We start from the raw sequence: 66,627 nt of genomic DNA on the forward strand, positions 1-66,627 counted from the left end.
CTTGTGGAATAAGATTAATCTTATAGTGATTCTTTCTAACACTCCTACTGTATTCCTTGGCTCCATAATCCTTTTCAATGCCTTAATGGCTCAGATATCCTGATAGGTCAAGGCTCCATCCATTTTAATTGAAAACATAATGGCTAAAACATTAGCTATAAACATAAACATAATGACCATAACATAAATACTTACATTGGCAGTTAGATTTGGAGCTTGTGCATGTGTATCAAGGAGAACTTCATGTATATGAACTGTGGGCTCTAATACCAACTGTAATGCCCCAACTATTTCTAAGACCTCGGACCATTAAAACTACTAAACATAGCTACTATTTTGAATACATATTTAAGAAATAACATAACTTTATTTAAAACCCAAAATATTGTGCCAAATACAAAATACGGTATGGGTACCCATTGTTTAGTACATAAAACATAAAAACATAACTCTAATATATTGTTCAAAAAAATGAAGTGCGAAAATACATAAAAACATAAATCAAAAGACTTAAAAACAATGTCATCATCGTTCTTTCAGCAGTCCATTCAATCCATTCATGCTCAACACACATGCCAAGCTGCCACGAATCCTTCCCGCCTTCCATGCTCATTTTCCTGCACCATCTAAAAAGAAAGAAATGAGCCTAATGCCCAGCAAGGAAAATCTACTAAAACATATATGTCATAAATCATAAACATAAGACTGTATCATAAAGCATATACTATAAAACATATGACGTAAAAACATATATCATAAAGGACTACAATATTAATGGCCATTAACTCATTAACGTGGTATGTGATAAAACCATCTAGGTCCTCAGTCTACTAATCAAGGTAGGTTAAATCACAACTATAGTATATGATAACCCATCTAGGTCCTCTGTCTACTAATCGAGGTAGGGTAAATCATAACTCTAAACCACGAAAATGATAAAAATTCTTGGGGCTTCCTATCTAAGAAAGTCATATGCCCAAGCGACTACGAAATATATAACACATATCATATCATGGAAAAAAACATATCATAAAATAAACATATATAATCTAACCTATTTTCCTTACCAAAAACTAGAATATGCAGACAAGAACAGGATTGGAAAACTCCAAAAATCGGCAGTACAAACCATGAGTTTCTAAAGAAAAGGGATGAAAAAGAGAACTAAACCATCAAAGAAGAAACTTCCCGAAAAGAACCTTAAGTTTCAAGAAACTTAAACACCTAATCAAGAATCATAAAAATAAGTTAGGATCTGAAAGAAAACAAAAGAAAACTAAAGAACTATGAAGAACTAAACTTAAGGATAAGAATACCTTGGATGAACTATGACTTTGATCTACACCTCGATACTGAAATAACACTCTATCTTACTTCACAAGTGTTTAGAAAAACTTATATTGGAAAAGCTTTTAACCAAAAACCCAAGTGTTTCTCTCTATAGTAATCTTAGCAGCTTTGAGGCTCTAAACAATGCTTGAATTATGAGTGAAATGGCTAAGTACTAAGTCCTATTTATAGATTTCAGGGAGTGAAAATAACCCCTTTTTAAAATGAATAAATAAATTAATATAAAATGAAAAATATTTGAATTTTCGTTCAATAAATGCCAAGAAATCGATCAAAATCATTCAAGCGCAAGTCCAAGTGGTTAAGGCTGTTTTAAAATTTTAAATCCTCAAGTAATTCAAAAAATGTCTCCCAGGGACGATATATCGCCTACCATGGGCGATATATCGCCTGAACCCTTACCCTGAGCCTTTGTGCTTTCATTCGTGTGAAGTCGACGTATTTTTTCGTATCACCCGTCGGCGATATATCGGCCCCTATAGCTGTGATATATCAGCATACGTTGATATATCAAACACGTATTTGCACTTTTCAGCATATTTTGAATTGATTAATGATCTATCAAATCATACGCAAGTATACGTAGTTGTATCAAGTAATAAAGTCTGTAAGAACAGAGATCGTCCCATAGAGACTATTAACCAATTACCGATAATTGATTTTCAAATTCTATTTGGTGAATTAAAATTTAGATGAATAATTAAAAATTTAAATGAATACTCTAAACTATGAACAAAACTTAAAGAACTGTAAGCAAAAATAATGAATCAACTAATTAAAATCAATAATAAAAAGCCTAGGAATTAATTTCATCAACTTTTCATTCTATTAATTTTACTAATCAATTATAAATCTCTTCTTCTTATCCTAATAGCAGGTTAACATAATCGATTCCTATTCCTTTTCAAGATATAAGATCTCAGTCTATATGCAGGTTTTCTACATTTCTGTGATAAACTTAAACATATAGGAGGCATTAAGCATGTAAACCTAATTACTACACAAGCCATACAGGTACTTTCATCCAATATGCAACCTATGTCTATACAATGATAGCATATTCAATTCTCATCTTTCGAATTTTGAATCAAAACCATTAAATCAAGTAAATAGTGATCAAGTATTTACTAGCATTAAATAAACATCAAATAGATTAGAATAAAGAAGAAGTATCAATAGAACATCATAATAAAAGTAAATTGAAATTCAAGTGACTAAATTAATCCCTAGATAAAAGATTTAGTTCATAGCTAACATAATGAAAATAAACTTCAAATAATTATTCATAGAAAATAACCTAAAGAATTCAGATGAAGAGAAAAATCTAATTACAGCAGCCTTTTCTAAATCTAGGTTTTTTTAAAACTAAAATTGCCTCTCAAATTCATAGAATAATGTCCTTTAAATAGTTTTCCAAGGCTCCCAAGTGAAAGACCACTTTTTCCTTCAAAAAGTGGCTAAAAATCTGAAAATCGCGTGATAGCGGTGTAGCGCTAGGTTTTGGGCGCTGTAGCGCTATTGACAGAGTCGAATTGCCTCAAAATTTGGTGCACTAGCGCTAGTATTGTAGCATTATAGCGCTACTCCTCTATTCCTGATAGCGTTGTAGCGCTCGTTTTGTAGCGCTACTTACAGATTCAGCACTTCAAATTTTCCCTTTTCTAGCGCTGTAGCGCTACTTTGTTAGCGATGTAGCACTACTTACAGATTCATTACTCGGACATCTTTGTCCTGAAAGACGCGATTTTCTCCAAAATAACTTCATTTTCTTCCACTTTCACTTCATTCCACTCTTTTCACCATCTTAGCATGAAAAACCTGAAACATGAACAAACGAGCATAATTTTGCAATAAAAAGCCCTAAACTCTAATGAAAACCTTTATAAAAACTAAACCCTAAACGAGCCTAAAACTCGTTTATCAATAAAAAATCTTTGACTGAGTAAAAATGTGATCCTAATCGCTGCTGGAAGGTTCTAGAGCTTCTAGATCTTTCTTTTAATTAAACTATTCATCAAAAAGACTTAATTCCTTAATAAACATGCTTGTGATAAGTGTCACGCTCTTAATAATTCTATCTAAACCTTAGGTTATAATAAATAATATTTCTAGGACTAGTAATATCAATCAAACCTTATGTTATAATTAATATTTCTAAACTATATGTTAAACTTATAAAATCCATAACTGTTGCTATGAGTTTCCAACTAAGTCCCGACTTGAAATAAAATCCACAGAAACTAACATACTACAGGTTACTACTAGCTACTACTACTATCTAGCTAAGAAAAATTCCGAGACACTATAGACACCCATCGGTCACTGTGACAATCAAAATATTATTTCCAGATCTGTAAGGCACGAGTGGTACAGATGCACCAATTACTGGGGGACACATCTGTAAAACATGGTGAATTTGAAAGGACGGGGATCACCCAAGTGGCCCCTAAGTAAATGAACCTATCTCCTAGGAAATAAACCAGGCTGTTTTGATTTGATTAGGGATAATGAGGCGAATCTCCTCCACGCAAGATTACCCAAGTGGCCCCTACAAAAATGAACCCGTCTCCTAGGAAACAAACCAGGATATTTGGATTTGAACTGGAAGAATGAGGCAATTCTCCACCATGCAAACACAGATGAAGACTTGGGGGGTAAATGTTATCCCTGTTTTCCCCTCGGACACATGGAATGACACAATGGGCCTGTGGGCTCTCCCAACGAGATCAAAGGCCCATCGTAAGCCCAATGAACGGGGAATAGGATAGCCCTAGCGGCCCAATCATCAATAAGCCCATCATTGTTCAATGGGCGCCACCATAATGAGGGAACTGGGACCAAGATGCAGGCCCAACTCATCTTCCCGGTCCCAACCCATTTGTATCCTCCAGGATGCGGGTAGAGGTGGCAGGCTCGACAGTCTGGGAGTACAACCTTATCAAGAATGAATCTGAGCCCTAGTAAATGAACCAAGGTCCCGGTGAATGGACCGAGACGTTAGTAAAGGAAACTAGACCAGACGTCCGGAGAGGGCAAGATTGACCTTCCCTGATGCTGACACGTTCCAAGAAACATGGAAGTTGGTCTCCTCAACTAACTTGCAAAAGAGGTTACATACGGAATGTATGTTGCTATTAGGAAACAGTACTGCCACTACTCTGATAGATCCTATCCCCAGGATCCCCTTAGAAGCCCACGTGGACTAGTCTGAGGTTATGCACTATTGATAGATGTACGGCTTGGCCACGCCCAAGCTGGCCCAATGGACCCTGATTAATATGTATTATTTAGCAATATCCTTTGTATTAAGCCTCCATTAGCAAGCAAACCATGATTACATCCCTATTGTGCCCAGATTAGTTCGGCCCATGCCCATCGCACCTAAACTGCCTATAAATAGGACCAGTTATGCACTGTAGCAGGGATCCCAGATTTTCTTTTGTAAGCAATTACTCTGCTCTAACTTGCAGAAAACTCCATTGTGAAAAGCTCTCTAAGCTCCAATAAAACTGACTCGTTGATGAAGGCTCGTTGACGCCCCAACCACATAAAAATCGTACTTTCATATTTTAAATCCTTTCTTTTTAGATCTCTTACCTTTCATAATTCTTGTCTTCGGAAAACTTGGTAAACATCTGTGTATATAAATAACATGTGGAGTAATGGCATATATAGGGAAAAAACATAGTGAATTTCAAGTTTTGTTGGTTTAAGCGTGTGTCTTGAGAGCCAGAGAAAACTCTACTTCCTCTCTACTCATATATTATCTTTTATCCCAAAGTTTTGATCTCATTCTTCACAACATGTAGTGTAAAATAAACTTCTCATTTGAAAAAAAAAAAAAAAAAACCCCTCTTGTTGACCATATATTTTTGTTAAGTAGACCATATATTATTGATTAAATCTGTAATATTGAAGTGTTCATTTAGGTTTTCATGATCTGTTTAGACTATACCAATAAGGTTTCAAATCATGTCTTCCAACATGTATAGTGTAGTTTCCTATGTTTTCGTTGAGTTGGTATCAGAAATATTACAAAATGATGGGCAGGCATGCCTTGTTGATGACCATTGACCTCTATCAATTAATGATCTTATCAATAACCGATAGTGAACATTCTTTTCAATATTTTTCTAGAACAAGTTGAGGGTTTGGTTAAGTTATATATATGTTATTAGAATGTGTTTTTCAAATGAATCATACTTGTTTGTCGAACTTGTATAAATTGAACATGTAGGAAGCCAATACTTTTCTTGGCCCCGTGTATTATGGTCTATGTACTACTTTATGGTACAAGTATTATATATTCACTTCATTGTTTCATAGTTTAAATATGGATAAATTTGATTATTTGTTTTATCTTGCTAGATATTGTCCCTTCAATCTAGTGGATACATTTTTTTTCTTTTCCATCAATTATGTTATGATTGGATTTATCTATATATATTAGTGGAAAACTGTAATGCCCCAAATTTCCTAATAAGGTTTAGGACCTTGATTAGGAGGCCGGGAGGGCCATAATTGCTTTATTATGCTATTTAATGATATTATGCATGTTTAGGTGTATTAAATATGCATGTGAACCCATTTGTGATTAATTGGGTGATTTTCATATTTTGGCCATTCCGGGCATTTTTGGCATATATGTGAAATGGGCGTGGTGCTTTGTTATTATCTGGTTATGCCAGGGTTACCCAGCACAAGACGATCCTAGGAGGTAAGCTAGTGGGAAAGTCACAACGGGATTTAAGCTTGACTTGGAGTAAGTCAAGGGGTATTTATAGCATTACCGGGTTATTGGGTAATGGGAATTAACATTTGGTGATAAATTGGGAGTTAGTAAGACCAGGGCGAAATTCTGGAAGTTTTGACTATAATGTCCCCGGGGGTGTTTTCGGGACCCTGAGCATTAGGTTTTATTGGAAGCTACTTAAGCTTGAAGTAACCTTTTAAGAAAATAAAAAGAACGATCTGTACGTTCTCTCTCCCTAAAGTTCCCTTTTCGTTCCCGATCGCATTTTCGAAGGTATCTTGAGTTCTAGGACTCGGAATCAAGCGAGGATCGAGGCATAGCAATCCTAAGGAGAATTAGAAGCTTATTAGCCGGAGGATTTAGTTGGAAACAACTCAATCGGAGGTAATTCAAGTTTAAGTTTTAAGTTTTTAAAAGTCTTTAAGCTTGAATTGGACTTTGTGAATCGTTGAGTTTTTAGGTTGTTTGAACCTCGGGTTTTGGTGGTTTTGGACCATTGGGGAGTTTGGGAACTTTGATTTAATGATTTGGGAATGTTTAGACATGTTTTTGGGAGATTTTAAAAGGTTAAAACGAAGGAAAAATGGCTGCCCCGAAGTTGGGCCGCGGCCCTGTTCTTGGGCGCCGCGGCCCTTGCTCGAAGAAGCAGGTGTCAGAATTTGGCCTTGCTGGGCGCCGCGGCCCTTGCCTCAGAGAACCCTGGGGGCCGCGGCCCAAGGTGCTAGGGCCGCAGCCCTTGCCCTGTTTTCACCCCGTTTGCTCGTTTTGACCCCGAAAACATGGTTTTGGGCCTCGGGATCATTCCTACTACCCGGATTAGTGAGGATTGATGTCTTGGAGGCTAAGTGTTAGTTCAAGGGTTGGTTTTAGAACTTGAACTCATTGGATCACCATTTGTGGTTGTGACTAGGTTTACACTAGAGGCTTGGATCAGGATCGTGCTTATGGCTCATTTGTTGGTAACCTGTGCTTGGACCAAAGGTAAGAAAACTGCACCCCATATGTGACATGCATGGTTATGATTGATGCATGTTTAATGTTTAAATGTAAACATTGATAGCATAATGAATGCTTGGCAATCTTGCCCATTTGCATATGATTATTGTCAAGGCATGCTGGATGATTAAATGTGATGCATGTGATGCACAAGAAACATGTGATTAGGGCATGCCGTGAATGATGAATATGAGATTGGTCAGAGCTTGAGTCTCTGAGTTTGTGCATGATCATAATTATGCTAGCAACTGTTTAGTAAGCATGCTGAATGCCCTGTCCTTGGATAATTGGCATATGTTACACATTGATAGCATTGCTTACCTGTGCATGGTACTGACTAATTAGTCAGAATTGGCAAAGGTGTTAGTATCAACTGTGAAGTTGTGACTCATTAGTCAGGTTCGGCAGTGGTACTGGGCACTAGTCATGTTGTACTGACTCATTAGTCATAATGGTCTTAGCGTGTATCACGCAAGCCATCAAAGATGAGGTCTATTTGACTATCAGCATTGAATGACTCAAAGAGCATTAATGCCAGACCGACCCCGAGGGTCGATGAATGAAATAAGCGCTTGGAGGCTAGTGGCTTACTCAGCAGCCACTCTCCCATTTGAATTAGTGACATGCTTGTCAGTCACTCAGTATGGTTTACCAGAACCTGTTGAAGGCTAGAGGCTTACCCAACAGCTACCCTTCCATTTGAATTAGTGACTTGCATGGCAGTCACTCAGTATGGTTACCAGAACCTATTGAAGGCTAGAGGCTTACCCAACAGTCACCCTTCCATTTGAATTAGTGACTCGCTTGTCGGTCACTCAGCGTAGTTTATCAGAACCTCAAGTGTTGCGACACTCATTTGATGAATATCATAAGCGCTTGAAGGCTAGTGGCTAACCTAGCAGCCACTCTTCCATTTGGTTAGTGACTTGTTTGGTAGTCACTCATCTGATTAGGATTGACTTGATAGTCCTCCAAGCAGAAGGCCAGGATTTCTTATCCTGGATACCCCAGCATCTGTTTGAACTCATTTGCATGCTGAATAGAGCTATGATAGCTAGGCATGCCAGATATGATTCGATATCATGATATGACTGTTTATGAGCATATGAGTTTTCTTGTTGGGGTTCGGCTCACGGGTGCTTTGTGGTGCAGGTAAAGGAAAAAGGAAAGCTGGACCATCCTTGAGTTGGAGAGCTTAGGTGATGACGTGTACATATGCAGCTGCTCGACCAATACTTGGGCGAGGTTTGAAAGTGGAACTAGGTCTGAACCCTGTTTTGCCACTTAGAACGCCCTGTTGTAAACACTTTCTTGTGATAAACTCTGAAATTATATTTTTGGGATCCCAATGTATACAGTAAACGTTCTAGTGAAACGTTTTATCTTAACCAAAGTTTTTAACCCCTAAACTGCTAATCATACTTAGTCACACGTTTATGGCCAAACGACTCGATTAGCGAGTTTAGCACTGTTTGCAATGTGCACTGTAGCGGTCCCTGGAGTTGGGGCGTTACAAAAACTACCATGTCTTGAAAGTAAAACATTATTTGTGTACTGAAAACTATTAGCTAGATCTTTTATCTGTGATATTAGAATTTTATGGGATTTAATTAACCAATTTATGTATCGATTTTGTGATTTCTAATCTATTTATAGTATTGATTTGGTTTCAAATTTGATTGTTTCAGATTGATTAGCTTGGTGGATTGGTGGCTTTGAGTGTTTCAGATAGTTTGGCTTGGTGAATTTGAGGTATATTATTATAAATCATGTTGATTAAATCCCCACTAATCTAAAGATTAATGATGATCCATTATTTTGAGGCCTTTTGTTTGGTTAATTTTGTTGTATATTTAGTATATGATTCATACTTTTGACTTTGATGAATATCCGGTTTGGCAATTTATGTGTTCATTCCTTAGGCTTTGAGTTGTATGTATCGATGTTATGGAGTTGTGTTTTTGATCAGACGCTTTGAGTTGTTTTTCCTTGTTCTAATACGTTTGATGTATTGCATTGTCCTTAGTTGTTGAGTTGTGATTCATTACTTTGATTCATTGTCTTTTTTTTGTCACTTTTGAGTCTATGATAGTCTCTTAGTTTCTTATTGTTGTTCTTGAAATGGTTGTTTCTTTAGGAATAGTCTTGTATTTGCATTTAGAATTCTTATTGAATCCTTAGATCTTACCTAGATGACAGTTGTTGATAATAAAGTTCTTATTATTGAGAATAATGATGAGGCTTCTGTTTGGACTAAGACATGAAGAAATTTTGGTTGAACTTATGGAAGAAGAAGTTTTAAAGGGAAATAAGAATACCACAACCTTTACAAAGCAATCATGGAAATATATAAAAGAAGAGCTTTGTGCACGAGCAAAAAAAAATTCTAGTGATATGCAACTAAGGAACAAATACAATCAGTTAAAGCAAAAGCATAAGGATTTTACGTCTTTACTGAAAGAGACTAGTATGGGATACAATGGAGTGACTGGAGAAGTTAGTGCGACCGGTGAAGTTTTGGATAAACTTATTAGGGTAAATATTATTTAAAATTTGTTTTATGCTTGTTTTATTTTAATAGGCATTGGTGTATTTTATCAATATAATTTCATTTCATGTAGGTTAACAAGTCTGCTAAAAGATTTAGAAAGAAATGTTGTAAGTTTTATGAGAAATTATGCACTATCTTTAGTGATACCACTACAACTGGTTCCAATGCTCATCCTTCAACTAAAGTCCTTCTAATGATGGAGAGAATAAAGATGATGATGCAACGTTGATAAGTCCTTCTAATAGGAATGAAGAAAGTAGTTTTGATGAGGATGGTAGCAAAAGAAGAGGTAAATCAACAGCCACTTCGAACTCTCGATCAGTAAAAAGAGTAAAGTTCTCATCAGCTTTGGAAGATGCACTGGCAACATATAATGAAACTTCAAAGCAAAAGACTGAATTGATAGAGAGATCAATGGAAACATGTGCATCACATTACTTATTGGATGAGAGTGTTGAAGCTCTTAAACAAATTTACGCAATTAATGGAGAAGTATACGTAAAAGCTATTGAGAAGTTTGAGAACGAGGTGTCCAGAACACTGTTTGTAAATATGCCAGAGCATAGAAGAATAGATTGGTTGTTGAGTTTGAAGAAAAAAATTTAGACTTTGTTTAGCTATGAACAAGATGACTTTGTTTAGCTATTAACTTTAGTTTTGTTTAGCTATTGACTGAATGAGTTGTTAAGTTATTGACTGGATGACTTGTTTTGCTTATTTTTTTTATGGTTTGACTTTGACTTTGAGTATTTATATATTTTTATGTATTGAATGTAAAATTAAAAGTTTTTTCTACTATCAGGATAAAATATCTTTAAACGTTGCTCGGTTCAACAAGGATAATTTACTGGACGATTCAGATGATGAGTTTGGAGAGATTTTGCTCTATTTTGCTTGCGAGTAATATAATCAATTATATATATCTAATCAACCTTGTAGAAATTCAGTTCTTTCAGGCCATGAATACGTTATGGAAGTGTTGCACGACCATTGGAGTAGGTGTTATGATTTGTTCAGAATGAACAAAGATGTCTTAAAACTATTTTGTGGTGTTCTAAAGAAAAAAAAATTATTGAAAAACTCATGATATATGTCTGTTGAAGAAGAAGTGGCTATGTTCTTATTTGTGATTGACCATAATGAACGACATCGTGTGGTTGCTGAATGATTTCAACACTCCACCTTAACCACATCACATTATTTTAGGAAGGTTTTGAAGGCAATATGTCATCTATCCTTACTCCACCTTCAGTTGATGTAACTTCTCCACAAATTCGATTCGATCCAAGATACTATCCATTTTTTAAGGTACAAAAATTTGAATTTTTTTTCCTTTCTTTCAATATTCAATAAAAAATATCCAATCATTTATTTTGTATTGTAGAATTGTGTTGGGGTTATAGATGGGACTCATATTTATGCGCATGGTCAGAAAGTGGATACAACTCATAAGGTTATGTGTGTATGTTCATTTGACATGAAGTTCACATACGTTGTCCCTGGATGGAAAGGATCAGCAAATGATGCACGTATTCTTTTAGAATGTGCCACAAACCCAGATTATGAATTTCCAATGTCGCCCCAAGGTAAGTCTTTATCAAACTTATTATGTGGATTGACATTATTTTATATTAAATATCTATATGTAAAAGCTAACATGAATTATCGTTGGATCAGGAAAATATTATCTTGTTGATTATGGCTATACAAACATGCTTGGTTTTCTTTCGCCATATCGAGGGGAAAATTATCATTTGGGCCAGTACACAAATCTTAAACTCATAAGAAAAAAGGAGCTTTTCTATTATCGACAGTCTTTCTTGAGAAATGTCATTGAGCGATGTTTCAGCGTATTGTAGGCTCGCTTTCCAATCCTAAAGAAAATGCCTTCATATGATCTAAGAATACAAAAGTACATTGTCATTGCTTATTATGGGATTCGCAATTTTATAAGGATAAATGCAGATGCATGTGTTTATCTTGATGGAGGTGAAGGAAATTATAAAGTACAGGCCACTACTGTAATGCCCTAAACTCCAGGGACCGTTACGATGTGCATTTTAAACAGTGCTAAACTCGCTAATCGAGTCCTTTGGCCGTAATCGTGTAACTAAGTATGTTAGCGGTTTAGGATTAAAAATTTTGGTTAAGATATAACGTTTCACTAAAACGTTTACTGTAAACATTGGGATGACAAAAATATAATTTAAAGGTTTATTACAAGAAAATATTTACAACCAGCCAATCTAAGCGGCAAAACAGGGTTTAACCCTAGTTCCTCTTTCAACCCTCAGTCGTGGCGGTCGAGCAGCCGCATATGTACACATCATCACCTAAGCTCTCCAACTCAAGGATGACCCAACTTTATTTTGTCTTTACCTGCACCACATAGCACACGTGAGCCGAAGCCCAGCAAGAAAACTCAATATGCTCATGCACAGTAATAACATGTCATCAAATCATATCTGGCATGCCTAGCAAATATAGCTCTATCAAGCATGCAATTAAGTTCAGATAATGTTGGCGAATCTAGGATAAGAAATCCTGCCCTCCTGATTGGATGACTATCAAGTCAATTCTAATCAGATGAGTGATTTAACACTGGTGGTTCCATTAACCATATTGAGTGACTGACAAGCAAGTTACCACGGGGCTCAGCACCCACAGCCATGCAAATGATGATCATTATAATCATACAGAGCTTATATCCCTGAACAGATGAGTGAATATCACTTTGAGGTTACGTTAACCATGAAGGAGCTGATAGCCCTAATCAGATGAGTGATTTAACACTTGACGTTCTGGTAAACCATAATGAGTGACTGGCGAGGAAGTCACTGGCTTAAACAAATGAATGACTGATGGGTAAGTCACTAGCTTAAACATATGAGTGACTAATGGGTAAGCCACTAGCTTAAACAGATGAGTGACTAATGGGTAACTCACTAGCTTAAACAGATGAGTGACTGGTGGGTAATCACTACGGGGCTCGACACCCATAGCCATGTGACTAAATAGTCACGGGGGCTCGCTGGCCCTGGCTCTAAATGACTAGCCTTTGGCTAGACAAGCGTTTTTGGTTTTCATCGAACTTGAGGTCGATCCGGCATTAATGCTCATTTGAGTCATTCAATGCAGATGTCGATTAGATCTAATCTTTATCGGCTTGCGTTAAACACGCTAAGACCATTCTTGACTTATGAGTCAATACCATGTGACCAGTGCTCAGTACTACTGCCGAACCTAACTAATGAGTCACATCTTCATAGTTAATATTGCACCATTGCCAATTCTGACTAGTTAGTCAGTGCCACGCACAAGTAAGCAATGCTACCAGGCATATATCATTTGTTAAATATCCAAATGTAGGGCATTCAACATGCTTACTTAACAATTGCTAGCATAATTATGATCATGCACAAACACAGAGACTCAAGCTCTGATTAATCTCATATTCAACATTCATGGCATGCCCTAATCACATGTTTCTCGTGCATCACATGCATCATATTTAAACACTCGACATGCCTCAATAATAACCATGCATCTCACATATGGGGTGCAGTTTTCTTACCTTTGGTCCAAGCACAGGTTACAAAAAATGAGCCACAAGCACGATCCTGATTTCAAGCCTCTAGTGAAAACCTAGTCACAACCATAATATAAAACCTCATCAAAAATTCATTTTTTCCATAAATGGCATCGATCGTCGAGGCCCCCCTTAACAAGCGCCGCGGCCCTCAGGCCTATCAGAAACCTCCACTTGCTTCATCGAGCCTGGGCCGCGGTGCCCAAGAACAGGGTCGCAGCCCAACCACGAACCAGCAATTTTTCCCCGATTTTACCATTTTAAAACCTTCCAAAAACCTATCCAAACATCTCCAAACTCAAAAATCAAAGTTCCCAAACATCCACATGATCCAAAACCCATAAAAACCAAGCCTCAATTCAATCAAAAACTCATCAAAACACAAAATCCAATTCAAGCTTGAAAACTTAAAACTTGGATTACCTCCGATTAAGTTGTTTCCCAACTAAATCCTCTGGCTAATAAGCTTCTAATCTTCCCTAGGATTGCTATGCCTCGATCCTCACTTGAATTCGGGGCCTAGTACTCAAGTTCCCTTCGAAAATGTGATCGGGAGACAAAAGTGGAACTTAGAGGGAGAGAGAACTTATTGAACGTTCTTTTTATTTCTTAAAAGGTTACTTCAAGCTTAAGTAGCCTAAAACAAATCCTAATGCCCGGGGTCGCGAAAACGTCCCCGGGGACAAAATAGTCAAAACCTCCAAAATTTCCCCCTAATCTTACTAACTCCCAATTTATCATCAAATATTGATTTCCATTACCCAATAACCTAGTAATGTGCTAAATACCCCTTGACTCACTCCGAGTCAAGAATAAATCCCATTGTGACTATTCCACTAGCTTGTCTCCTAGGATCGTCTCGTGTTGAGTAACCTAGCATAACCAAATCATAATAAAGTACCACACACATATCACATATATGGCAAATATGCCCGAAATTGCCAAAATATGAAAATCACCCAATTAATCAGAAATGGGTTCATATGCATATTTAATACACCTAAACATGCATATTATCATTTAATAACATAATAAATCAATTATGGCCCTCCCGGGCTCCTATTCAATGTCCTAAACCTTATTAGGAAATTTGGAGCATTACAACCATCCCCTCCTTACAAAAATTTTGTCCTCGAAATTTATCTGAACTGCTCGGAATAAAAATTCCGCACAACTGATTCCAGTTTCCCAGGTCATTCCCTCGACCTCACTGTTTCTGCAACATACCTTAACCCAAGATAATATTTTGTTCCTCATAACCTTATTCTTTCTGTTTCATTTCTGAACTGGCTATTCCTTACAGGATAACTTAGCCTCAATCCCAGATTCTCATAACTCAACTCATGAGTTTCTTTTAACCCATGTCCTCAGCATGGAAATACATAATACACTGTATACAACTAACAATGCCAAAGATAAAGTCGATCCAAAGTCAACCTGACTGATCCTATTCAGGATTCAAACAGTCGAAATAATATAGGGCTCAACTTGCCCTTAACTCCTCACCCCTTTCCACGGTGATACTTTTAATGAAGATGCAATCTTTTACTTGGAACTCCATGTTCCTACTTTTCAATTCAATAAAACTCTTCCATTTACTCTAAGAAGTGAGCATCCAAGCTCTAACCTCTAATAATCTGAATGATCCCCTGAACCACCTCAGGATCCATATATAACACCTCACCCATCTCATTCCAATGAAGGGGTGATAAACATTCTCTATCATACCTCATCCCATAAGGTACCTTTCCAATACTGGATAACTCTCTCTCTCTCTGATTCACCATCAGTCTGAGGATAATGATCTATACTGAATTCCATCTATATATTCATCGCATTCCTTAACCCTTCCAAGCCTTGGAAGTAACAATAGAGTCTTCATCTGATAAGATAGACCTTGAATTTTCCCATGAAGGCGTACTACCTCTTCCACATAGAGATCTGAATACTGATCAGTTGTATTATTCGTCCTTGCTGATAAAAATGAACCCCCTTGGAATACTGCTCCATAATGACCCAATGCCAACTCATACTGACCCACTAACCTGGGAAATCCCACCGCGAAACCCATCGCGATGCTTTCTTATCTCCATTATAGAATACTCAAAGGCTACAATGGCCCCACTGATTTTTGATGCTCTGATTTGACCTGCTAGCAGGTTGAAAACTTTGCCATATGTTCCATTAATTCCCTCTCCATTCCAGGACATCAATATTAACCTTTGAAACTCTAGTACACTATCATGATGTATGAATGAAGAGAATAAAAGAATAGCATGAGATTCATCCAGAATCTCCCAATTAATCCCAGTGTCCATCGGATTCCAAATCTGATCCTTAAACCTCAATAAATTCATTCCTGACACTGCATAACTCCTAGCTAATCCAACTAAGACTTTCCACTCAATCTTTCCTATCCATGGTTCACTTATTCATTTTCCTTTTGATCCTCCCTGAAATGATAATCTCAAGCATAACACGAGCCACCCGCCCAACCAGAAGCTCTACTCTAGTTCTGGTCAGATCCTTTAACGAACATATTGCATAAGCAATCCTTTTCCCTGCCACTGAGGTGTCATAATGACCTACTAACTGATTCTGATCTACAAGAAGACTCAGAACTCTTTCCCAAGGCACATATAATATCCTGCCCATCCAAGGAAACTCCTGCCTACCGAGGCGTTCTTTGACCTTGGCAAATCTCCACAAAAAATACATCGCAATACCATCGTCCAAGACGATCACAAATCCCATTCAAATAATCATTTGAATACTCTGTCCATCTAATTCATCAAGACAACTCAATGTTAATTACCCTCTCAAATCATAACTCAGCACTCCCAGTGCCCTTACTTGATACAAACAATCTTCTGTTTAACCTTCTCCCTGATCTCTAACTGGTACTAACCAGATCTAAAATCCACCGTAGAGAATACCATCTTACTCAATAACTGAACCCCTTGGGTTTTACAACTTTGCTGAATCCGTTCAAAAAGAATGCCCTAATTTGATTCCATTCCTGGCACTAATCCAATCACCGTTCTATCCTTTCACATAAAGGAAACCTTGGCAAGTCCCCTGGAAGTACATCCAGAAACTCACAGACTAATCCAGTATGTCCTAATCCCACTAGCACAATCTAAGTGGTATCCACCACACTAGCTAAGAGTTTTATGCACCCCCCTGCAATAAAACTCTAGCTCTCAATACAAATGTCATAAGCATACAAAATCCATGCACACTGCCAACTGTCACAAGGCTTTCCACTCTCAAGCCTAAGAGTTACTATCCTTTCCCTGCAATTTAGTATTGCCCCACAATTTCTTAACCAATCCATATCCCAGATCATACCAAAGCCAGTCATAACAAGCTTTATCAAAACCACTAATGAGACATTTTCATCATAATCCAACTCATCTCTTAAGTCACCAATACAATATTACTTTCCCATCACAACATAACCATGTGATCTGCATAACAACTCTATGCTTCTCTAGATGCAACAAGAAAAGAACAACATGGCACTAAGCTAGTCAGCACAATACCAAATCAGAACTAAAAAGCTGACCTGCCACCCCTGAGAAACTAGTCTCAGTCTCTAACTGCCTCGGAATAAACAGTCGAGCTGGAGTCGAGCTATCCATCCCCTTTTACTCATCCTTTCTTAGCCTTGGGAAATCTTTCTTGAAATGCCCAACCATGTCACATAATAAACATGCCTTTGCTCGGCATTCTCCCAAATGACGCCTCTTGCACCGAGTGCATACTGGATAAATTTTTCAACTTTCATTCTTGCTTGCTCCAATAAGTGGAGGTACCACTGCCTGAGCTCCATGCTCCCTAGCACTCTTCTTCTCATTTCTTTTGCTCTCAACAGCAAGAGCCTTCTCTACCACCTGAGCGTAGGTAAGGGTTTCATACACTGAGGCAACTCTAATGCCCTGAGCTAATTTTGGAATTCAACCCTTGAATAAACCTTTCCTTCCGAGGTACATCTGTGGATACCATGTCAAAAGCAAAATTGGCCAACCCATCAAATTTGTTAACATACTCAGTTACTAATGCCTTTCCCTGAACAAGATTCAGAAACTCATTCATCTTAGCAGTCTTGGCTGCATCACAGTAATACCTTCCATTGAACAGCTGCCTAAACTCCTTCCAGTCCATCACAGTTGTGTCCCGTGTCTGGGATACTACTTCCCACCATGTCTGGGCATCATCCCGCAATACATATGTAGCACAGATCACCCTATCGTGACCTACCAGCCCCATACTATCGAGAATGGAACTGATCATGCTCATCCATTGCTCAGCTCTGAATGGATCTAGGCCTCCCTCAAATACTGGAGGTCAATACTCCTGGAATCTTCCACAAAGAAATTCCCATTTGCTCTCAACCCTAGGCTGAGCCAAAGCTGGTGCCACTCCTGGCAAAACAAAGGAAGAGGTGTTTCCCAACAAGTTCCGCTGTTGCTTCAAACACCTAATATGTTCTTCTTGCATCTGCAATCTTAATTGCACATCTGAAAACATTTGCTGAAAATTCATAGGAGCAGATGAAGAACTAAAACCCTGGCTATAATTCCCAGCCTCTGTATAACCACCACCAGGCCTCATTATCTGCCTTGGATACAAACTTGCTGATTGAATCTACAGTCAATAACTTGACCCATTAAACATGATGAGCATATCAAGAGTTTTCCCCACGGGAAACAATCTTACCACACTACAATCACAAACCACTGCAGTGCTAAAAACATGCCCATGGCATTCATACCTAAATCATAATCCCTGCTCTTCCAACATTCACACCATGCCTCCAACTTCAACATGCAAATATCACAATTATATATGTTCATGGAGTAGGTAATCATATGATCACATTCATATATATATTCACGGAGCATGTAATCATATATTCAAGAGCCAGGCTCTATCATAATCTCATACTCCCTAATACAATGTCCAGGTAAAGCATTTATATTCTATTTAAGCAGTTAAGCACATAACTACAGAAATAGTTACCATTCCCTGAGTGAAGCTACCTTCAATGACGAGTGTATATGCCCAGCTTGTCTTCAGGAACCCATAAACCTTGGCTCGCTCTGATACCAAATTGTAACGCCCTAAACTCCAGGGACCGTTACAGTGCGCATTTTAAACAGTGCTAAACTCGCTAATCGATTCCTTTGGCCATAACCGTGTAACTAAGTATGATTATCGGTTTAGGATTAAAAATTTTGGTTAAGATATAAAATTTCACTAAAATGTTTACTCTATACATTGGGATCCCAAAAATATAATTTAAAGGTTTATTACAAGAAAATATTTACAACCAGCCGATCTAAGAGACAAGACAGGGTTTAACCCTAGTTCCTCTTTCATCCCTCAGTCGTGGCAGTCGAGCAGCCGCATATTTACACATCGTCATCTAAGCTCTCCAACTCAAGGATGGTCCAACTTTCTTTTTCCTTTACCTCCACCACATAGACTCGTGAGCCGAACCCATCAAGAAAACTCAATAAGCTCATGAACTGTAATAACATGTCATCAAATCATATGTGGCATGCCTAGCAAATATAGCTCTATCAAGCATGCAATTAAGTTCAGATAATGCTGGGGAATCTAGGATAAGAAATCCTGCCCTTCTGATTGGATGACTATCAAGTTAATCCTAATCAGATGAGTGATTTAACACTAGTGGTTCCATTAACCATAATGAGTGACTGACAAGCAAGTCACCACGGGGCTCAGCACCCACAACCATGCAAATGATGATCATTATAATCATACAGAGCTTATAGACCTAAATAGATGACTGAATATCACTTTGAGGTTACGTTAACCATGAAGGAGCTTATAACTGTAATCAGATGAGTGATTTAACACTTGAGGTTCTGGTAAACCATAATGAGTGACTGACGAGCAAGTCACTAGCTTAAACAAATGAGTAACTGATGGGTAAGTCACTGGCTTAAATAGATGAGTGACTGATGGGTAAGTCACTAGCTTAAATAGATGAGTGACTGATGGGTAATCACTACGGGGCTCGGCACCCATAGCCATGTGACTAAAGAGTCACCGGGGCTCGCTGGCCCTGACTCTAAATGACTAGCCTTTGACTAGACAAGCGCTTTTATTTTTCATCGAACTTGAGGTCGGTCCGTCATTAATGCTCATTTGAGTCATTCAATGCAGATGTCGATTAGATCTAATCTTTATCGGCTTGCGTTAAACACGCTAAGACCGTTCTTGACTTATGAGTCAATACCATGTGACCAGTGCTCCCTACTACTACCGAATCTGACTAATGAGTCATAGCTTCACAGTTAATACTAACACCATGGCCAATTCTGACTAGTTAGTTAGTGCCACGCACAAGTAAGGAATGCTACCAGGCATATATCATATGTCAAATATCCAAATGTAGGGCATTCAGCATGCTTACTTAACAATTGCTAGCATAATTATGATCATGCACAAACATAGAGACTCAAGCTCTGATTAATCTCATATTCAACATTCATGACATGCCCTAATCACATGTTTCTCGTGCATCACATGCATCATATTTAAACACTCGACATGCCTCAATAATAACCATGCATGTCACATATGGGGTGCAGTTTTCTTACCTTTGGTCCAAGCACAAGTTACCAAAAAACGAGCCACAAGCATGGTCCTGATTTCAAGCCTCTAGTGAAAACCTAGTCACAACCATAATATAAAACATCATCAAAATGAGTAATAAAAGCTTCCCGGTCCAAGACCTAGCCTCTAGGACATCGATTCCCACTAAACTGGATAGTAGGAACGATCCCGAGGCCTAAGGTTTGAGTTCCCATAATCAAAAATTCATTTTGGCCATAAATGACATCAAGCGTCGTGGCCCCCCTTGACAAGCACCGCGGCCCTCAGGCCTATCAAAAACCTCCACCTGCTTCATCGAGCCTAGGCCGCGGCGCCCAAGAACAGGGTCGCGGCCCAACCACGAACCAACAATTTTTCCTCGATTTTACCATTTTAAAACCTTCCAAAAACCTATCCAAACATCTCCAAACTCAAAAATCACAGTTCCCAAACATCCCCATGATCCAAAACCCATAAAACCCAAGCCTCAATTCAATCAAAACACAAAATCCAATTCAATCTTAAAAACTTAAAACTTAAAACTTGGATTACCTCTGATTAAGTTGTTTCCCAACTAAATCCTCCAGCTAATAAGCTTCTAATCTTCCCTAGGATTGATATGCCTTGATCCTCGCTTGAATCCGGGGCCTAGAACTCAAGTTCCCTTCGAAAATGTGATCGGGAGACGAAAGTGGAACTTAGAGGGAGAGAGAACTTACTGAACGTTCTTTTTATTTCTTAAAATGTTACTTCAAGCTTAAGTAGCCTCAAAAAAATCCTAATGCTCGTGGTCCCGAAAACGTCCCCGGGGACAAAATAATCAAAACCTCCAAAATTTCCTCCTAATCTTACTAACTCCCAATTTATCATCAAATATTAATTTCTATTACCCAATAACCCGGTAATGTGCTAAATACCCCTTGACTCACTCTGAGTCAAGAATAAATCTCGTTGTAACTATTCCACTAGCTTATCTCGTAGGATCGTCTCGTGCTGAGTAACCCTAGCATAACCAAATCATAATAAAGCACCACACACATATCACATATATGTCAAATATGCCCGAAATGGCCAAAATATGAAAATCACTAAATTAATTAGAAATGAGTTCACATGCATATTTAATACACCTAAATATGCATATTATCATTTAATAACATAATAAATCAATTATGGCCCCCCTGGCCTCCTAATCAAGGTCCTAAACCTTATTAGGAAATTTGGGGCATTACAACTACTTTACAAAGCACTGATGGAATTTTGACTGATACTGTAGAGTTCAGTATTTCCAGAACTCATATACGTGAAATGATTCATGTTCGTGATGGTCGTGATCTTTGTGGAAGAGGCAGTACCTACTTTTATCTCTCCTATCAGATGGAGTGGTGATTTTATAGGGCTCTCGCCAGATAGGTCTGTCTTTATTTTCTTCATAAATTACTTCTTGCGGGACGGTGTATTCGAAGGAAGGGTATCGTGATGATTGTCGATCCTGTCTTGGCCTTTTTCCTTCCTTCGAGTGATCTGTTTGATTCTGCTTCCTCTTGTCATCTTTAGTAGGTGGCGGAGGGTTATTTTTTGGTGGAGCAGAGATGAGCGCAGACTTCTTCTTCTGTGCACGTTCTCAAAATTCCAAGACCTTGAAGACGCCCTCAGCTCGGATCTGCACTTCTGCCATGTCGTAGGGTGGCGTCATGGTGAGATTCTCATGTAAAAGAGATCCCACCTGCAAGCTTTTGATGAAGAGATTGGCTACGGTAATTGGATCGACGTCATGGATTTGATGCACGAGGTCAATGAAACGTTGAAAATACGCTTTCGGGTGTTCATTCTCCCCTTGCTCAATCCGATAGAGGTCAGCCATTGTTCTTGGAGCCTCTCGATTTGCACTATATTGTTGTAAAAAGGTCAGTCGGAGGTCACTAATACTGTTGAGAGATCCTGGCTTTAATTGTCGGAACCACAACAAAGCTGGCCCAGAGAAAGTCGTTGAAAAGACCTTGCATTGAATAGCTTCGTTGTTAGGTTCTAATGCCATTTTCTGCTGAAATTGGAATAAATGGTTTAGCGGATTTCCCTTTCCATTGAATACAGGCAGGGAAGGGATGATGAAGTCCTGGGGCTTAGGCTCATTCTGAATCCACTATGAGAAAGGAGATTTCTCAGTGGTTCTCGATACGAGATCCAAATGCTTGGTGGCGTGAACGGATTGCCCATCTGAGAACTTCTACATCATTTCTCTCATCATATCTTCTTTCCAACTGTCTAAGAACCGGATCAAGGGAACACGGTCTTCGGTTGGTGTATCGTGCGTGGTGTGACGTGTTGTTTGTTCAGGCCGGATTTCGGCTGTTGGCTGAGTGGATCCGATGGGGTCTGCTTCCGTCCGCATATGTGCGTCCGGGAGTGATGCTCGTCGTTCTTCAGCCCCGGAGGGTGGCGGGAGACCTTGGGATCTTTCACTACCGAGATTCGTGTTTTGCTGAGGGGAACCGATGCGGTCGATTGGAACTTCGGGTCTACCAGGGTCGAGATTGTTGTTGACTTGGGTATTGCATGCGGTGTCAGCGGATCTGCGCAGTTCAGCTATTTCAGCTTCGAACCTAGCCTGAGTTTCGGTCAATGTCTTGATTGCTTCGTCAGATCGCTGCTGGCTCGTTTCCAGCAGGCGACACATCCTGTCTATCTGGTCGCCCACGTCCGTCGGAGGGACGCTCTATGTGACTGGACCCGAGACTCTGTTGCCTTTTGGTGGCATAATTCCTGGGTTTGCAGAGGATCTTGGACGCAAAAAGAGAGTTCTTGATTTCTTGATTCGACGACGTGGCTAAGGACGAAAATGTTTTTCGCTTCCCACAGACGGCGCCAATTGTTGAAGCAACAATTTGTCTTTCTATATCTGGAGGTTCAACCCAACGATGGACGATGCTCTATCATTATTCCGGTGATGAAGTTTGCCTTTGACTCGTCGGGATCACCTGCAAGAAAGACACTCCGATGCTTAAGTCAGTTCAAAGTTCGATTGCACTTCCCTTCTATCAATCTTATATTTATAGGACAAAATATGTAAAGCAATTAGTTAGTTCAAGCGAACCCTGAAATGGTGGGAAGAAGTAACTGAATTTCCCTCCAAAAATACTGTCTTTGAATGTCTCGTTCAGGAGTCAGAGGCGCGGACCGCCTCTGACTCGCAGCTTCTGCCTTCGGAGCTTCTGTATGTCGAAACGAACTGTTTTAAATATTTGATAAATGAGGAAAGGGTTTTTGGGCCCAACATGGCGTATAGAAATTTGTAACTGCCAATACTCAATGATAACAACAAAACAAAGAAACTAAAGAATCTAATACCAATAGTGAAAGTCAAACAATAATGTCTAAACAATCAAAACAAGTGCTTTAACAAATGTTAGAACAATATCAGAATGCAAAAAATGATAGATGTCACAATAATCAAAATGAAAGGTGAACCATAAAACAACACACAAATTTATATTGTTCATCCCAAATCTATTGGCCTGCTTTTAGTCTTTATTCTCTCAATGATTGCAAATAGTTGATTGCAAAACACCAGCACTAGCGTACACATCTTCAAGAACAACATTCTTGAACTCTAAAGCTAGTCTCTCAAAATCTTCTCTCTAACTCAACTCTCTCAATTGTCTCTCAACACAACTCTATTTCACTCTTTTTCATGTTACAATAAGGCCTTAGACCATGGAGTCTTTATACATATAAAAGAGGAGGCTTAGGATAAAAGAACTAAGTAGCGGGAGCTAACAACAATAACTAATATTCGAAGAGGAGAAGTGATACGGGGCAGTAGTTGAGTGGATTACATCACCACAGTAACTGGATAGTTTAGCAATTAATGTGCTTGTTGCGAGCTATACTAATGAGTATTTGAGGGGAAAAAAGGAAATTAGATAAAATATGGTTTTTTTCTTTTTCAATTTTTTACAAAATATGGGATTTTAAGTGCTTTTGCCAAAATACATGGCTATTTTTTTGTTGTTTAAAGTTGATTATATGGGATTAATTTTGGAATTTTTACACAACTCATTACAATAATATTTTATATTAATACAAATCTTAATCATTTTTAAATTTTAATAAATAAGATTCTTTTTCATTTTATATATTTTTTAAATAACATTTATTGTAAACGGTAAATAATGAGATGTGTAATCATAACTCGTTCTACTATCATTTTTACACTCTCATTCATTTAAAAAGACCTAATAATATCGGAAAAAAAATAAATTAACAACAACTATAAAATAATATTAAAAATAAAATATTAATTATTTTTATAAAAAAATCTGAACTTTTTTAGTTGTAGCATTTAACATTTGCCACATAATAAGTTGAAACATAAGTAATAAACATAACGGTAAAGTTTATAAATATCTGATTTTTTAATACAAACATTAAACCAAAAATAAACAACCAATGTATGAAAAGGAAAAAATAAACATTATAAAAATATCACAAATTATGTAAAAAAATAAACATTTATTTAACAAAAAGAAATCAAATAAAGGACTTTGATAAACTAAACAACTTGAAGAATATAACAAAAAAACATAATAAAAATATCACATTTCAAGTAAATGGTAAATATTTATTTTAAAAAATAAATCCAGTTAAGGACTTTGACAAGCTAAACAATTTGGAGAATAAAAAAAAATAAACATTATAAAAATGTCACATATCAGGTAAAAGAAAAAATAAACATTTACTTAACAAAAATAAATCAAGTCTAAACAACTTGGAGAATAGAAAAAAAAGGCATATTCAATCCACATCCTAAGAGTACTGAAAACAACAATTAAAAATTTAAGATGCATATAAAATAAACATTATTATTCATGAATTTATTAGGAATTACCAAAAAAATAAAATAAATTTAGTGAGTTAGAGCATGACTTCTAATCACAAAAACATGACAGAGTTAGTTAGTACTCTAGACAATAACGCTATTATTAAACACAGTTGTCAATTTTTTTTCTTCACGTTATAGTAAAATAAACAAAAAATATTTAAGTTAGATAGGTATGTTATAATTCTACATTGTTTGAATAATTTTATGTTTATATTTTTAATAGAATTGTTTTTTTTTCTATATAATAGTTTGTCAGATTAAACAATTTTATTTATACAATTTGTTTTGTTTTTTGTTTAATTGGTTATATAAGTTCTTAACAAGGCTCCAAAACATATAATCATTGTTTAATTGTTTAATTTTAACAATGCTACAAAACACATAATCATTTTTTTGATGTAAACGTTTATCAAAATAAACAATTTTATTTAGTTTTTTCACAATGTATATTGAAAACTACATTTCTATGTGCTGATCAGACCAATAATTATTCAAAGGATTTCAGTTTTAAACCAAGTAAATTTTCTTCAAAAAACACATAATCATATGTTTTGCAGATCAACTTGATAAATCAAACATAGATGTATATTCATGCCAAAATGAAGATATAAGCAATGAGAAAAACTTATCTTGTCGCAAAAAATGGTATCTCAATAACAGCTTTAATACTAGATAATATACATCAATTTTGAAATATGTATTTTTCAAATGATAAACACATTTATTTTCAGCACTAATAAACTTGTTACTTTTTTTATTTTAATTACCACGTATGCCACCAATACCAGATTATATGTAGAAGGTAATTCAAATTTATATATATATATAGGACAATTCTTTTATAGGGGCTTCACTTTAAGCCCTACTGGTAGGGCTCTCAGTGTTTCTCGACCTGTGAATAGTTTTCAACATGAATTTTTTTTATGACTGTATATTGTAACTATTTAGAGCATCCTGCAAATTTTCAGAAAATTCCGAATAGTTTACAGTACCAAAAATTAGGTTCAAACATATTATTTTCTACTAGCATAAAAAAAATTACTCACGCGTGCAACAACATGTTTGAACCTAGTTTTCGGTACTGTAAAATATTCGGAATTTTCTCAAAATTTGCAGGATGCTCTAAATAGCTACAATATACACAGTCATAAAAAAAATCGCGCCAAAAACTGTTCATGGGTTGAGAACACTGAGAGCCCTACCGGTAGGGCTTAAAGTGAAGCTCCTATAGGAGAATTCCCCTACATATATATATATAAACAAATAAAAGAAAGTAGCTGAATTGGTGGGATTAAGTTTTTATAATTATATTTATTAAAATGGTATATATTGTATATAATTGTGGGGGAATTCTTCTATAGGGGTTTCACTTTAAGCCCTACTGGTAGGGCTCTCAGTGTTTACAATCTGTGAACAGTTCTCGGTGCGATTTTTTTTATGACCGTGTATATTGTAGCTATTTAGAGCATCCTGCAAATTTTCAGAAAATTCTGAATAGTTTACAATACTGAAAACTAGGTTCAAACATGGTGTTGCACGCGTGACTAATTTTTTTTATGCACGTGGAAAACAACATGTTTGAACCTAGTGTTTGGTACTGTAAACTATTCGGAATTTTCTGAAAATTTGCAGGATGCTCTAAATAGCTACAATATACACGGTAATAAAAAAAATCGCGCCGAAAACTGCTCATGGGTCGAGAAACACTGAGAGCCCTACCGGTAGGGCTTAAAGTGAAACCCCTATAGAAGAATTGTCCTATAATTGTGTACATAGTATATGTAATATTATTTTAGTAAATTTTTATTTTTGTTGTATGTAAGTAAAAATTTCTTATTAATTTTTTCATATATTTTTGTATGAATTTAAAATGACGTCATTTGTTTTAGTTTTTTTTTTTTTTAAATCGCCATTTGTTTTAGTTAATGTGAGTGTTTTTAAAGTTTACTATTTTTAGCACAATTTTGTTATTTCACCCTAATTTGTAAGGTTAAATTATAACTTCATATATATTTTTTCTATATGTTTTGACATTTTTATATTACATAATTATTTTATTTTATATTTTAATTATTTTATTTTATTTTTGGCCTTATTATATTTATAATTGTTTTTATCATATGTATTCTTTTTCCTAATTTTTGTAGTTTATGTAATTTTTTTAGAATCACTTTTTTGCTTCCATTTTATTGTTGTATGTATTCTTTTTTCTAATTTTTTTAGTTTATATATTTTTATTTATTGTACATATTATTATTGTTATATTATATAATTATTTTATTTTTGTTGACTGTCTTTTTCGCTATCAACAATAAGAAGAGAAATTAAAGAACAAGCAATATGAACACAAGGATTTTTACGTGGTTTAGGTTATAAAAGAACCCTAGTCCACAAGTCTCTGGTATTAAGAAAATTGGAAGCCTGTGATGACAAGCTCCAATGGTGTATCCTCAGGCAGCGTATAGATTGCTCTGAGTACAAGGTGTTTTCTCTCCAAAAAACCGAACCATTAACAATGAGACTCCCAACTCTATTTATAGAGCCTGGGGTCATTAATACTAATCATCAATAATTAATACACATTATTTCCATTATTGGGAGATTAATACAAATTCAATGCATTGGGATGCATGGAATAGAGACCACGACCCAAACGAGGTTTGTAGGGCCCACCACAGAAAGACACCTACTTTATGGGGAACATCTTCAATTTCTTTGTAATTTCATTTATTATCAATAAAAGAATATAAATCATTTTTTCACTTGGTCAATCACTTTGCTCACATGTTTTATTTTCATTATTATTTATTTAATATAAACTTATATTAAATCCCAAGCATATAGCTAATCATATTTATAGTGACGTAATCACAGTGGAATATAAATATGATTATATGTTCAAAATAAGTTAGTCCTAAGATTAGTCAGTGCACAGGATTTACACTGACTTGCCAATCTATGATATGATCTACTTACACATTGTAGTATTATGTTCTTTCCAGAACCTTAGCAAAGTAGATAAGATCGGATATATTTGTTACATTGGATTGGACTGATATTGATAGTTGATAAGATAAGTAAACATACTGTTATTATCTATTCTAGTTATATCATATAGTTGACCATAGGTCAATTCTGAGTGGTTAGTATTTTAATTGATTGTATTATTTGAGTTATTTGACTTGTTCGTTACCAGCTTACCCTACAAACTAGCCCATACTTACATCTTGGAAACTCGGTAGTATAATTGAGTGGGAGTATTAATCATAGATATGAACATCTAAAGCTTTTGATGAACAAGTGAAACGATGGTTTCCTTTTAGTTTGGTTCAAGGTGCTAAATGATAGAGATCTCATTTCAGTAATTAATATTAGTTTACTGAATTATCATTTACAAGGAACTAAGTGTTTTAAGGATAAAATACAATGAGGGGGTAAAACGGTATTTTAGTCCCATCTCATTGTAGACTGTCTATAGAGGATTGAGTGACAATTATGGTTGTAACAATGGATAATTAATAATGTATCTATATTTGTTATATAGCATTCTATGAATTCAAGAGCGCAATTCTGAGTCTTTAGTGGAGTCACGAGGAATTAATAAGTTAGTAAATTTATTTGTTAGATTTATGATAACTTATTGGAGCTTGATTTCATAGGCCCATGGTCCCCATTGCACCTTGGATAAAATCATCTAGATAGTCTCAATAAATTTATTTAATTATCAATTAGAATTATCAAAGTTGACAAGGTCAATTTTGGATAGTTTCACAGAGTTATGTAATTTTGAGAAGAAAAGAGAAATTTGGGCAGATTTATTAATTAAGATAAATTGGTATCTAAATTAATAAATAAGTTTAAGTCAAGGTTCAAATTATAAACACTTAATTTGATAAATGATTTAAATAATTAAACCAATAGAAAATAATACAGGCCTTGATTTTAAGTCCAATGGGCTTATAATCAAATGAGAAATTTCACGGGCCTGAAGCCCATTATAATTTCGACCTAGGGCTGATTATTGGCTATTATTTTATTGATTTTTTTTAATTAAATAAATGAACTCATTGAGTCTATAAAGGAATGCTAAGAGAGAGTTGAAAACACAAGTCAAAACACAAGTTTCTGATAGGTTTTAGATTCTCTCTAAACATAAGTCATTTTCTAAGCCTTATTGTTTTTTTCTCTTCTTCTCTCTATATCTATCTCATGTGTTGAGAATTTCCCACCCTAGTCTAGGTGATTCTAAGGATACTTTGGAAGGCTGTGAAGAAAATTGAAGATCAGTTCAGTTACTTGATAATACTCTACGACATAAAGGATACAAGAGTTAGAGAAACTGAAGGAAGGACCCTATTATTCTGGTGCGTATAGTGTAAGTATTCTTATCATTATTTCTGTTTGAATTCAATTTTAGAAACATGTTATAGGTTATCTCATATTTTTTTTTTTAATATTAGATTTATATGAAAATAAATAAAGATCCTGTATAAGTTTTCCCAACATAAAAGCCCAGGATAACCATTTAGCCTCACACGATAACCATACAAAAATAAAAAACCCTCACAGAACACTCTCTTCTCTCTCGCCTATCCTTTGTCTTCAATCCTTTTTTTAGGAGCTCTGGACGACTTGTGTGAATCGTCGTACTTCTAGGAAGAAGAAAAATGATACTTCAGGGTTAGGACTCACCTGTACCTACCTTCAATTCATCTCGAGTAAGTGCATTCGACCCATCTTTTTGTTTTTGTGTGTGCTTGAGGTTTTTCGATATATGTTTAGGAATGCCAATGGTTTGGAATTTTAGAGTCTGTTTCTAGTTTTCATGAGTCATTTTAGGAACATTTTCATATTAGGGACATTCAAAATGGCTCTCAAAAGTTTTTATGTCAACTTTGTGTCTCTAAGCCTGTGACCGAAATCTGGGGAATTCCTAGATTCCAGTAGGTTCGTTCCCTCCGACTTCTCCTTAGGTGCCGAGGGTACCCCCCATTTCCAAAACATTTCTTCTCCTCGAGCAGTATCCCTAGAGTCATTCGTGTTTTGGCCATCTTTCCTTCGGTCAGATTACTAACTGCTTGGTTGTTGTCTCAGATGTCCGAGGAACATCAACAAAATACATGAACACGGGTTCTATCTCTTCGACCATGAGATTTCTAATATGGCCTGAGCACAAGGTGCTTCCGAAGGAAATACATGGACGGGAGCCCAAGAGCTACCTGAGGAGTTAGTCATTCGTCCCGACACCCATGTGGCAGAGAAGCATGAAATGCTCCGAGTGTTGGTATTAAATGATCAAATCAAAGGTACGCAGCGGAATATATGGACCCATTTTAATAAATATTAATACCAGCCAGGATCATATACATATATAAATATTAAATCACATACAAATAGGTCAAGGATTATCTCTTGTAGCCTATCAAGTGTCCTTGAGTCTTTTTGTATAAATCAACGATCTTCCTATCCAATTCTGAGATCTCAAACCCTGATCTTCAAGACAAATCTTTAAACACATAAGGACATGTGAAGGCACGTAAGATTCAAAATGTTGATTTATGTGACTCCCTGAATGTACTCAACACATGAGATCTAGAGATTTTTGACAGAGAGAAGGTTTAGAATAGTTTGACGGTTTAGAGAAAACTATCGCTTTAGAGAGAGAGAGAGAGAGAGTCTAATTAACCATTATCATCTTAATATCACGTATATCAGATTTATAAAGATATTTAATCTGATTCAATAATATTTATTTAATTAAATATAATTCAAATTAAAATTGATTATATATTTTCATTTAAGTATCTATTGAAATCATATTTGAAAAAATAATTAAATAACTGATTAAACAAATTTATTTGAAATTCAAAATTCAAATCCCACGGATAACAACCCTGATACTAGGCGGCACACACTGTACTATACAGTGTGTGTCGCCCAGCCCTATTAGGGTTGCCCTAATTTTCCTATTTGTTTATTTAATCAACTTCAAGACAAGATATTTATTCCAACATAATCATCAGTTAATTTAAAATTAAATTTATCTTAAAATATCAGTTTTAAATTAAATAACTAAATATCATATTAATATGATATTTATTATTTTCTCTTGTTATATTAATCCAAACAAGATTAATATTAATTTTAACATATATTTTTTCAAAATAAAAACTATATAGTTAAATAATTAATTAATTCACAATTAATCAATTACCCATAATTATTAAATAATTATTTCCTCGCCTTGGAAAATTAATTCCTTTGCAACTTAGTCATTTCTCTTAACAAATCTTTCTTTTAACATCCTTACCATTGACAGTATAGGACAGAGGTAATCTGGAGAGCATGGACCTATAATACGAAGCTCCAATAAACCATATTATTAATTAAACTCTTTAATCTAATAATCTTATTTATTAATTCCATGATTACTCCACTATAAATATGAAATTTCACTCTAAGTATTTATAGAATTATATTTACAGAGTTTTCTCTAGTAGCTATTGATATAAGCAATATATGTAGTTATGTCCTCCATTATTTGTTCGTTAATTAGAGCTGGTCAAAATTATCATTTTACCCTTCTAATTACCTCTTGATCCTTAAGTGCCATTAATTCACTAGCGAATAATTAATCTATAATCTAATTATAGATTTGAGCTCAATAATTATTCAATTCCAGAATCAACCCTTAAGGGAACCAATATTTGATCCGTTAGGAAAGCATGGATTCCAATATTGTAATTCATGTTCCCAGCCATCCATGATATTGAATCTCCAAAACAAAAGTCATTAGCCTCGTTATTCTAAGAGACTTTAACGAGTGAATCAAAAGATCCAATAAACATAAACAAAAGTTCATGAATACTCAGGATTTAGACTGATCTACAAATGATCATCTGTTGTGACAATAATTAAATCTTTACCTCAAATGACAAGTTTATAAAGATAATTAATTCTCATTGGTCTTGTCATATATAATCTCTATTATAAATAGTACATTTACTAATATGTCTATCCACATCAGTAATCCGAATCTAGATTACTTGCATTGCTTCTCGTATGCTTAACAAACCATACTAGTAACTATTCATTAAAGATTCTTTACTTTAATATGTTGCTGACTATTTTATTCATTATATATGATCTTAATTCTGTTGTACTAATACAAGATCATATTTCATGAATGAATAAGGAATTTTCTTGATATTATTATATAATTAATTCAAACAATAATTATAACATTCAAATATAATAAAATTGTACTTTCATTTAAAACAAATAAAATGTCTTTACATGCTTTTAGGGCATTAATCCTAACATGGAAACATGGGGTTAATTGTGGAGGAGGTTAACAGGGCCCCACTCCCACACCCTACACAAACGTACGAGGGTGAGGCGTTCGAAGCAAAGGATTACCACACTCTGCTTCGACACCCCGATGCCATCGAGGCTATCATGAGGCACTATTTGATCAGGGACAAGTGCCTTATCTGCCTCTGTCAGGAGTCTGAGAGGGCGCACCGCAGCGTCAACAACCTGGGCACCTAGAGCCAGGCCCACTTAATGGCAGGGGCTACCCTACTCCTCAAGCAGTATTTTATGAACTTCCTGAAGTTCATGGGGACAGCCCCTTTCCAGCTTTCCCCCAACGACTACAGAGTGCTTGCGGGGATGTACATTATGTATTGGAAGCTCAAATGGCCCGAGTCTTCGTCGACGAAGATCCTCAACTTCTACAGCTTCCACACCACTCCTCGGAAGAAGAACACCAAACAAGATGGGTACTATGCCCTGGCAAAGTACGTGGCCTCGTCACTTGACTACAAGGCTCCTTATCATAACCAGAATCATTCTCTAGATTACAAGGATTCCTTTTTCTTCACGAAAAGCTTCCCGACTCGCAGCAATTCGACCCTGATTCTTGACTTCGCCAGAGTTGGTGAGTATCTTTTCGAGCGTGCTATCTTTCACATTTTTAGAGCTTTTTTGTGTTCAACACTTAGTTAATTCCTTTTGAATAGGTTATTTTCCCCAAACCCCCTACATCCAACTCTTCGAGGATCATCTCCACTCGATGAAGGCTCACCCCGACCAAGATTTGGACCTTAGCATCCTAGTAACTAAAGGAAACCTGATTAGGTCAAGGCTTCTCAGCGTATAAAAAAGAATCAACAACCTGCAGCTGACCAAGAATCGCTAGTACAAAAAGTCTCGGGAGTTGGCATCCTGTCACATTAGCTACATAGACGAGTTGGCCAAGAGGGCTTTACAGAAACGATTGGCAGAGGAAAGGTTGGCAAATGCGCGCGCTGCGGAAGATGCCCAAGAGGCACAAGATTATCGGGAGCTTGAGGAAGAGCTTCAGGCAGGGATGGAAGCCTCTCACCTTGACTTAGGTAAGTCACCTCTCACCCTAACTTATGCTTCTCGAGTAGGCGATAGAATTAGTCCCGAGCACGTTTGGGCTTCTCCAGCCCTCCTCAATTGTGGTCAAATTTCACATCGGCGCTAGACTGGGGAAGAATTCCAAGATTAATAGACGTGTATCTCCACCGCCCGAGGAGGCAGTCCACTTCTCAGGGCTTTGTACCTCTAAAATGAGTGACATCTTTCAACTCAAACTGGTTTTGCCAATATGGTACCAACATGAGTTGTCAGGTTGGAAATAGGATAAGACACCCTCAATGTTTGCACCGAGCCTCGAATCACGGTGGGCCTCCAAGTAGCTTTTGTTATTGCATTACCCTATTGTGGAGAATGTATGCTAACTGTTTAATTTGGTCCTGCTGCTCACATGGGATTGGCAGACATTGCCCGGTATTCCTTAAGGCTAGGAGCACCCCGAAGCTATTTGGTGGGAGAGGGGTCGTCACATCCTTGGGAGCAATAGGACCCCTCTCCTCTAACCAAGAGGCAGAGAGTCCCCACTCCCCCTGTGGAGGTCCTTGCGGTCGACTTGCCCTCGATCGTGGAGATCCCTTCCTCGCCTAGTTTAGAAGAGGAAATTCAAGAGCCGAGGCAAGAGGAGGTCCAAAAGCAAAACCACAAGTTGATTCAAGACTTGGAGCAAGAGGCGCTGCCACCCCAAATCCATCTTCTGGTATATCCCGAGAAATACGAAGGGGCCTTGTTGAAGTAATACGAGAAGATGCTTCAACACTTTGAAGCAAGGCTAGAGGAAGGAAACAAGGCCCTGCATGAGACGACCGAGGCCCTTCGCCAACTCAAGCCACCACGAGAGAGGCTAGTCGTCCCTCCAATAGGTCGGGTTGAGCTGGAGACTTTGTTTTCCACCAAGCTTGGGGAGATCATTGCTCATCTCGCTGCCGAGCTCCTTTAGAGGGTTAGCTCCACTATGTGCGAGTTGACCACCTAAAGCTTCTCCCAATTAGGCAACAATAACGAGGCTTCTCTCATGGCCTAGTGTCAGTACATTTATGTCCGGGCAAGTTATCCATTTTCGCGCTTGTATTCATTTCAATAAGTCTTTATTAGGATAACCTTTTACCTTTTTTTTCTACTTTTTCATTTGGCAGTTTGCCTTGGCCTGCCAGCGCCTGGGGGAAATCATGATGGAGAAGTCATATGCACTCCAGAAGTCCCAGGACAAAATAGCCTCCCTCAAGGATAAAATCCATGGCCCTCGGGAAGAAGTTTCCCGGGCTAAGGCTGCCCTTGAAGAAGAGTGAAAACACTATCGGGAGCTTGGGAAGTTGTCCAAAAGGCCATCGAGGACATGCAGCTGACCAAAGAGGAGTTGAAGACAACCGTTGAGAGTATGCAACATGCTCTGGAGGAGGCTAAGAATGCCACAGTTGAGGTTGCCCGAGTGGTTCTTGAAAACTCCCAACTCTAGGAGCAAGCCATGGAGGCCATCAACCGAGCTGAGCTAGGAGAGAGAAAATCCCTCCAAGCCATGGAGTTGAACATGTCCACTAGGTGTCAGATGGAGAAGCTGGAAAGAGAAACCGAGACAATCGCCAAGATGCCTTCTACGTGGCCTGGTATCACAACCAAAACATGAGCTTGGATTTCACTGGAGAGCCCGAGAAGTATAGAATCTTCTTTGAGGAGTGCTTCTGAGTGACTCAGGCTACAGAAGCAGATCCAGCTACTGGGGTGATCCAAGTGGCTCGAACGGCCAAGGCGACCCCGTCCGCTACTGAAACGGCCCAAACAAAGGGTGCCTCGAGGGGAGACTCGATCATTGAATTGGTGGCGGAGGTCCCCGAGAACTGACTGTAATTTTTACACTTAGGCCTTCGTGCCATAACTTATTGGGGTACAGACAAACAATGGCTCGAGCCCCCGAGCACACTTGTAATTACATTCCTGTATGAGAATTATGTAGCTTGCCTTGCTTTTTTATTTTGTTTGGTTTTATGAATTCATCATAACTTAAATTTCCACGAGAATAAGCACTCAAACCTCTTTAACCACTTGGTTCTATAAATCCAACGTGGCCCAACTGCCACGAGAACAAGAACTCACATCTGTTTTAAGTTGGTTCTATAAATTCAATGCAACACGAATGCCATGAGAGTAAGAACTCAAATCTTTATATACCCTTGGTTCTATAAATTCAACGTAACAAGAATGCCATGAGAACAAGAACTCAAATCGTTTAATACATTTGGTTTTATAAATTCAACGTAATGTGATAGTCACGAGAACAAGAACTTAAACTGCTTTAAAGGTGGTTCAAACGTTTAGTCTCTTGTAGGCTCATAGTCCTATAAGTAACTTTGATGTGAAACTTACCATTGACCCCAACTCGGCGTCCTATGCCCCTGCAATCCAAAGATTCAGGCTTTTAGAGGTCGTTGCACGTGAAATCGCCTGCCTCCCGAGTACGCACTACTCGGGAGATTGGCAAGGGGTTTTGTTGACGCAGTTCTTCGCCAACAGGAAATTAAGAAAAGAAGAGAAAGGGATTAGTGCTAAATGTAGAACCGTAACAGATATATGATCTTAGAGAATGAAAAGGTGACTCAAGACACATTTTTTAAGTGGTTCGAAGGTTAAAATCCTTCTACTCCACTAGTCGATATTATTGCTATATCCAGGGGATACAATTACAGGGTATTTCTTACAAGAGAGAATCCAACCCTTATCAACTCCCAAGGTCTCCATATTTATAGGAGAAGGCACCTGGGAGTTGGTAAGAAGGCCATCCCGTGACCTTCTTACCCATCATGTCGACTCTGTGACATTCATGATTAATTCCTAAACCTGACACATAAGTGTTGTCAAATCAATAGGTAAGGGGATAATGGGCCGCACGGCCCAACCTAGTTGAGGATGTCTGAATACGCACGTTCCTGCTGCGTGTCCGAGAAGTCAGGGATATATCAGACACGTGATGTCTAATATATGCATTTTTACCTTGTGTGGCTGACTTTATAAAGGGTCACAGCCTTCAACCCCAGCTCGTACTGCAGGCTGGATGCTTGACCCGATCTTCGGTCGTCGGAGCCCGGACTCTGTCTTTAAGTTACCAGAGGCGAACCCCAACCGTCCTCGAGCTAAGGAGGGGTGACCTTACGATGCAGCTCCGGTTGCGGGGGATGTCTGCGAGATAACCATGGTTAGGTCGCAGCTCAGTTTGCTAATCAGCCCGTGGGAAAATCAGGGCGTACAGGTTTCAACATTGCTCTCCAAGTGCATATCTTGTTACTTCCAAATCGTCTCACACCTCCTCGGGAGGTGATGTTAACGAGGTTCCCACGCATAAATAGCTCGAGCATCCGTACGTATCTCACGTATTAGGATTTGGTTATTATTCTCTAGGCGCGAGCTGTCCTCGAGAGGTAACCTGAATTCCTAAGTCTGCGCCATACTGGGTTTTCTAGCTATGGGATATAGTGACACTAGGGGCACTTAGCTCGTCAACTAACCAAGCTCCCCATGTCACGGATTTCCCGGGGCCAAGTATAGGGCACTCGACATTTCATTCACATCTCGAGATCAAGAGACTTGGTTAGAGATCTTTGGGCTCGGTGTCCACGGGAGGTGACAAAAGTCTATTCTCGTGCTACTTCGGCTATCTAGCTCCTAGGTGCTAAGCTCGATTCTGTCTGGAACAAGTTTCCTTCTAGGCTAGACTTGACTAGTTTCCTAGAATTTTCTATTCTCGAGATGGCGACGCTAGACTTACTCGTCTTGATAAGTTTAGTTTCCTAGGTCGTTCCCTATGAAGCATAATGCTGCCCTAACTCCATTCCCCTCAAGTGATCAGAGACTAGTCTGCGATCACTTGTACAGGCGAGTGAGTGCTTTTACATAGCATTAATAGAATATAAAGGAAACCAAAGAATATAAGCAGACAATTTCTTATCGTGATTTACATACACGGTTTCCATTACATGTTCCCGAAGGCTACAAGGGGTATTACAGAAATAGACAATGTTTGTTGCTCATATTACTTGTAATACCGGTGAAGATGTTCAGCATTCCAGGCGTGAGGAATCAACTCCCCACTTATTTAGGCTAAGTTGTATGTTCTCGGACATACAACACTCTCGACGTGGCATGGACCCTCCCAGTTAGGTCCTAGCACTCCTGCACCAGGGTCTCGGGTGGCTAAGAAGACTTTTTGCAACACCAGATCTCTGACCCCAAATTTTCTATCTTTCACTTTGGAGTTAAAATATATGGCTACCTTCTATTGGTAGGACGCTAGTCGAAGATAAGAAGCTTTGCATAGCTCCTCCAAGAGGTCCAGGGATTCCCAAAGTAAAGCATGGTTCATGGTCGGGTCATACGTATCTCGTCAGTGTGTGGATACAGCTCCTTCAAATGGGAGCATAGCCTTGTACCCGTAGGCCATCGAGAAGGGAGAATGGCCGGTGGAGGTCCTGGCAATGGTGTGGTTGTTCCACAATGCCCTAGGCAGCTCCTCGGGCCAAGCTCCTTTTGCCTGCCCAGCCTTTTCTTCAAAGTGGACTTGAGTGTCTTGTTGACTGCCTCTACTTGGCCATTTTCTTGTGGATGGGTCATGGAAGAGAAGCTCTTAATGAATCCATCCTATTTATAGAAGTCCGCGAATACTTCACTGTCGAGCTACAATCCATTGTCAGAGACTATCTTCATTGGGAGCCCGTACCGGCAAATAATGTTCTTGATGACAAAGTCCAAGGCCTTTTTAAAGGTGATCGTAGTGAGTGGCTCAGCCTCAACCCACTTTGTGAAGTAGTCGACAGCCACTTTGGGATATTTCACTCCTCCCTTCCCTGTGGGCAGGGACCCAATAAGGTCGATGCCCCAGACAGTAAAAGGAAATGGGCTGGTCATCTATGTAAGTTTATTTGGAGGCGCTCGGGGAATGTTGGCGAAGTGTTGGCATTTGTCCCATTTTTTGACATAATCCATTGCATCCCCCTTTATGGTGGGCCAAAAGTATCCTTTCCATAAGATTTTTTAGAAAGCCTCTGCACCTCAGCGTGATCTCTGCAAAATCCCTTGTGTACTTCTCGGAGTATCAGATTGGCTTCTGGCTTTGACACACATTGGAGGAAAGGGATGGAGTATCCTCACCTGTAAATTCTATTATCAATGATTATGTACCTTGGTACTTGATAAAGCAACTTCCGAGATGCCTTCTTGTCTTGGGGCAACTCCCTGAAGATGAGATATTTGACTATTGGCTCCATCCACCCATCTTGGGGTTGTATAGATTGCACCTCGTTTTGAGCCGAGATACTCGGAGACTACAAGTAATCAATGGGGACCACATTGATTAACTCAGTATCTTTGGTTGTGGCCAGCTTAGCCAGGGCGTCAACATTGATATTCTACTCTTGCGGTACCTGCTGAATAGTGAATCTTTAGAAGTTATGCACCATTTCTTAAGCCTTTTCCAAGTACGCTTCCATCTTTGTTCCCTAGACCTGATACTCATTGAGAACCTGGTTCAAAATTAGTTGAGAATCGCTAAAGATCTCGAGTCCCTCGGCGTTGAGTTCTAGTGCCAACGAGGCCCATCGATTATGGCTTCGTATTCCGCTTCATTGTTAGAGGCACTAAACCCAAAGCGAAGGGCGCTATGCACTTTGTGACCTTCGGGGGAAACCTGAATAAGTCTGGCCCCCGCACCATTTTCGTTGGAAGACCCGTCGACGAACAACTTCTAGGCTGGTTCGACCTATGGAGTACCCTCAGTCTTCTCCTGATTCCATGTACACTCGGTGATGAAATCAGCGAGTGCCTAACCTTTTATGGCAGTCCTCGAATGGTAGGTAATGTCGAATTGACTCAGCTCCACCGACCACTTCAAGAGCCTTCCTGACGACTCAGGCTTCTGAAGGTCTTGTCTAAGGGGATGGTTTGTGAGGACCTTAATCGGATGCGCCTGGAAGTAGGGTCTTAGATTCAGAGAGGCTACCATTAAGCAAAAAGTTAACTTCTCCATCAGTGGGTACCTAGACTCTGCCCTGAGGAGTCTTTTGCTAACATAATAGAAGGGGTGCTAAACATGACTTTCTTCCCTTACCAATGCAGCATTGATAGCACCCTCCGAGAAAGCCATGTAGAGCAAAAGACTCTCCATATACTGGCTTGGACAGAATCAGAGGGTTTTCCATGTGCGCCTTGAGTTGTTAGAACACTTGTTTGCACTCTTCTGTTCATTCAAACCTCTGACCTCCTCAGAGAACATTTAAGAAGGGGATACATTTGTCTGTTGCCTTGGGGACAAAACGGCTCAAAATTGCGATCCTCCCTATTAGGCTCTGGACGTCTTTATGTTTCCAGGGAGATGGCATCTTGATTAGGGCCTTGATCTTCTTGGGGTTCACCTCAATTCCCTGAGCACTGAAAATGAAGCCTAGGAACTTGCCGGAGGCCACCCCAAATGTGAACTTTTGGGCGTTTAGCTTCGTCCCGAATCGGTGGAGCACGTGAAAACCTCACTCAAGTCACCCACGCGGTCAGGGGCAATCTTGGACTTGACTAACATATCATCCACATAGACCTCCATGTTTCGCCCCAACTGGTTCTTGAACATCTTGTTAACCAGCCTCTGTATGGTGGCACCAACATTTTTCAGCCCGAAAGGCATCACAATGTAACAATGGACACCATTATCGGTTCGAAAGCTAGTGTGCTCCTGATCTACGATGTGCATGTATATCTGGTTATACCCCGAGTATGCATCCATGAATGACAACAACTCGTAACCAAATACAGCGTCGACCATCTGGTCTATCTTGGGGAGTGGAAAGCAATCCTTTGGATAAGCCTTGTTAAGGTCTGAGAAATCGGTGCATGTCTTCCAAGTGCCATTCAGCTTGGGAACGAAAACAGAATTGGATAGCCACTTGGGGTATTGAGCTTCTTGGATAAACCCGTTGGAGATGAGCTTGTCCACTTCGTCCTTGAGAGCCTATTTTCGAGTTTGATCAAACATCTGTTGCTTTTGTTGGACGGGAGCAAAGCTAGAATCAATATTCTAGGCATGGCATACGATATTTTGATCAATACTAGTCATGTCAGAATGTGACCATGCGAACACGTCTTGGTTTTCTCAGAGGAAGCCCACCAATGCCTCTCGGACTTCCATTTTTAAGCTTCCCTCAACTTTTATTTTTCTATCGAGGGTGGAGGTATTAAGAATTATCTCCTCCACCTCCTCTATCAGTTTGATGGACCTCTCTTCTTGAACCCTTGGGTCTAACTCGTCGGGCTTCGTCTCCTGGATCGCTTGTACCTCTGAGGCCTCAGACTTCTCGAGGCCTACCTCCCTTACCATCAACATAGGATCCTTGAGGGAGACATTGTAACACTGTCTTGCCTTTTTCTGGTCTCCACGAACCATGCCAATTCCTGTATCCGTGGGGAACTTCATGCACAGATGACAGATGGAGATGACGACTCTGAACTCCGCCAGCGCAGACCGTCCCAAGATGGCATTGTACATCGAGGAACAGTCCACCACCCAAAGGTGCAATATTTGAAGGCCTGGCGAGGCACCTCTCCAAACGTCACAGGGAGCTTTATCTATCCCATCGCGATGAGGACCTCTCTTGAGAATTCGTAGAGTGTCGAGGCGCATGGGGACAAGTCTGTCGTGGTTAGCCCTTTCTTCTCGAAAGTTGATCTAAACAAGATGTTCACCGAACTCCCGTTGTCTACTAGAATCCGCGCCACCATTTTGTTGGAGATTCGACTTTCAATCACCAACAGGTTGTGATGTGGGAAATGCACTCTCTGAGCATCATCTTTTGAGAATGTTCTGACTTGGTCAGTCATACGTGGTATTTAGGCAAACTGTTGGCCCAAAGCCATTACCTCATCGTCGTGATTCAAAGCTCGCGCGTACCTGTTCTATGAGCTTCGTGAAGTGCCCCCCAAGTGAGGCCCTCCTGAGATGGTTCATACCCACCATTCACCGGAGGAGGTCCTTGGGCCATTGGATGTTGGGGAACTACAAGAGCTACTGCTGGGACTTGTGGTGCAATAGTTGGGACCACCAATCCTACCACAAGAGGTTGTGCTTGATGTGCTCAACCCTTAGCATATTGATGGAGGTGTCCCAATTCGATGAGATTCTCAATCTCGTCCTTGAGTTGGCAGCAATCATTGGTGTGGTGCCCTATGTCATTGTGGAAACGAAAAAAATTTGCTAGGGTCCCGCCTATCCCTGTCTATTCGGATGGATTGCGGCTTCCTGTAGTGAATGTGTTGTGTCGTGGCCACAAAGATATTTTTTTGGGAGTCTACCAAGTCGGTATACTCGGAATACTACAAGAAATACTTCTCGCCAGATGTTACTCCCTGCTCGGCCTACGCAGCCCCACTTCCTTTGGGCCTCCGACCCTTGCCTTTCGCCCTGAGCCTAGTGCTGCTGGGAGTTCGACTTGATTCGGTAGGGTGGGAGGGGGAAACAACTCCAGCACTGAATACAAGCTGAAAAATTCTATATCTAGTGGGCACTGCCCTGAAACCTGTTGGAGCCATACTAAATCTAGTGGGGTGCTTTGTCTAGGTTGGACTCCCCCCGAGCCCGGTTGGATGGGAACAAAAGGGGAATATTGGATTCTTGAAACTACGGGGCTGGGCGTGACCGAGGTAGGGAAAATAGTGGATGCTCTGAATGCCTCAATTTTAGCATCCTCCTAGATGATTTATTCTTGTGCTCGATGAATGAAGTCGTCGAGATGTCGACATTCCCTCCTTTGGAGATTATCCCAAAGCAGGGACCCTATGCGTATGCCAGCTTGTAATGCCATCAATTGCTGGCCATCATCGACGCTTTTGTTCCTCGCTGCTTCCTCCTTGAAGCGTTTGATGTAGGTCTTGAGGTTCTCGAAGTGCCCTTGCTTTATATTGGCCAAGGCGTTGACCTCAAAGCTTACCTTCCGAACTCTTATGAATTGTTTTCGGAAGGCTGACGATAACTAATGCCATGATTGAATGGACCCTGGTCAGAGCTTTTGAAACCATTCATTTGCTGGCCCCATCAGACTGATCGAGAACACATGACACTTAGCATTGTCGGAGATACGATGCACCGAAAGTAACCTCTTGAACTTACACAGGTAGTCCGTGGGATCCAAGCCACCGTCATAGGGCGGTATGGATGGCATTTTAAAGCCTGGTGGTAGAGGGGCCTCAACAATGTGAGGGGCACATGGCTCCACCTCTTCTTCCTTTGAGTCAGATTCATTGCCTTGTCACCTGGTCATCATGAGCATTATTCACTTCAGACTTTCTAATTCAGCACAGAGCGGATCACGATCCCCGTTGATGCTCTGAACCGGGTTGTCTTTTCTCTGAGCGTTGAGATCATCGTGGAGGTCAGACATACCTCTCCCAATGGGCTCGCGTCCTTTTGCCTTATTGCATCTTCGGGCATTTAGGTTGTCTCGGAGGTTATCCTATCCTCGAAACGCACCGTTACCCTCAGGACCAACCACTTCGGTCTCTCCATCGAACTCGACGTTTTCGTTTACCAAGATACTGATGTCATGTTCTCAGTTTTGTGGGGCATTCCTCAGGCGGATCCTTGGATCGTTATTCCTACAGGGCTGGTTAGGTCCCGAGGGGACACCTGCTCAAGGACTCGCGCGGTCCATATGGGCATGTTGGGGCAGAATGCCCCGAGCTCCACGGGCGCTGACTGTCTGGTGGTGTCATCAAGCCCCTGGGTCATTACCTTTGCCAACCTGCTGAGGAACCGGGTGGCCTTCGGGTTCTTGACGAGCCCTCTTCTGCTTTGTAGTAGGAGTATCTTCAGTCTTTCCCTTACCACGGTCCTGCGATGGTATCAGGGTTCCAATCCCAGCTGGTGTTAGGAACGAATTTCCTAATACGCAGCGAAATGGTGGTGGGGTTGGCCCAGTGCACAACAAAATTATTGTAACATATTTAAACTACATTTAAATATGTGGATCCATTAATATACATACATTAATCATAAGCAAGTTAAGGATAGAAATCATACCTCTTGAAGTCTATCAAGTGTCCTTTCTATCTTTTCATATTTAGAACGATCTTCCCATCCAAGCTGCTCTCAAGTACTCACACCAAGATCTTCCAAAGTGTTCTCTACACCTCAAGAAGTGTGTGGGCACTTAGAGAATGAAGGATAATTTATTTGTGATTCTACTTTATGTACTCAACACATGAGATCAATAGAATAGGCCTGAGAATTGGTTCTTTATTTTTCAGGGAGAGAAAACTATCGTTCTATTTTTCACAGAGTGAAAATTCTAAGTTGTCTTAGATATCTGAATATTTTCTGATTAGTCATACTTAAAAGAAAATATTCAAATTTAAAAAATAAATCTGTAACCAACTTACAACTTACAATTTACTTTTTAATTAATTAATTATTCTATTAATGAAAATATCCAAAAAAAAACAATTTTTTTTAATTATCCATTAATTAATTAATTAAATAAATAAAAATAAAAATCATATCCCTGAAAAATAGACCTATATAGACTGTGTGTGCACGTGTAGCATCCCTATTTTTAGGGATGTTAGTTTTTTTTAATTATTTATTCAAACTACTTTGTCAGATAAGATTTAACAATCCTGATAACTAATTTAAATTTGAATTCAAATTTAAATTAATTATCATATATAATTAATTATTTGAATAAATAATAATCTTTTAAATTCAAATCTAATTTGAACTTATCAGATTATTATCTCTCACTCAAATAAAGATATTTAATTAATTCTACCAATTAATTAAATCCAATATTTTCGAAAATAAATATTTAATTTATTACAATTTCGAAAATTATAATTAATTAATTATTTAATTAAAATTTGAAATTAATTTAATTATTTAATATAATTTCTAAAATTATACAATAATTAAATATTAATTATTTTTGTTAACTACAACTAATTTGTAATTAATTAATTAATCACTATTATCATATAATTGCATGTTTGGCCTGAAGAACAAATTTCTTCTTAAATATGTATTTAAACTATTTTTCCCTTCATATCAACTCTTACCTTGAATAGTGTTGATAGAGTCGCTATGGGGACCTATGGACCTATAATTCCAAGCTCCAATAAATTTGAGATTATTAATTGAACTCTTTAATTAAATAATCTTAATTTATTAATCTCTTGATTATTCCACTATAAATATGAGAGTGCACTCTTGTAATTATAGACATTTCATTTACTGAGTACTTTATAATTACAAAGCGTCCATTGATGTAATCATTGCATACAACTTGACCTTCTAATAATGGTTCATAATTGATCGGGAATAAAATTACTGTTTTACCCTTTTAATTATCCCTTGTTTCCTTAAGTACCATTGGCTTTACTAGTGAAGGTTAATTCATAACTAAATTATGAATTTGAGCTCAATAACCTTTTAGTCCCAAAAGTCAATCCTTAAGAGAACAATCATTCAATCTCTTGTGAGAAGGCATAGATTCCATATCTGTGTACTATGTCCCCAACCATCTACATTAATGAGTTCCCAAAACAAAAGTTTCTAGCCTGATCATTCTGATAGACCCTAACAAGTGAATCAAAGAACTCGTCATATAACATAAACAGGAGTTCATAGTAACTTCAGGATTAAGATCTATTTGTTTATGATCATCAGTTGATATATTTAATTAATACTTCGAAACAGTATTTAACTAAGTATTAATAAACGTATCTGGTCCAGTTCTATATATTCTCTAATATATAAAGCACATCCACTAAAGTGTCCTACCACACTAGTGATCCAGATCTAGATCACATGTATTCATAATACTAGTGGACCGTACTTGCAGTAATTAATCTAAAGATTCCATAACTTTATTTTACTGCGAACTATTCAAGTTCATTTATCTCAAACACAATCCTCCCGTACCAATACGTGTTTGAGATCACATATATGAACTTAGGAATTTTTCTGATATTTACATAATATTATCACAAAATAATATAGTCCATAAAATATATGCATAACAAATTCAATTCATTTATTTATTTCATAAAACAATGTCTAGTACATATGCTTTCAGGGCACAATTCCCAACAATCTCCCATTTGCCCTAAAGCAAATGACGCACCTCTCTCATTCCCATGTTTCTTACATGCTCCTTAAAAGATTTTATGGATAAAGTCTTTGTGAAAGGATCTCCAAGATTATGCTCTAAAGCTATCTTCGTAACTGCAACATCTCCTCGATGAACTATCTCTCTTAGCAAGTGATATTTCCTCTCGATGTGCTTTCCCCTCTTGTGAATCCATGGTTCCTTTGAGTTAGCTACTGCCCCATTATTGTCACAGTATAGGACTAGTGGCTTATCCACATCTGGTACAACTTCTAGATCAGAATAGAACTTTTTGAGCCACACAGCCTCCTTAGTTGCTTCACAAGCGGCTATATACTCGGCTTCCATGGTGGAGTCTGCAATGCTGGTTTGTTTAATACTTCGCCAGACTACCGCTCCTCCTCCAAGAGTAAACACTGATCCAGAAGTCGATTTCCGACTATCTCTGTCTGATTGAAAATCAAAATCAGTGTAACTAGTAGGATTCAGGTCTCCACCTGAATATACAAGCATATAATCTCTAGTATTTCTAAGATACTTGAGAATATTCTTCACTGCAGTCCAATGACTCAATTCAGGATTGGATTGATAACTGCTGACTATCCCTACTGCATAACAAATGTCAGGTCTTGTACACAACATCGCATACATTAGACTGCCTACTACTGAGGCATAAGTATATTGTCTCATGTCTTCCTCTTCTTGAGGTGTTTTGGGACACTACTCCTTGGAAAGGAATACTCCAGAACAGGTTGGCATATCACCCTTTTTGGAGTTTTGCATATTAAAGCATTCTAGCACCTTATCAATATAAGTTACTTGAGACAATGCCAAAGTTTTGTTCTGTCTATCTCTAAGAATCTTAATGCCTAGAACATATTTGGCTTCTCCCAAATCTTTCATTTGGAATTGTTCAGCTAACCGGTTCTTTACTTTTGATAATAATGTTACGTCATTTCCAATCAATAATATATCATCAACATAAAGAACGAGGAATACTACTACACCATCTTTGATTTATTTATAGACACGAGGTTCGTCAATGTTTTGTTCAAAACCAAACATTTTAATTGTGTCATCAAATCTAAGATTCCAAGATCTAGAAGCTTGTTTGAGTCCATAAATGGACCTAAGAAGCTTGCAAACCTTTTGCTCTTGACCTTTTAATTCGAACCCTTCTGGTTGAGACATGTAAATGGTTTCATCAAGGTAGCCATTCAAAAAAGTTGTTTTGACATCCATTTTCCAAATCTCATAATCCATGCACGCAGCTATGGATAAGAGTATACGAATGGATTTTAGCATGGCTACAGGAGAAAAAGTTTCTTCATAGCACCCTTCTTTCTGTGTGTAACCTTTGGCTACAAGCCTTTCTTTGAAAGTCTCTACTTTCCCATCCGCTCCTCTTTTCTTCTTGAATATCCACTTGCAACCAATGGGTTTGATATTCTCAAATGGATTTTCAAGAACCCAGACAGAATTGGAATATGTCGATTCCATTTCTTGGTTCATGGCTTCTTTCCATTTGTCCTTGGCAGAATCATTCATTGCATCTTTAAATGTCAATGGATCGTCTTTGTTTGTGTCAGACACAAGAATTTGAACTTCGTGTTCATAGCGTGTGGGTTGCTTACTAACCCTCCAACTACGACGAGGTTCTCTACTATTCTAACTAGAACTAGCAGTTTCCTCTTGCCGTTTTTCATTGGTTGTTGCTGGTGACTTTGCAACTTCATTCGAGACCATCTCCTTTAGAACAACCTTACTGTGAGGTTTGTGGTTATTAACATAGTCATGTTCAAGAAAAGTTGCATTTGTTGATACAAATGTTTTAATTTCTTTTGGACTATAGAAAATTCCACCTCCGGTCTCTTTGGAATATCCTACAAACATGCACACTTCAGAGCGTGATTCCAACTTCCCGGTCTTTCCTTTAAGCACGTGTGCAGAACACCCCCAAATTCAAAAATGGTGTAAACTAGGTTTACAACCATTCCCTAATTCTATGGGTGTCTTTTGGATAGACTTAGATGGAACAACATTTAATATGTATAGAACACATTGAATCACATAGCCCCAGAATGATAGTGGTAATGATGAGAAACTCATCATTGATCTAACTATATCTAATTACGTTCTGTTCCGTCTTTCTGAAACACCATTTTGTTGTGTTGTTCCAGGTGCTGTGAGTTGGGATTGAATGCCATGCTCACACAGATGGTCCTTGAATTCAAAATCCAAGTACTCTCCTCCTCGATTAGATCGAAGAGCTTTTAGTGATTTACCTAATTGATTTTCAGCTTCTGCTTGAAATTCTTTGAACTTTCCAAAAGTTTCAGATTTTCTTTGCATTAAGTATAGGTAACCATATCTTGAATAATTGTCAATAAAAGTGATGAAGTATTCATAACATCCTCTTGCTTTTACATTAAGTGGATCGCAAACATCCGTATGTACTAGCTGAAGCGGTTCTGTGGCTCTTGAACCTTTAGCAGAGAAAGGTCTCTTGGTCATTTTTCCTTCTAGACAGGATTCACAAACAAGGAGAGATCCAATAGATAGTTCTATTAAAGGATCATCCTTTACAAGCCTATTTATTTTCTCTAGACCAATATGGCCCAATCTCAAATGCCACAGATATGTATCACTATCGGAATCAATCTTTTGTCATTTAATAGATCTAAGATTAGCTATTTTAAATAATTCATAATTATTAACAGATTTCTCTTTAGCTTACAGTTTATAAAGCCCATCGATAGATTTTGCAGAACATATCTTAAAACCATATCTTGACATAACAATTGAATTATCATTAAAAGAGATTTTAAAATTTTTTTCATGCAACATAGAAACAGAAATTAAGTTTCTAGAAAATCCAGGAATATAATAAACATTTTCTAAAACAAGAAATTTATTCTTCTCAAATTCCAAACGGGTTGTTCCAACTGCTGCTGCAGAGACAATCTGACCACTGCCTACCCTCATAGTCACCTCTCCATCAGCAAGCTTCCTCGTTGAACTAAGAATCGAAAGAGAAAAGCAAACATGGTTAGTGGTTCCTGAATCTACTATCCAGGATGAGGAATTGTCTTCCACTAAACAAGCTTCTAGCACAAGTAAATAAAATTTACCTGTCTTTTTCTTTTTGAGGTCAGCGAGATACTTTGGACAGTTTCTCTTATAGTGACCATTTTCCCCACAGTGAAAGCAAGTCCCTTTTGGGGTCTTCTTTTTTGGAGGTTTCAGTGTTCTTGTTCTCTTTGCTTTTGGATGACTTTTTAGGCTTCTCACATATTAATACAATGTTCAAGTTTGATTTCCATTTCATGTAGTTTTCACCAGTCAACTTTTCATTAGCAAGTAAAGAAGATACAGGATTTGAGCTAGAAATAATTGCTGAAAATAAATAAATAAACAAAATGAATTTATGCATATCAGTTATTTTCGGAATAGTAAACGTGATACATGAATGCAACAATTAAAGAACACAAAAAAAAAATTACTAATTCCACGATTAATTAATTTGAACATTAATGGACCAGCCTTAGGGTGGGTCAGACTAATTCCAAATTAATTTTGAGACAAGTTCTCAAATTTATAAGTGAAAACTTAAATCAATATTTCTCTTTTGACTTATAAACAACCGCTTGTTTGGTCAAGAATACACTAGTCCGCTCGAAAGCCTAATATACCTTGTGAGTGTAACCCATTATTTTAGATCGATAACTTAACTCAAGAGTGTGCCTTAGGGTCAGTCAAACTTGAAATACATCATTAAATCCTATTCTTAAAAAAGAAGTTTTCCTTGAGAATAACACAGTCGGAAGCCTTCCTTAGGGGGACACAAGCATTGGTGTCGCGAGTCCCTCTCCATGCTACCTCGGTGCTAACTAATAATGGAGACCATGGGACTTATTGTCATAAATCCCTCTCCCACGCACTATTTTAGAATATGTGTTTTCTCAAAACATCCTATGCTTTTTAATTGGTTGTAAAAATAAAGTGATCTATTTTTACCAAATCATATTCTAATAATTACTAATCAAATTAAGAAAAAATAAAATTATAGAACTATGCCCTAATTAATTCAATTTTATTTTGCTATAATTACTAAGAATATCATTTATAATTTAATAAAAAAAATTTATTAAATACTAGAAATTAAACAACTTTTAAAATCTATTTCCGCTCTTGAACTAGTTAAAAATTAGATTTATTATTATATGGTCCAGCATATAATCACATAGGACAATCCTAAGGCATGTTTCTACTCACATGAGATGCATGAACAATTTTAAATACTGTGTGGGTTATATGTATGGCACTTCAAAAAATTCATGATAAAGTATTAAACAATTTAATCACATTCAAACATTTAAATAAATAAATACTAACTAAATAAATAAATGTGGGCCGGGTGTCTTGGGAATTTCTAGAAAAATTACAACACTTGCAAACACATACACAAAAAATGTAAGAAACTAAATAAGACCTAAAGAGATCTCTATCTTTATTTTTGGGTCTTCACAAGTAGTCTTGATCCATTAAGCCACTTATCCATTTAATTTTGAATTAAAATAACTTTTAATTATCTTAAACAAATGTTAAGAATAATTAACTTGGGATTCAATGCCTGATAAGTTATTAGGCCCAGTTTTGAATTTGGGCTCATACAATTAATTCAAAATAAAATTATTTTAATTATGGGTTAACTTAATTAAGCCCATAATTTAAATGGATAATTTTTGGATGCAAGCCCTATGGTTTAAAACCCTAGGGGCGACTGCATAGGATGGCTCGGTATGGGGCACGGCTGGGGCACACGGTGGCTGCTGGGTGCGACACAAGGGGGCCCGCGGCTGGGTTCAGCAGCAGCAGGCGTAGGGGCACGCTGCCGAGGTGCACAGGGACGTGTAGGGGCGCGCAGGCCAGGTGGACAGAGGCGCGACTACTCGGCTGGGCGTGGTGCGCATGGCGCACTGGGTAGGCAGCACGCAGGGGCTGGGCGTGCATGCGGCAGGGTGAGGCTCGGGCTTCGGGGCTCGGAACCCGGGGCTCGTAACCTAGGGATCAGGCCTTACAGAATTTTTCAAATAATTTTAATGCAGAAAATTAAAATTACAAAAATTCCTATGCCCCAAAATGGCTTGCATTTTTCATCTAGAATTTCAAGAACATTTCCTAAACCCAAAACACCATGTAATTAACGACCCTTAAGAATAAACTATAATCATACATACATCCATCCATTCACATATATTACAATAACATAAGAATGCATATTATGCCCACCCAGTAATTAATGTATGCAGAGATTAATGACCGCTCTGGTACCAATTGTTAGGAACAGATTTCCTAATACGCAGCAGAATGGTGGTGGGGTTGGCCCAGTGTACAACAAAATTTTTATAACATATTTAAACTACCTTTAAATATGCGGATTCATTAATATACATACATTAATCATAAGCAAGTTAAGGATAGAAATCATACCTCTTGAAGCCTATCAAGTGTCCTTGCTATCTTTTCGTATTTAGAACGATCTTCCTATCCAAGCCGCTCCCAGGTACTCACACCAAGATCTTCCAAAGCGTTCTCTACACCTCAAGAAGTGTGTGGGCACTTAGAGAATGAATGATAGTTTATTTGTGATTCTACTTGATGTACTCAACACATGAGATCAAGAGAATAAGCTTGAGAATTGGTTCTTTATTTTTCAGGGAGAGAAAACTATCGTTCTATTTTTCACAGAGCGAAAATTCTGAGTTGTCTCAGATATCTGAATATTTTCTTATTAGTCATACTTAAAAGAAAATATTCAAATTTAAAAAATAAATCTATAACCAACTTACAATTTACTTTTTAATTAATTAATTATTCTATTAATGAAAATATCCCAAAAAACAAATTTTTTTTAATTATCCATTAATTAATTAATTAAATAAACAAAAATGAAAATGATATCCCTGAAAAATAGCCCTACACTATGAACTGTGTGTGCACGTGTAGCATTCTTATTTTTAGGGATGTTGATTTTTTTTCAATTTTTATTTAATTATTTATCAAACTACTTTGTCAGATAAGATCTAACAATCCTGATAACTCATTCAAATTTGAATTCCAATTTAAATTAATTATCTTTTTAATTAATTATCATATATAATTAATTATTAGAATAAATATTAATCTTTTAAATTCAAATCCATTTTGAACTTATCAGCTTATTATCTCTTACTCAAATAAAGATATTTAATTTAATCTACCAATTAATTAAATCCAATATTTTCGAAAATAAATATTTCATTTATTAAAATTTCGAAAATTATAATTAATTAATTATTTAATTAAAATTTGAAATTAATATAATTATTTAATATAATTTCTAAAATTATATAATAATTAAATATTAATTAATTTTGTTAACTACAACTAATTTGTAATTAATTAATTAATCACTATTATCATATAATTGCATATTTAGCCTGAAGAACAAATTTCTTCTTAAATATGTCTTTAAACTATTTTTCCCTTCATATAAACTCTTAACTTGAATAGTGTTGATAGAGCCACTATGGGGACCTATGGACCTATAATTCCAAGCTTCAATAAATTTGAGATTATTAATTAAACTCTTTAATTAAATAATATTAATTTATTAATCTCATGATTATTCCACTTTAAATATGAGACTGCACTATTTTAATTATAGACATTTCATTTACTGAGTACTTTATAATTATAAAGCATCCATTGTTGTAATCATTGCATACAACTTGACCCTCTAGTAATGGTTCATAATTAATCGGGAATAAAATTACCGTTTTACCCTTTTAATTATCTCTTGTTTCCTTAAGTACCATTGTCTTTACTAGTGAAGATTAATTCATAACTAAAAATTATGAATTTGAGCTCAATAACCTTTAAGTCCAAAAAGTCAACCCTTAAGAGAACCATCATTCAATCTCTTGCGAGAAGGCATAGATTCCATATCTGTATACTATGACAGACCCTAACAAGTGAATCAAAGAACTCATCATATAACATAAACAGGAGTTCATAGTAACTTCAGGATTAAGATCTATTTGTATATGATCATCAGTTGATATATTTAATTAATACTTCGAAACAGTATTTAACTAAGTATTAATAAACGTATCTGGTCCAGTTCTATATATTCTCTAATATATAAAGCACCTCCACTAAAGTGTCCTACCACACTAGTGATCCAGATCTAGATCACATGTATTCATAATACTAGTGGACCGTACTTGCAGTAATTAATCTAAAGATTCCATAACTTTATTTTACTGCGAACTATTCAAGTTCATTTATCTCAAACACAATCCTCCCGTACCAATACGTGTTTGAGATCACATATATGAACTTAGGAATTGTTCTGATATTTACATAATATTATTACAAAATAATATAGTCCATAAAATATATGCATAACAAATTCAATTTATTTATTTATTTCATAAAACAATGTCTACTACATATGCTTTCAGGGCACAATTCCCAACAGCTGGGAGCCCGACGGGCACCTCAGCTGGCGAATCTTGCGCCTCTACAGTCGAGTGCTCGAGAGGCACCCCAGCTGCATTAACAGGTGGCACTCCAACGGGGTGCGCAGGGTACTCAGCTGGTGCACTGCCATTAGGGTCCAATCGCAACCCTTAGGCTGCAAGAGTGGCCTTCATGATAAGCACCATCTCCTATAGGGCGGCGATATTACCCTCCCATGCCTCGATCTTTTGTTGTTGGGAGGCCTACTGCTCACGGAGCATCACCATATGCGACGTCTCCTCCGCATCCTTGGGCTGAGGATATTCTTCCTCATAGTATCCCTGGCCGAAGCCGTCATCTTCGCTGTCGTATTCGGTGTCTTCCTCGTAATCCTCTGCCATCTTAGGTACTTCCTGAGGTGGCTACCAAATGGGCTCCCCTCCTTCGACTCTGACAGGAGGGAGTATATCGTGTGTAACATTTCTTCGTGTAGTCACCACAGCTTTGAGTGTTCCAAATGCTTTCTTCAAGCTCTCAATGAAAGCACAAAAATTTTTACTGCCTTTTTCGCTATCAACTTTAAGAAGAGAGATTAAAGAAACAAACAATACAAAGACAAGGATGTTTACGTGGTTCAGGCTATAAAAGAACCCTAGTCCACAAGTCTCTAGTATTAAGAGGATTGGAAGCTTGTGATGGCAAGCTCCAATGGTTTATTCTCAGGCAGCATATAGATTGCTCTGAGTACAATGTGTTTTCTCTACCAAAAATCGATCCCATTACAGTGAGACTCCTAGCTCTATTTATAGAGGTTGTGGTCATTAATACTAATCATCAATAATTAATATACATTCTTTCCATTATTGGGGGACTAATACCAATTCAATGCATTGGGCTGCATTGAATAGAGACCACGACCCAAGCTAGGTTTGCGGGGTCCACTGTAGAAAGGCACCTACTTTATGGGAACATGTCCCAGGTACTGTCAGGGCGTGCTGTAAGTACCTCCATGTCAGGCAGCGTAGTGGGAATGCGAATTGTTGAGTCATACACACGACAACACTGTTGACGGATCGCCCAAAAAGGTTATCAACCGATCCTCTGGCGCTGCAATACCGCATTTACTGACATATTGCGCCTTATCTTAGGTCAAGGGACCAGAACCTCGGACCTGGGAGACGATTGGGGGAGGAGAGCCCTCGCTTTAATTGCCTAAGCTGTTGAACCTCTAGCTCCGAGGGCAACCCTCAGAGAGTAATCTAATAAGGCACCCACGACCTACTGTCAAAGGCAATTTCTCACCTAGGAGGACCCTTACCCCGAATAAAGGCCTCGGGGAGTAACATTCCCCGATGATGCCTATGAGCTTCCGAGCTAGTCACTGGGGGTTGCCACGTGTCGGAGATGAAAATACAGATAAAATTTTTATATTTTAATTTTATTTTTGGTCTTACTGTCTTTACAATTTTTTTATTGTGCAAATTCTTTTTTTCCAATTTTTTTAGAATCATTGGTTTTAACTTTTTATTTACCGTAGGCATGATTTTTTTTCAATTTTTATGTAATTTTTAGAATCATTTAAATTTTTTTTTGTACTATACGTTATTTTTTTTTTAGGTTTGGATTAGGTATTTTTTTTGTCTTTTCTTTTTCCTTTCACTTTCTTTTTTCTTTTTATTTTTTCATCTTTTCTTCATCTTTTATATTTTGATGGGTAGGAATATAAACGATTGAGTTTGAGAGGTTGTTCGGTCCATCAATGAGTTAGTTGGGTCTTCTAGTAATGTAGATATAGTTTTAGCTCTTGATAATGATGTGAAGATGAAGTTGTATGAGCTTTACAAGACAACTACTCAAGGGCCTTACTTGGATCCCCAACCAATGGCGTTAAATTTTTTTGCAATAGCGAAATGGTTAAATATTACCAACTTTAATCTTGTGAAGCATGAATGTACACCTTTAAGAAAAAACACATAGATTAATCAAACGATTATACAGAGGCTTCTTGATGGGAAATCGATTTTTGCATCATGTAATTAACTCTTTTACATGTTTTGGTGAAGAGCAATATTTTGAGTTTTATTAGCATATGTACAATATTCTTTAGGCTGACAGATCAGTTGATGAGTTCTTAGCTAATAACATGCATTAGTCTATGAGATGTTATCTAGTTATGTAGCTAGGATATATAAGAATAAATTTAAGTATGTGGTAACCAGTTACCTATAACTTGCTAACCAGTTCTTAGCAAATTATCCTGTTGGTAACTGGTTAGTTATAATATAATTAACTTGTTATCCCTAAGACTATAACAAGTTATCCTGATGGTAACTGGTTACTTATTATATAGGTAACTTGTTACCCCTAAGATAGTAGCAAGTTATCATGATTGTAACTGATTTTCCCTAAGATAGTAGCAAGTTATCATGATTGTAACTGATTACTTATAATATAGGTAACTGATTATCCCTAAGATACTAACAAGTTATCTTTATGGGAACATCCTAATTTGGAAAAAATGTGATATAAAAATATAAAAAGTAATCTATGAGGTAATCAATTACTTAACCTAACTTTAAAAAAAAATCATGATCCGAAAAATAAGGAAAGTAAAAAGAAAAGGCTGAAACATTTAATAGAATAAAAAAAGTGCAATAATAAAATAGAAAAAATAAATGATAATAAATAATAAAATAATGATGTAATATTAAAATATATATGAAAGAGAAAAGAAAAAAAATGAAAGATGAAAAAAAATGGAAGGAGAAAATAATAAGTAGAAAAACGATGGAAGAAAAAAGGAGAAAAAATGAAAGGAAAAAAAGATGAAGGAAAAAAAAACCAAAAGGAATAAAAAGAAAAAGTAAAAAGGGAAAAAATGAAGAAAAAAATGAAAGAAAAAAAATAGTAGGAAAAAAATGAAGAAAAAAGAACGGAAAAAAAGAAATAATGAAAAAAAGAAAAAAATGAAGGGAAAAAAATTAAAAATTAAGGAAAAATAGTAAAATTATAATCAAAATAAAAAAAAAACTATTATTAGAAATATGACACATAAGTATATATATTTTTTTTGTAAATTTATGGGAAATAAAATTTCATAAATATGAACTTCCAAGTAAAATAAGTCATAAAATGTTTAAATTGTTTCTAATATCAAATTAGTAAACCCATTGTTCGAACAAGGTCATTGGACAAATTAAATAGATTGATTTGAAAAGTATTTTTTTTAGTGTAAGAGTTTTATATTAAATGCTACAGTTCTAAGTTTGTGTTTGAGATTTTTATAAGTGATTGTTGTGTTTGATTTTTAAATTGCAGAGAAAGATGTTTCTTCTTTCACTCTCAAAATCCAAATCTATTATATAGTACGTGATGTCCATTATAAATTGTGATAGAATTATTTTATGTTTAGTGGAGATTTTATGTATTTAGGTAGTCCGGCCATATGAATTTTGATTACTTTGACTTCTTTTTACTTATTAAATCTCTGTCTTGTTTATTAGAAGATTTTTTTTTTATTATCGTTCATATATATATAAAATACAGTCCACCAGCTTTTTTTTTTGCTAGTTATTGTAATGTGATAAATTTTCAGTGTGGTTACTGGCTATTATATAATGAATTTCATATGGTATAGTAGATATATAAGATTTGGAGCTGTGAACTTTGGTGAATTCATATAGTATGTTGAACAGGGCATTGCCTTTTTTTTTGTTAATATCCTGTATTTTATAAATTATATGCTTTTATTGTCTCATGGTCTGCTTTTTTTTTTTTTATGTCATTCAGTTATGCTAAAGTTTTGTCATTAGTTCTGGACTTGTATGGGGATCATATTTTTAATGTCTCCCTGTAAAGAGATTTCAATGCTATTGGAACCCTTTTTGTGCATGACATAAAATTAAGAATAAAAGGAAAATTGGGTATTGGATTGATTTTATTTTTTTAATGAATCAATATAAAACTACATTATAGTTCTTTGTAATTTGCTAAATTGTTTTATTTTTTGTACAAAATCTTGATTATCTGTCTTTAAAATCTGTTTACTACTATTTTTTGTGTTCAAATATATTAGCTAGCATTAAACCTTATTTTCATTTTATTTGATATTTTTTGTTATATTATTTAAGGGGAATCCTGACCATGGCAGATTTGGTCATCCAAGTGTTAGCCCAGACTAAACAATTTGGTTTTGAAAAGGTTTTTTGTCGAGGAGCTTCTTTTAGGCTCTTATCCAGCAACTTCGAAATGACACTATCTGCTAATGAACTTCAACAATTGGAGGTATATGCTCTTTTTTAGTTAATATTGTTTTTCTATTTTAATATTTCCACTGCGTTGATGGTTTCAACTATGAATTGCTAATATAATTTTTTCCATATTTTCCCGCCTACTAATTGTAGTAGAGATGTAATTTGCTTTAAAATTGTCTTTATGGTTGATAGTAAATTGTTTCAAATCACAATGCATATTATCTTCTCTCATTCACAGCTTACATATTCATGGGATCCAAAACAAATTCTGTAAATTAATTATTTAACATTGAAGTTCATATCTTATACTTGGTCAATCTTAAACCCTATTTCCCTTTCGGTTTCGCGGACAAGTGATGGGTCTGAATTTGGCTCTTTGTTGCAGTCCATGATTCACACTATTACTATATATTTGGTTCAAGGCTTCTTAGACACCGGGTAAGGCTTGCATGTTATTGTGATAAGGTTGCATTATATAGGCACTGATGTTTGATCTAAAACCTTGATTATTGCTCACCATGATGTTGTTTTTGTAATAGGAGAATTCATGGATCGTCTCATGCTTTTGAGGAGGATGCAAAAGATATACAAATAACAAAACAAGAGTTTTATCATGTACTCTCATCGGTTTTGACAAATTTAGGAAGGACATCGGATATTCAATGGCAAATAAAAAGAATTTTCCATCCAGCTACCACAACCACTGAGGTAGTGAATGGATCCTCCACTAGTCTTTTATATGTATACTAATGAACATTCATTGCACTATTGGATTATTAGTGTCAATTAATTTCTAAGAGTTGCTGAATTATCGAGTGTTATAGTTCATTGCAGTTATTCAAGCAATTTTACATGCTGGAAAACAACTACAAAAACTTTACAGTGAAGTAGACAAAAATAGTAATGAATATTTCAAAACAACAAATATGTGCTCTGAGCTATTAAGGAAGTTGATACTAATTGCATCATAACCATTTGTGATTAGAAATACTGCAAAATTGTTGTCTTCATAGACAAAGATGTAGCTGATAAACGGGATCTACAAAACTTAATCATTTCTGGCGGTCAGTTTCTTGAGGTGTGTACAAGAGTTCCATTTAATATTTTAGTATTTTCAAAAGCTCTTTTCGTCTTTTTATTCATTTAATCTACCATGCTATTCATTTTTGTAGGTTGCTAGAGCCTGGAAAGAGGTCAATATAGTCAAATGAGAAATTAGATTATTTGATTACTTTGTTTCTCAATCATCTTAGAATGAGCAAGCTGGAATTCATGAGGGTCTGAAAGACACGTTTTGTAGAGGTATTATTCATAATCACATTCAAAATAACATAGATACCCCTTGTAAATTTCATAAGCAAATATGTGTCTATTTTTTATTAATAAATGCAAGCTAACACATTATTCAACTTTTGATAATATATGGGGATGTGTATGAATTTTGTGTGTTTTTCTCTTCCCATGTTTATAGTAAATGAGTTACTTTAAGAGACTCCAGTCTAAATGGAGGGAGGGAGGGAGGGAGAAAGATTGTCATTGCAGTTGATGATATTTTATGTCGCCAATTTTTCAATATATATTTATATATGGATATAGCTTTTGTTTTACTGGTACTAGAATGTTAAATATGCTTGACTATTTGATTGGTATTTGCTGCAGTTATCGATTGGTGTAAAGGAACCCTTGAACACTCTGGTATTGCCCCCACCTCATGTTCTAAGTGCCTTAGATAAAATGTCACTGTTAAATGAGGAGCATAATATTGCATGTCCATATGCTTGGAATAGCTTTCTAAAGGAATATTATTATGAATTCCAAGCTGTCCTTATCACTCAATGCTAATTCTTTACAGCAGGAATTGAATTTAGCTTTTTATTTGTATTTTTTTTGCTTCTTGGGGCGAGCATTGTTATCTCTAAAATTGCCCTTCTTATGCGAAAGAAGTAAACATAAGTGTTTATTTGATCAAACAATTTATCTTGTGAATTCATCTTTGCTTACTTGAACTTAACTATATATGAATTTTGTTGATTGCATTTTTCGCTATCAACCTTAAAACGAGAGATTAAAGAAATAAGTAATATGAACACAATGATTTTTATGTGGTTCATGTTATAAAAAAACCCTAGTCCACGAGTCTCTAATATTAAGAGGATTGGAAGTTTGTTATGGCAAGTTCCAATGGTGTATTCTCAGGCAGCATTTAGATTGCTCTGAGTACAAGGTGTTTTCTCTCTAAAAAACCGAACCCTTTACAATGATACTCCCAGCCTTATTTATAGAGGATGTGGTCATTAATACTAATCATCAGTAATTAATACACATTCTTTCCATTATTGGGAGATTAATACCAATCCCATGAATTGGGATGCATTAAATAGAGACCACGACCCAAGCGAGATCTACGGGGCCACCGAAGAAAGGTACCTAATTTATGGGGAACGTGCCCCAGGTACTGTCAGGGTGTGCTGTAAGTACCTCCATGTCAAACATCGTAGTGGGAGTGCGAATTGTCGAGTCATACACTCGACAACATTGTTGACGGATCGCCTAAATAGATTGTCAGGCGATCCTCTGGCGCTCCAAACCCATACTGACTGACACCTGGTTCCTAATCTTAGGTTCGAAAACTGGAATCTCCGACCTGGGAGACGACTGGGGGAGGAGAGACCTTGTCTTAATTGCCTGAGCTAGAGAAACTCCAGTTTCGAGGGGAAGCCTCGGAGAGCAAGCTACCTTTAAGGTATTCATGGCCTACCAACTAGCAAAGACAAACGACCTCACCTAAAAGGATCTTTGCCCCGAATAGAGCCCTCAGGAGATAACATACTCTGAAGACGTCCATGACCAACCGAGCTAGTCATTGTGAGTTGCCATGTGTCAGAGGAAAAAATATGGACAACATTTTCCCTCTAAGTCTTTACTCGCCCTCGGGCAGTGGAGACTTAAATTAAGAGGAGTGATTTGAAATATTGGAGGGAAAATGTTTGGGCTTTTCTCTGACGTCAATCATACGAGTGAACCAACGTCTCGATGCCCCATTGCTGGGCTTGTCAATCCGTGCATTTAATTAGGGGTCAACTCTGGGATCCCAAATGTCTACTCGGCACCCAAGGCATCTTTTTCCAAAGAAACAATGATTGGATCTGTGCCTTTTGAACCCTGACTGCTGGATCAACCTCGTGATCTCATCATGGGAAGCCATCCGACGGTCGCGGGGAAGTTGCTTTCCCCTTAAGTTTTATTGGGTATAAAGCTCAGAAAAAACATCCTCAGTCTCACACTGTAACCATACGAAAGCCAAAACCCTCACAGAAGCCTCTTTTCTTCCTCACCCTTATCTTCAACCATTTTTCTCGAAGCTCTAGATGATTGGTGTGAATCATCTTACTTCTGGGCAGACGACAAACAATATTTCAGGGTCAGGACTCGCCTCAGCACCTACCTTCATTTCATCTCGGGTAAGTGCCTTTGACCTGCCTTTCTGTTTTTGTTTATGCTTGAAGATTCTTGATATATGTTTAGAAATGCCAATGATATGGCATTTAAGAGTCTGTTTCTAGTTTTCACGAGTCATCTTAGGCACATTTTGATATTAGGGACGTTCAAAATGGTCTTCAAAAGTTTTTATGTCAATTTTGCGTTTCTCGGCCTGTGACCGGAATCTGGGGAATTCCGAGATTTCGATAGGTTCATCCTCTCCGGCCTGTCCTTAGGCACCAGGGATACCCCACATTTCCAAAACCTTTCTCTACTCCTTGAGTAGTTTACCTAGAGTCATCCGTGTTTTGGCCATCTTTCTTTCGGTTAAAATACTAACTGCTTGGTTTTTGTCTTAGATGTTTGAGGAACTCCGACAACTACACGAACACAGGTTTTGTAGCGACCCAAATTTGCTAATAAGGCTTGGAGCCTTGATTAGTGTGCCTAGAGGGCAATAATTGTTATCCAGTATTAATTTATGTGAATTTAATGAATATGTGGTTAGAATGCATGTTTAGGTGATTAAATATGCATGTGGGCCCCATTTGGTTCTCAGAGGCATATTTGTAATTTTAGCCCGTTGAGGGCATAAATGTGATATAATGGTGATATATTTGTGATGCACGTTCCGAGACGGTCCTAGGGAGCTGATTAGCTAGAAAGTCACAACAGGGTCAAATACCCGACTCGAGAGGAGCCTAGGGGTATTTTGGGAATATTATTAAGTGATCGAGAATTATTGAGTAGCGATTAGCAATAGCAATAGTTTTGACATGTCAGGATTAAAATGGGGATTTTTAGGCACACTTGAGGATTTAGCAGGATGTGTTAAAATACTAAATCGCCCTTGGTGGTATATGAGGACTAGGGGTAACTTAAGGGGTAAGTGGGTCTTTTGGAAGCTGGTTATGTAGAGATAGGGGTTGAGGAAATGTTGGAACGGTTTAGAAAAGGGCAAAGGAAAGAAAAGAAACACAACTTCTCAGCCACTCTCTCTCCCATGTGATTTCTCTTTTCTCTCCTTGGTGGTTGAGAACTTGTTGAGTTTTGAGGATTTTGGGCTAGTGAATTGGAGGAATTTGGCTGCTGTGGCTAGGAAAGTTAGCTCAAAGGTGTGCTAAGGTCAGAGGTAAAGAGTTCGTCTCTGTTTTTTTTAGTTTCTAAGCTTAATGTTTAAAGATTGATAATGGAAGCTGAAAGTTGGTTTGTGGCTAGTTAGTGTTGGAATTCAGATTGGGGAACAAGAGGAATTAGCTTGGAGTTGGATTTCGAGGAGGCTAAGGGATGAATTTCTACTTGAGTTAAGGGTTTCATGCATCTCTGTTTGGTTGATTGCTGGTGTGGTTTAAGAATTCTGAGGGATGGTTTAAGTTTTACAAGTTCTGGTTTAAGTTTTATAAAGTTTTAAGCCAATTTGTGAATTATGGGTTTGATTGTGTGTTTAGGCTTGTTGTTGATGTTTATGAGTTGTTAGATGTTTTATATGGGGTTTTGGATTGAATTTGGGACTTAGGTATGCATTGGTATTGATTTGGGTGTGTTTTGGCCCGGGAAAATGTTGGGGAAAAACCCAGATTTCTCGGTTTGCGAAGTGGTGCCGCGGCCTTGTTCTTCTGCGCCGCGGCGCTAGGTTGCATCAGGGAAGGGAGCCACGCTGGGCGCCGCGGCCCTTAAGGGCTAATACCGCGGCGCTAGGCCATTTCTGGGCAGGGGGAAATTTTAGTTTTTAGGCTGTTGCCCAGGGGGCTTGGGGGATGCTTCCCCCACCTTGTGTGGGGATCCGGGAGGTCCCGAGAGCGCGGGATTGGTTCCGGAAGATGTTTTCGAATTGATTAGTAATGGGAGTGTTATTTGTGTGTTGTGACTAGATTCTCAGTAAGGCTCGAATTAGAGGATCATGCTCGAGGGTTCAGTGGTCAAGAAGCTTGGGACAGGTAAGAAAGCTGTTGTACCCATAGAGCTGGGCGAGGCCCCATAGTTGTCTTGCAGGGCACGACCCTATATGATTATGTGTTGGGTGTAGCCCATTGATTATGTTAGTATATGTTTAAGTTATGTTTTAATTATGCTGTGTATGCATATATGTGAATGATTGGCTAGGGCCGGGAACGACGAAGGCCAAAAACGGCAAGGGGCCGGGAGCAGCGGTTAGCACGCGGAGTGTGAGTTGCCAGGGTAAGACCCTAAAGGATACCTGGGATATCCTTATGGTGTAGACCACAACCTAGGGCTTGGTAAAGCGCCTACGACGGCTTGGCCATATGTGTTTAGCTTGTTGGCGAATTTGTTATATGCTGAGTGGTTTATATGCATATGTTATATATCTATGTGGAGTTTTCTTGTTGGGCTTCGGCTCACGGGTGCTCTGTGGTGCAAGTAAGGGCAAAGAGAAAGTCAACCAACCGTGAGTATGGAGAGCATAAGGCAGCACGTACATGTCTGGTCTGCCCGGTTGCCACAGCCAGGGATATTTTTGGAAGTTGTTTGTAAAGAACCCTATTTTGTCGTATAGTTAAGTTAAAGGTTATTTTGAGTTGTAAATATTTATAAACAGTATTTTGGGATCCCAAATGTTAAACGTCTTATGATTTTCAATAAATGGAATTATTTTCAAAGTTTATGTCTCTGTTTATGATTTGATTACACGTTTGCCTTAAAACCTCGGTTAGCGAGTTAAAAGCACATTTTAAACTCACTTAGTAACGACTCTAAGGAAGTAAGGCGTTACAACTTGGTATCAGAGCAAGCCAAGGTTTACTGGTTCTGGAGATTGACCAAACATATACGCTCGCTGTCAGTGACAAGCTCGACTCAGGGTTGGTTGGTATGGTTGATTAATATGCTTGAATGCCCTGTTTTTCTGCTTGTTTCATATTGAGCATGATGAATGAGTTAACATATGCATGATGCCAGGGCATGGCCCATTGTGTGTTATATGGTATCAAAATGTTATCTGGATTGCTGTTCATGGTTGGCTGTTGTGATTAGGAGGTGGTATTGGATTTTGTTATCATGCTTGATGAGCGGCGTCGTTGGTTGCAAGCATATAGTTATGATGCCTCGACAATCATCTAGACTCCGTGGTAGTCGGGCCGAGGATGACAATCAGCGTCAGGACCCTCCACTTGCCCCACAGAATTGGCAAGAGATGTTTGCTGAAATTGAAGCAAGGTTGCAGAGAACAGAAGAAGAACGTCGTCAGTTGAGGCAGCAGGCCCCTCCACAGGTCACTGGGCTGCCAATTCAGTAGGGTGTGGCGCCAGTGCCGGTTCAGCCTGTGGTTGAGAACAAGTGGGGACCTCTGTATGAGAGGTTCAGGAAGCAGCATCCTCCCACCTTTTAGGGTGGATCAGACCCACTGCGGGCAGAGCAATGGATGGATATGGTTTCCTCTATCCTGGATTTCATGAGGGTTGAGGGAAACGAGAGAGTTTCCTGTGCCAGTTGTATGTTTAGAGAGGATGCCCGCATCTGGTGGGATGTTGTGGTTCAGAGAAGGAATGTGGCAGTCATGACCTGGGAAGAATTCAAGAATATCTATAACGAGAAATATTACAGTGTAGCAGTTTGAGCTGCAAAGGTTGACGAGTTCATCAACCTGACTCAGAATTGGTTGACCGTGACAGAGTATGCACTGAAATTTGATCGATTGGCGAAGTTTGCGCCAGATTTAGTGCCGACGGATGCGTCAAGGAGAGACAAATTTGTACGGGGGCTGAATGTTATGATCGCCCGTGATGTGAAGATCACCTTGGATCCAGGGACTACTACCTATGCTCAGGTTATGGACAAGGCCCTTACAGCTGAGAGGGCCGAAGACTAGATCTGGAGAGAGAGCGCTGTTAGGTGCGATGCTTGGAGGATAGTGCCTCCTTTTGATGGATCCAGTCGGGGTAGTGGTCCCAGTGAGCAGAAGAGGAAGGCCACAGATTCCTTCGTTCCTCCCAGTTCTGATAGGAGGGTACAAGGTGCTTTTAGTGGCCGTCAAGGCGGAAGTGACAAGTGGAGGAGTTTCCCAGTGTGTCCTCGGTGCAGACAATGACATCAGGGTGAGTGCAGGATCAGGGCCTGCTTTGTCTGTGGGAGTGACAATCATTTAAGGAAGGACTGCCCACAAGTCAGGAAGGAGGAGCCAAAGCAGGGAGACAGTCTCACTCCTGCCAGAGTGTTTACCTAGACTCAGACTGAGGCGGAGGCTAGCCCCTCAATTGTGACAGGTCAGATTTCTAGTGCTGGGTCTTTGTATACTGCATTGTTTGATTCGGGAGCTACCCACTCGTTTGTGTCTGCTAGGGTGATAGATCAGCTATGTAGACCTAGTGTTGTGTATGCTAGGGGTTTTCAGACTTTGTTTCCAACTAGGGAACTTGTAGTCTCTAGGAGATGGATTAAGGATTTACCAGTAGAGGTAGATGGTAGGGAATTGTCTATTGATCTGATTGAGCTTGCGATGGGTGACTTTGATATGATCTTAGGAATGGATTGGTTAGCAAAATATGGGGAAACGATTGACTGCAAGCGCAAGATGGTGACTTTTGAACCAGAAGGGGAGGTACCCTTTGTATTCGTGGGGATGTCTAGTGGACCGCGAATACCTATTATTTCAGCATTGATGGCTAGAGACCTGATGCAGGAAGGTTGCATAGGATTCTTGGCAAATGTTGTGGACACCTCTAGGGTTAAGTCGGTTGGACCAGGTGAGACTAGATTGGTGTGTGAATTTCCAGATTTATTTCCAACAGATCTACCAGGCTTGCTGCCGCAGCGGGAGATTGACTTTGTTATTGAGTTAGTGCCAGGGGTGGAGCTAGTGTCTAGGACGCCTTACAGAATGGCTCCAGCAGAGTTAAAGGAGTTGAAGATTCAGTTGCAAGAATTACTTGATTTGGGGTTCATCAAACCGAGTTTCTCGCCATGGGGTGCTCCAGTGTTGTTTGTTAAGAAGAAGGATGGATCTCTTAGGATGTGCATTGACTACAGGGAGCTGAACAAGCTAACTATTAAGAATAAGTATCCACTTCCTAGGATCGATGATTTATTTGATCAGTTACAGGGGAGTGCGGTGTTTTCTAAGATTGATCTTCGGTCAGGTTACCATCAATTAAGGATTAAAGAGGAGGACATACCAAATACCGTTTTCCGCACGAGGTATGGACATTATGAATTCCTGGTTATGTCCTTTGGATTAACCAATGCCCCAGCAGCTTTTATGGATATGATGAATATGATTTTCAAGGATTATTTGGATAAGTTTGTGACTGTATTCATCGACGACATCTTGGTGTACTCTCAGTCAGAGACGAAGCATGAGCAACATCTGCAGTTGGTTTTACAATGGTTAAGGGAGCATAAGTTATATGCTAAGTTCAGCAAGTGTGAGTTTTGGCTACCGCAAGTCACGTTTCTAGGTCACATCATCGGTATGGAGGGGATTCTGGTTGATCAAAGTAAGACTGAGGCAGTTAGAGATTGGCCTAGACCGAGCAATGTTCCTGAAGTGAGGAGTTTTCTGGGTTTAGCAAGACATTATCGGCGGTTTGTTGAGGGGTTCTCCAGAATAGCTACGCCTTTGACAGAACTGACAAAGAAGAAGACAAGGTATCTCTGGACAGACAGATGTGAGAACAATTTTAAAGAGTTGAAGCGACAACTGATCACTGCGCCAGTGTTGAGTCTGCCAACAGATAATGAGAAGTTTGTGTTTACTGTGATGCTTCCAGACAGGGTTTGGGGTGTGTGTTGATGCAAGTTGGTAAGGTGATAGCCTAATGCATCGAGACAGTTAAAGGAGTATGAGTAGAGGTATCCCACACATGATCTGGAGCTGGCAGCGGTGGTATTCGCACTTAAGATTTGGAGACATTATTTGTATGGTGTGAAGTGTGAGATATACACCGACCATAAAAGTTTGAAATATTTATTTACTCAGAAGGTCTAAATATGCGCCAGAGACGGTGGCTAGAGTTGGTTAAGGATTATGATTGTGATATCCTATACCATCCTGGGAAGGCTAATGTAGTGGCTGATGCATTGAGTCGGAGAGGCCCAGGACAGTTGTTCAGCTCAAGACATATACCTGATAAGCTGGCTGGAGGAAGTTACTAGA

The 66,627-nt window shown here is 37.9% G+C and overlaps 2 protein-coding genes across 2 annotated transcripts; one reads left to right on the plus strand and one right to left on the minus strand.

Annotated features, from left to right (window-relative positions):
- Window positions 1-9,334: 9,334 nt before the first annotated feature.
- On the plus strand, window positions 9,335-10,554 carry LOC133815205 (uncharacterized). The gene is made up of 4 exons (XM_062248066.1): window positions 9,335-9,634; window positions 9,721-9,728; window positions 9,836-10,196; window positions 10,453-10,554. The coding sequence occupies exons 1-4, from the start codon at window positions 9,335-9,337 to the stop codon at window positions 10,552-10,554; spliced, it is 771 nt and encodes a 256-aa protein (XP_062104050.1).
- Window positions 10,555-21,493: 10,939 nt separating this feature from the next.
- Window positions 21,494-21,907, minus strand: LOC133815207 (uncharacterized). The gene has a single exon (XM_062248067.1). The coding sequence runs from the start codon at window positions 21,905-21,907 to the stop codon at window positions 21,494-21,496; it is 414 nt and encodes a 137-aa protein (XP_062104051.1).
- Between the last annotated feature and the right edge of the window lie 44,720 nt (window positions 21,908-66,627).

This window comes from Humulus lupulus, chromosome 2 (assembly GCF_963169125.1).
Source record: "Humulus lupulus chromosome 2, drHumLupu1.1, whole genome shotgun sequence".
Classification (NCBI taxonomy): domain Eukaryota; kingdom Viridiplantae; phylum Streptophyta; class Magnoliopsida; order Rosales; family Cannabaceae; genus Humulus; species Humulus lupulus.

Excerpts from the sequence above, each read along its gene's own strand:
- LOC133815207 (XM_062248067.1), bottom strand. The coding sequence starts at position 21,907 with ATGGCATTAGAACCTAACAACGAAGCTATTCAATGCAAGGTCTTTTCA.
- LOC133815205 (XM_062248066.1), top strand. The coding sequence starts at position 9,335 with ATGAGGCTTCTGTTTGGACTAAGACATGAAGAAATTTTGGTTGAACTT. Across the intron at positions 10,197-10,452 it reads AGGTGTCCAGAACACTGTTT|GATAAAATATCTTTAAACGT; the intron begins GTAAATATGCCA and ends TTCTACTATCAG.